This window comes from Lactuca virosa, chromosome 1 (assembly GCF_052849685.1).
Source record: "Lactuca virosa cultivar CGN04683 chromosome 1, Lactuca_virosa_CGN04683_v6, whole genome shotgun sequence".
Lineage (NCBI taxonomy): Eukaryota > Viridiplantae > Streptophyta > Magnoliopsida > Asterales > Asteraceae > Lactuca > Lactuca virosa.
The window spans coordinates 333,182,842-333,254,930 of NC_136426.1; positions in this window are offsets into that span (position 1 = coordinate 333,182,842).

Genomic DNA, 72,089 nt, shown 5'->3' on the forward strand with positions numbered 1-72,089 from the left:
TCTCATCTCCTCCTCAGGCTCCCACGTCCACTCCGAGCCCTTGCGGTGTTGTCACTGCACCTTTACTAGCTGAACCACCTTGTTCCTCAAGGTCTTTGTCTTCCGATCCAAGATCGCAACGGCTCTCTCGATGTAATTCAGGCTGCCATCAACCTGAATATCCTCTAATGGTACAACTGCTGACTCATCCACTAAGCACTTCCGCAGTTGAGAAACGTGGAAAGTGCTGTGTATCTGGCTGAGCTCTGCCGGAAGATCTAACCGATACGTAACCCGACCCACCCGGGGCAAAACCATAAAGGGACCAATGAATCTGGGGCCCAGCTTGCCTCGCTTCCGAAATCTGATAACACCCTTCCAGGGTGACACCTTCAGGAGGACCATATCGCCCACCTGAAACTCCAAGTCCGAACGCCGCTTGTCGGCGTAACTTTTCTGCCGACTCTGAGCAGTTTGGAGTCTGCTTCGGACTTGCTGAATCCGCTTGGTAGTCTTGAGTACCACCTCTGTACTCCCCATGACTCGCTGACTGACCTCACCCCAACAGATTGGGGTCCTGCACTTTCTCCCGTAGAGCATCTCGAAGGGAGGTCGGTCTATATTGGAGTGGTAGCTGTTGTTATACGAAAATTCCGCTAACGGAAGATACGTATCCCAACTGCCACCGAAATCTAGCATACATGCCCGAAGCATGTCCTCGAGAGTCTAAATCGTCCTCTCGCTCTGTCCATCCGTCTGAGGGTGGAAAACGGTGCTGAAATGAAGACGAGTACCCATCTCGTCATGAAACCGCTTCCAAAATCTGGAAGTAAACCGGACATCTCGGTCTGACACCACCGAGACAGACACTCCATGCCGTGCCACTACCTCTCGCACATAAATCTCAGCCAGCTTCTCGGCTGAGATGCTCTCCTTAATCGGTATAAAATGGGCGCTCTTGGTCAACCGATCCACGATAACCCATATCGAATCCACCCCTCGTGTGGTCCTGGGGAGCTTCGTAATGAAATCCATGGTGATATCCTCCCATTTCCACACGGGAATATCTAACGGATGCATCTTGCCATGGGGTCTCTGGTGCTCTGCCTTGACCTTCCTGCAGGTCAGGCACCTCTCCATGTACCAAGCTACGTACCGCTTCATGCAGGGCCACCAGTAATCGGGTCGAAGATCTCTGTACATCTTCGTCGCCCCTGGATGGATGGAGAACCGAGACTTGTGGGCCTCATCCATCAACACTTGCCATACTCCGCCCCAGTACGGTACCCAGACCCTCCCATGCAGGGTCAATAATCCTCGACTGTCGTAATCAAACGAAGCCTCTCGACGCACTATCCTTTCGCACTTCTCCTCCTTCAGACCCTCAACATGCGCCTCCCTATTCTTCTCCAGTAGTGGAGTAATCACTGTCATCCTCAGACAGATATCTCGGATTGGAGCCGCTACCGTCTTGCGGCTCAAGGCGTCGGCCACTACGTTGGCCTTGCCCGGGTGATAAAGGATCTCACAGTCATAATCCTCTACCACGTCTAACTACCGACGCTGCCTCATGTTCAGATTTGACTGATCCATGAGGTACCTCAAACTCTTGTGGTCCGTGTAGATAGTACACCGGACCCCGTAGAGGTAATGCCGCCAAATCTTAAGGGCGAACACCACAACCCCCAACTCTAAATCATGCGTCGGGTAGTTAGCCTCGTGAGACTTTAACTGTCTCGAGGCATAAGCTATCACATGCCCCCGCTGCATCAACACTGCTCCCATACCTGTGATCGAAGCATCACAGTAGACTGCAAAGTCATCTACTCCCTCTGGGATGGTACGAATCAGCGCCTTGCATAGTCGCTGCCAGATTCTCTCAAAGGCTGTCTGCTGCTCAGGTCCCCAGCGAAACACCACTGACTGCTTGGTCAGTCGGGTCAGTGGTACTGCTATCTTGGAGAAATCCTGGATGAATCTCTTGTAGTACCCTGTCAATCCCAGGAAGCTCCGAATCTCTGATGGAGACTTCAGGACCTCCCACTACATCACTATGACAAATCGAAATTTCTATCTTGTACACCCATTCACTTCAATCTAAGTCAGACTTATTTCTGCTAACTTTTAGCACTGTTTAGAGCCTGTTTGAGTGTTCTAAAGCCTAGTACCTTCAAGAGGTAAATATATGAAGTATACTCTAGAGTTCAATGTGCAACATTTAAGTCTCAAAACTCCAAGAGTTTGGAGTTTACAACCATAAAATGGAGTTTACGGCCGTAAACTCTAAGGTATAAATATGACACTTAGTCATTTTTAGTCATTTTACCATTTTCAAGCCTAGAACTCATTCTCTCTCAAGTATCATCCGATTTTTCACTAAGATCTTCAACTTTGTAAGTGATTCTTTCCTTGATTAGTTGATATCCTTCAATATCTAGTGATTTTACATGATTTCATACATGAAATCATCTTCATTTTGATAGATCTTCAAGTGTTCTTCATTTCACCAAGAACACCAAGAACACACACTAGTGTTCTTGGACCTTAAACACCCTTACAAGCTTCTATATTGTAAGTACTCTTGCCTTAGCTTGTTATATGCTTGAATCACTTAGTTTACACCTAGAAAACATCAAGAAAACAAGATCAAAAGGTGTTTACGGCCAAGGCAATCTCCTTGGGCCGTAAACCCTAATTAAGGGTGCAAATGAGCCCTAATCCCTTCCAAAGCCTTGGAACCAAGTCTAGAATACTTCCAAGAAGAGTATAAGACCTTAAACAACAAAAGAATCAAGAACACTTGGTGTTTATGGCCAAGGCAATCACCTTGGGCCGTAAACCCTAAAAGGTGGTGCATTTGTGCCACTATTCCTTCCTAAGGCTTAGACTTGATCATAGAACACTTCATTATGACTTGTAAGACCTTATAACTCAACTTGGTACAAAATACTATGAGTTTACGGCCGTAAACTCATGGGGAAATTACCCCTGGGCCGTAAACTCATGTTATGCGTCCATGTTGGCCATAAACTCTAATGAGAGGCCATACTTCCCTTAGATGCAACCCTTTGGTACTTCTAGCACTTGAATTAAAGTGTTTTCCATGTCCTAGGGTGTCTTCATTTGCTTAATTAGTTGTTAATTGACTAATTAGATACATATATGTGTCATTATATGTTAAATAGGATCCGTGTGTGTGCTCAAGTCTTCACTTGACACTTAGCATCCTATACCATCCGTTCATCCAAACCACTCACTATAGGTGAGTTCATACCCCTTAATCAACCTTTTAAATGATTTTAAATGCTTTTATGGGGGGGAATACAAGTTGAACTAATATTGTTATTATATCAATCACATGTGATTAATAGCTACCAAACAAGTGGATTTCTTACTTTTCAAACTGTGTTATCAAACAAACTACTTCAAATCGTATTACAAACTCTTTTAAATGTTAAATACTTTTATTAAACTCTTTTAAACTTATATTTTGTCAAATGTGTATCTATATAGATATAGTTATATAAGTAGGATTGAAAGGACTTAGGACTGATAGCTCACCTTACTTCCTGTTCCTTGTTTGGTTGTGGACTTAGGGTATCGGTTGTCTGAAGGTCGTTTGACTCTTAGTTATATATTATGTATATGTATATAGATATAAAAGTTCATTCATTCAGTTCAATACCTTTGGGTAGCAAGGGTATTCAATCATGTTCATTCATACAAACAACATTACTAGTAAACTATAATAGGTATAGTTTAGGAAGATACTAATACTATTAATAGAACAATGAAACATACAAAGAGTCAGTTCATACATGAGTCAATACATACTACTATGAGAAACAATACATACTATACATTATACAAGATGACATACTATTATGAGAAACAAAGAGAACATACCTACATACTAGACAGAGAGAACATACAATACAACTAGTACATACAATACATATACAAGTATACTATAACATAAATGTGAATCACTGTTTCGAGGCATGGCACCACCTGTCATGGTTCGATTTGCAGCTAGAATCTCCTAGAGGGAGAGCGTGAATTTGGGTATAGAAATATACTGGATTGACTATCCTACACCTTGTTGTTCGCTACAGTGGGATTTGCAAGTCTACGGGTGCCAAATGTCATTCCTTCCGACGTCTTTCATCGTCGTGTTATTAGTCGATAGTATGGTGCAATCATATCACATTATACCTTAAAGAACAATTGGATTAAGGTAGAAAGTACAGCAGTAGTTCCTATAATACAACACTACAGTACTTTATTATTTCCCCATTGCATTCATTGTGATCTTTTCACATAAAAGGTAATGTAAAACTATATTTTCGGTTAATGATAGTCACACTTGGGAAAATATACACTCTTACAAGAAACAAACATATAGAACATTTGATGCCTTGGTAGAAGGCTACGTTTAGTAGAAAATATAGGATTTTCTAGGAGATACAAACATTTACAAACATTTACAAACATATACAAACATTTACAAAGATATACAAACATTTACAAACATTTACAAACATTTACAAACTTACATCAAGCACTTACAAACATTTTTATACAAACAATGACACTAAAATGCTTATGATCTCACTAGCTTTAAAGCTGATATACTCTTTCAAAATAACTTGTATTCTCAGGTCATCAGTAGACAGGTATCGAAGCGAGGCTTTTGAGAAGATGGAGCTCGTTCAAGACTCATCTCTTATTTTGATTTACATTTATGGTGTCTTATAAACTTTACATAACACACTTGTATTAAATTATATTATTAATGCAATGGATGATGTTGTTGCTTGTTTACTACTATGCTTTGTTGTGATACTGTACATGACGTCCTCCACCCCCGAACGTTTTCGCCATTCCGGTTTTGGGGTGTGACAGATTGGTATCAGAGCATCGTTTATAGTGAATCGAGTATATCAACCCATAAAAGATATACAAACTATAAACACATCGGGATTAAAATACTCTGATCCAGAGTTTATACTTTTAAATAATAAAATATTTAACTAAGTATACATACCTGCATTCATACTAAAATCAATGTCACTAGGACAGAACAAAAGTATTGCGATTGTAGAACATCACAAATAGACTCGGGGATGTATGATCAGTTCTGGGAGTGACATAGCCTGATCAACTATGTTGGTCCGAGAAGTAATTAGCATATGCCCGAGAATGGTTGTTATGTGGCAACAAGTCTAAAAACTTACCAATACTATTACAATGAAAACATTAGAACAAAACATAAACCTAAAATACTATAAGAGTATTTGGTATACCATAATTACTTATCTGAGAACTAAAAAGGTCTTTATCAGTAGGTCAGTAGTTGCTAAGTGGATACGCTAAGGTTATATGTAACTAGGATGTCATAGACTTAGAATCTGTAATCTTTGCTTTACTCCCTATTCCTTGTTTGGTTGTGGGTTCCGAGTTAGGGTCACTTATTCGAAGGTCTATCCTTTTTTGATTACATATAACTGGTATGCACTAAACAAGTATTGAAGTAACTGATAAATATCATCTTATAATTAGCTAGTTAGTACGTCTATTAACTATTTCTTTATCCCCATTTCTCGCGTAGATAACATGGCTGGATTCCATCCCCACAGCGACCCATACTTCCCTAACCAAGGTGATGGAGGAGAGTTTGAAGCAGAGCCAGAAGATGATCACCCAATCCCTTTGGATGATCACTAGGCTGAAGGCTTTTCTGATGGTTCAGACTCAGAGTCTGAGGTCAATAACCTACCCCCGGTGGCTCCTGTCCCAAATCCTAACCCTCGTCCGACTTTTCAAGGCCTGACGCCTCCTTGGGTGGAAAGCTTGGAAACATGGAGCCAAGAGCAGGATTAGCCCATGCCATTCAATGGAAACCGAAGCTTTTATGACCTGAGCGAAGGAGGCTCAGCAGACAGAGTCTTGCCAATCCTGGTCCGCAGAGTTGCCCGAAACGAAATTCAGGGCAGGATAGCTCTCCATCGAATCACGGAAGTTGACGCCAATGCGAGAATGCATACCATCCGCACCATTCATCTGGAAGATGCTCGTGAGCGATCTAGGGGAGACCACGAGGCCCTGCAGCAAGAGCTAGCTGAAACTCGGGCTGAAGTCATAGAGCTTCGAGTACGCCAAAGGGTGTACGAAAGGCACCTGCTCGAGGTGGAGCGTCAGCTGGCTGAACTAAGGGCTCACCCGAGGGATAACCGACACCAGTAGGAGATATCCTACCTTTCTTTCCTTGGTTTAAGGAATAGTTTTCCTATCTATGCTCCAAGTAGCACTTTTCTATGTAACCATCCCTATTCTGTAAGCACTTTTTAGTTAAGCCTTTATGCTATTAAAACTTTTCTACTTCGGATATGATGTAAGACCTACTCCATGGTCATTTTTGTCCAAACTTATTACATCTTAAATATCAATGATATTGACAGTCGGCTAATTTCTGTGCCAATCCTTGTTCAAAAACTTTCATTCTACTATCGTTAGAATTCTATCTAAACCTCACTTTCGTCAAATTATTGAGCTGTGGTAAATTAGCTCAAGGATCACTTCCATTTCTTGTCGAAGGTTGGATCATGTTATTCACAAACCAATGATAGCCTAGTTCAAAATAGCAATCGTCTAGTGACCATTCTATGAACTTACTTCAACTCTTTACCAGTATCGCATCATATGGATGTAGGTCAAACCATCGAGAACAGTTTAACAAAACGAAAACTTTATCTTTACATGAATGAGTATAATACATCTAGGACCGACCATAATCACTCACAAACTCCTTTTCTTGTCATATAACAGAATCATGTCGTCATCTAGAAATAGTCAGCCACACGACAAAACCCCGATCCTTCATATAGAAGCTGCCACCTTCCAAGCCGCGGTAACAGCTGCAGTGGCAGCTGTCCTTGCACACTTCAACGCTGGTAACACAATCAAGGCTGTAAAAGGTGTTAACAGTTCAAATTGTTGTAACCATCTGGGAAATCAACGAATGATAACTGTTACAAACACCCAAAGCCACAAATCTGAGAATCAGAAATGAAAGCGTCAAGCCCAAAGGGGGCGCAAGCGATCTCAAAAACTTGCCACGCAACAGCAACAAGTGGCGGCCCCTGCCACTTCAACACCGATCAGACCATATAAGGGAACACTCCCGAAGTGTGAAAAGTGTACTTTTCATCATAACGGAGTTTGCAGTGATTTGCAATGCATGAATTGCAATCGAATGGGGCACACTACTCGTGTCTGTAGGGCGCCGACACGAACCGTCTTCCCAACCACTAGCATCGGGGTCAGCCCGACTTGCTATCGTTGTGGTCAAGCCGGACACTATAAAAGGAATTGTCCAAAAGAGAGGAACAACGAAAGCGCTCGTATCCACATAACTCCGACCCGACACTTTACTTCCACCACCGATGCTGGCGCAAGCCAGATTTGTCATTTATGCGGTGAAATAGGACATCTCAAGAAGGATTGTCCAATAACAAAGAACTCTGGCGCAGATGGGAAGATACTAAGGATCACTGCTGAAGGAGAGACTACTCCGGACCCACGTTGAAATTCTAGGGCGTTTCGTTATAGTAGACTTATAAACTGTTAAAAACTAGTGCAACTCGAGTCATATCTTTTGCGAGATCCCGTCAGTCAAGGGACTCTCGTGCTGCGTGTACTTGCTTTTGTAGTATACCTTGTTCGCAGCAGCAGTCTTGTAAGATAAAACTGAAGTACTGAAACTCTGTCAAGTTGCACCATTATGTTTTTGTAACACCTTTATGATCTAGTCTAACGCCTTTTATTCTGAGTAGTCCAACATTATCATGTAACATGAGTCAATTCGATCCTCACAACCTCACAATGCCAGTCTCGTGCGAAAATTCTTTTCCCCGTAATCGCCTTTCTAGCGAAGCCATCATTCCAGAACTCCGAGATACTCATGCAAAGGGTATCTTATGTTTCGTATCCTTCTCGAAAAAACCTCCCCGGAATACCACTAGTATAGTACGTCAAGTTCCATCCGAAGACCCATACGGTTAATCTATCGCCGAGGAATGTATACGCGAGGGTGGTCTATAATCAAGGTTCTACAGGTTTAGAATTGATGGTTCCGCTTTAACTTCTTTTCCTTGTGTGGATGTGAGCTTAGAGAAGAATCATTTATTCGACGACCTTTTCAATCTTAATTATATACGACTCGTATACACGAAGCTGTGATTGATGAACCAGATATGACTTCTAATATGAACTTTAGGACAAAGACTGCTCAAGAATACGAGTGATCGCACTGCTATGCGAATAAACTTAGGAGCCAATCAAATGCCTTTCCCGCCGATCGAGACAAGAAATTCAGATAGAACAGAAGTACCTATCCTCTTTCCTCACTTTATGAGTAATCATACTTTCTTTTGGATCTTTCCGACATCTTTCCAGAAGAACTTTCAGGATTACTTCCTCAACGTCAAAGTCGAGTTCAGAATCGACTTAATTCCAAGGGCTACCCCAGTAGCCAAATCGCCCTATCGTCTAGCACCTGCTGAGATGCAGGAAGTATCCGGTCAACTTAACGAACTGCTCAGCAAGGGCTTTATAAGACCAAGCTTCTCACCTTATGGAGCACCGGTCTTGTTCGTCAAGAAGAAAGACGGATCGTTTCGTATGTGCATCGACTACTGGGAGCTCAACAAGTTACCATTAAGAATCATTACCCACTGCCTCGCACATACGATTTGTTCGACCAACTGCAAGGGGCGAATTACTTTTCAAAGATAGATCTGAGATCCGGGTATCACCAATTACGAGTACTAGGGGAGGATGTTCCAAAAATAGTCTTCCAAACTCGTTATGGACACTACGAGTTTGTAGTGATGCCATTCAGATTGACCAATGCGCCCGCCGCATTCGGACTTAATGAATAGGGTTTGCCGTCCTTACTTGGATCAGTTCGTCATTGTCTTCATTAATGACATACTTATCTACTCTCGTAGTAAGGAAGAGCATAGTAAGCAACTACGTCAGATCTTGGAAACATTATGATCAGAGAAGCTCTACGCGAAGTTCCCTAAATGCGAGTTTTGGATTCGAAGAATCGAACTCCTGGGTCACGTTGTTAGTGAAGAGACAATTCATGTGGACACTTCCAAAATCAAGGCCATTGGGAACTGGTCAGCTCCGAAGACACCTACAGAAATTCGTAAATTTCTAGGTCTCGCTGGCTACTATCGTAGGTCCATCCAGAACTCCTCTCAAATTGCAAAACCTCTTATGACTTTGACCCAGAAGGGGGTGGCCTTTGACTAGGAAGAGAAGCAAGAGAAAGCGTTCCAAACACAGAAGCGAGCCTTATGCACCACACCGATCCTATCCCTCCCAGAAGGAATAGAAGACTTTGTGGCCTATTGCGATGCATCCAAATCAAGGGCTCAGTTGTATTCTGATGCAACGAGGTAAGGTCTTTGCCTATGCCTCCCGTCAGCTTAAAACACACGAAGCCAGCTATACGACACACGATCTAGAGATAGGGGCAGTGGAAATTGCTCCGAGGATCCGGAGATCATTCGGGAAACGACAGAGAAGATCGTTCAGATTCGTGAATGACTGAAAGCCTCTAGAGACCGATAGAAAAGCTACGCAGACCAAAGAAGGAAACCTTTGGAATTCCAGGTCCGAGTTCTTTTGAAAGTGTCACCCTGGAAGGGCTTGATACGCTTCAGAAAGCGTGGAAAGCTAAATCCAAGATACATAGGGCCTTTCGAGATTCTCGCTAGAATCGGCCCTGTAGCTTACAAACTCAACTTACCTCGCGAACTCAGTAACGTACATTCTACTTCCCACGTCTCAAACTTGAAAAAGTGTCTGTTCGACGAGACTCTTGTAATCCCACTCGACGAGATCGAGATCAACGAGAGCCTCAACTTCGAGGAAGAACCTATAGAGATCATGGACCGAGAGATCAAGCAAACGAAGCAAAGCCATATCTAGATAGTGAAGTTTCGCTGGAACGCCAAGCGAGGACCTGAATTCACTTGGGAGCGCGAGGAGCAAATGAAATTGAAATATCCTCATCTTTTTACTTAGTTATTTATAACTACTTATTTGCTTAAACTCTAATTTCGGGACGAAATTCCCTCTAACGGGGGGATGATGTGATAACTCAAAATTTCTATCTTGTACAACCATTCACTTCAATCTAAGTCAGACTTATTTCTGCTAACTTTTAGCACTATTTAGAGCTTGTTTGAGTGTTCTAAAGCCTAGTACATTCAAGAGGTAAATATAGGAAGTATACTCTAGAGTTAAATGTACAACATTTAAGTCTCAAAACTCCAAGAGTTTGGAGTTTATGGCCATAAAATGGAGTTTACGGCCATAAAATCTAAGGTATAAATATGACACTTGGTCATTTTACCATTTTCAGGCCTAGAACTCATTCTCTCTCAAGTATCATCCGATTTTTCACTAAGATCTTCAACTTTGTAAGTGATTCTTTCCTTGATTAGTTGATATCCTTCAATATCTAGTGATTGTACATGATTTCATCCATGAAATCATCTTCATTTTGATAGATCTTCAAGTGTTCTTCATTTCACCAAGAACACCAAGAACACACACTAGTGTTCTTGGACCTTAAACACCCTTACAAGCTTCTATATTGTAAGTACTCTTGCCTTAGCTTGTTATATGCTTGAATCACTTGGTTTACACCTAGAAAACATCAAGAAAACAAGATCAAAAGGTGTTTACGGCCAAGGCAATCTCCTTGGGCCGTAAACCCTAATTAAGGGTGCAAATGAGCCCTAATCCCTTCCAAAGCCTTGGAACCAAGTCTAGAATACTTCCAAGAAGAGTATAGGACCTTAAACAACAAAAGAATCAATAACACATGGTGTTTACTGTTGGATTAATGTCTAAGTCCATAACTATAATTGGTAAGACTTGACCTGACCCGACATGGTCCATTTGGGTTGCATGGCATCGGGACAATTGGATAGACAAGATAATGAAAAAGGATACTAGTGATTTATATTAATATATTATAAGTTCTAATATATTAATATATAATCACATTGTTTAATTAGTATTGATCAAGAATTAATTTCTAATTAATTAAGGGATCAAAAGGACCTAATTAAATATGGACTCTAAGATATATGTGTGTGATGGGCCAAGTTCATTTAGGTTGGGCTAAGCTTTCATGGATAGTCCATGGAGTGTTTAACTCATGGATCATATGAAATGAAAGGTCATGGGTATTAGGGTTTAACCCTAATCTCCACACTATATAAAGATGTCCTTGGTTGGTGAAATGGGCACTAGTGTGTGTACACAAAAGGGCAAGGCCGATTTCACTAGAGAGAACCAAAGTATCCTTATTCTCAAGGTTATTCCAAGTGTTCATTGTGTTGTGTGAACCATTTGAGGTGTCACACTTGGGGCACTAGGCACACAAGCTTCATGAAGACAAGTTACATAAAAAAAAGGTATGTATTCTATCTATTTTATTACCCAAGTATATGATATGTGTATGCTAGTATAGGGTAATATCTTGGAAACTTCATATTTGCATGTATAATAGAGAAAACATAGATCCAAGGTATTTAGGGTTTTATGTGCACCATAGGATGTTGTAGTATACTAAAACCCAACGCTGGTATCAGAGCCACGGGTTGTTTTCTGTTATATTCATGCAAATGTTTGATTTTCAAAGTTGAAAAAAAGAAAAAAAAACATGAAGTTTGTCAAATTTTAAGATAATTACTTGTTTTGTGAAAAACTAATTATTTGTAAAATTTGAATCATTTGCTATATGAGTTGAATTAGGTCAAATTTAGTAAAAGATAAAATGATATAATTATTTTATTAGTTTTAAAAGTTTGATCTAAATGTTTTAAGGAGTTACAAATTTTGTCATAAAATTTTGGAGCTCAAAAAGTTTTTTTTAAAGTTGTGATCTTATGTGTTTTGAAACCTCCATAAGTTATGGATATGAAAAGGTTTTTTTTAAAAAAAATTGTTTTTATGGAGTTACAAAATTTGGTGTTAATGTTTTAAATAATTCCATAACTTATTCTTAAGTTATGGAACATGAAAAGTTTCATCATAAAACAAGCATTTAACTCCATAAGTTATGGATTACTAAAAGTTCTATGTTTCCTTGATTTATGAGTTAGTTTAGATTAATGGAAAAAAAATTTGTATTTTAGTTGTTTTCAATCCTAATTAATCTAAAAGTTGTTCATAAAATGTGTTTTTTTGTAACTTGTCCTCAAGTTATATGAAAAGTCACATTTATGAATCTTAAAAAACTCATAAATATGCCTTAGGTTACAAAAAAAATGAAGAGTCTTTTCTTATAAATAGTTTTTATGGCTCCATAACTTGTCCTCAAGTTATGGATGTCCAAGAGTCTCTTCATTAAAAGTTTTAAAGCTTTACTTAAAACTCATAAGTTATGAAAATCCAAGAGTTTTGAATAGTTTCAAAACTTGCCCTCAAGTTTTGGAATTTGAAAAGTTTTCTCTAATGAATACTTTAATTCCAAGTTAAGCCCTTAGAATTTTAAAAGTTAAAATTCAACCCTTATACTTTATAATATTATAAGTTAATAATATATATATGTGTATAAGAGCAAGTCAGTCTTACCATTAGTAGGCCTCATTCACAAAGCCGGTCTATAAGGGGGGTATAAGGTTGTTGCCTATAAAATGGCAGCTTAATGGGTGTCCATTCTCACCCACCGCTTCCTTGACTGGTGGAGGGTCGTTAGCCGAACAGGTAGGACAAGGACTATAATTCTCCCTTCATTAAAAGTATTAATGATAAATACTAAGTAACTAAACCTTTTATTAATTCCCAATCTTAGTTACTTAGGAAAATGTGAATAAGGTGCTAATCCATGAAATTACACTTTGCACTTTGTTTAAACCGTTAGTGGAGCGTGTGTGGTTAACCGGCACACTAACCTGGATTTAACAAAGTAGGCAAAGGGTAACTTAATATTTATCATAGTATCGGTGGAGCTCGTGTGGTTAACCGGCACATCGATTGAGGGGTAAATATTAAGGGTACCAAGTATATTTGCATGGTTACTTCACACCTTGTTTTGTGATCCTCGGCATCCCAGCCACAAAACCTGAAGGGCACTCTCGAGATTGAAACATGCCATTGAAAAGTTCAATGAATCTCAAAAGATCTAGGAGTTTCAAATCTAAGTAAAAACCTAATTAAATTATTTCGTTTTTCATGGTGGAAATTGGTAAATCGTCATTTACCTACCTTCAACTATTTTATAACTCGGATTACGGCATCCCTCTTCCAGTTATAAATAGGTTGTTGGATCCTAGCCTTAATATTTCATATTGGGTGTTATATTAAGGACTTTAGATCAACTATCTTGAATATCTCCCAAAAGATGTCTAGTTCAGACATCTATGATCTTCCCAAATCTCTTGGAACTTTACTTCCTCCACCTCCTCCAATTATTCTCCCTAACCCACAAGTTCAAGGTCACTCAAGCCCTAATGGCAAGCAAGGTCTATGTGTGATCACATCTTAGAGATGAAGTCACATATTGACAAGCCGGGAGAGTTGGGTGTCAAACTCTTGAGAAAGTTGGATGTTCAATCACTTTCTAAGTCACATAGTGAGTTCCTTTGGGACTACTATGAAACAGACTATGGCATGAACCTTAATGATCATATCTATTTGCTTGGTGCTGCTGAATCAGCAATGATTTGGAACGATAGTAAAGCAAATTTGATTAGAAGATCAACTTCCCAAAAACTTTATGGACAGTGACAATGGTGACACTGGAAATCCAGAAAAAACATTCTCTTCCCAATGGAAAGGGATTGGCCATAGTCAACCCGGTTGACCAAATGGTAAAGAGAAAGGCTAAGTCTGAGATAGTCCCATTACCAAAGGGTCCTTATGTTTATTTTTCCGAAGGAAGGGGCGTTGATTGCAAAGCTGCCAAATTTACCTAAGGATGTTAAAGTCAATAAGTTTGACTCTACATCAGGTAGAGCCCATTATCTAACTCTGTTAAGTTCTATTCTGAGATCCTCATTACATGATGTGACTGGGTCACATGTTGATGTTTTAAGAATCAAAGAATAGAGATAAATCTTAAAGGAAGTATATGTTGATTCTGATCGCGAAGGTGGATTTCAATCGCATCAGAATTTTGAGCAGTTGCTTAAGAAGTTATGATATATTGCTAAGGAATAGATAACAACAATTTTCCATGTGGATTGTACGGATAAGTTTTTCCGCAATGTTTTGAAATAAAAGAAAATTGTTTCATTTTATTTATTTGAAGTATCCTTACAATGGCATTTGTGGAAAATTGTTGCTTATATGATTCCACTGACAGCAATATTGGAAAATGGATTTGATTCTTTCATTTGTGGTAGTATCTAAATTTACCAAATCGGGAAAGTTCCTTATCGCCCAAGTTTCAATTGGACCGAAACTTGGAATCATGCAAGTTGAATAGTATGATGAATGAGAACTTTCAAGCATTGGAAAATCAAGACTAATTACTTGTTCACATGGATGTATGAGTCAAGTGAAGGACTAAAGGGATCAAGTACACATTCTTGTGCACTGGTCATGTCCACCACAAAGCTCGTTAAGACTATTTGATTTACTAAAGTTTAGTAAATATGGTTATACTTACAAGTTTAAGTATAATTCTGAAACATTGGAAAAGTCTCAATGTATGGGAGAACGAATGGGAAGAATCAAATTAGGCAGAAAGAAAAAAAGTTCCTAAAATCTAAAAAGATGGGAGAGTACTTTAGTATCATGTTTGTGATCATCTTAATGATTTAGAAATCATATCACAATTAGTCCTCTAAAGGTCATCTTAGTGCATTCCTATGACTAAGAAGAGGAGTCATGAATTGTTGAAATGGTTAGATCAGGAAGAAGAGTCATACTTCGTTCCAAAACAATTCTTAGAGTCATACTCCAAGATTGTAACTTGAGTGACATATCTTAAAGAAAGGTTTAAAACACTTGTCAAATGTAAGAGTAAAAGTGTCCTACTCTTGTACATTTGAAATTGGTAAGTTGTGATGTTTTGGATAAAACAAAGACCAACTAAGGCCAATTGTGTGAAGTGTTTGTCTTGATAAAGAATCCACACTATCCCTTGAATATTTAGCAAGATAGTCTTATATGTCAAGAGGACAGTGGGAGTCTTAAAGATCCTAAAAAGAATTTCAAGAACTAATCAAGAATAAAACCTGAGGTTCTTCACTAGCACACGACTTGAGGTTTATAACCTATCGTGTTGACATTTTCTATGCCCATTCCAGTTAAAGTTGGCTTTGCATAGGAGTTCTGAAAGTTCTCAATTGGTTGCATAACAACTTGGAAGCAATGGCAGGCCCTGTACTGCCAGGTGGCAAGAAGTTAAGATTGAATAAGTTCAGTCCATATGAGTTTGGATTTGTCATTATCCTTGTCTTGTGACTATGGTTTTGACGATTCACATGGATAAGAACACATACACCATAAAATCTAAGGGTCATAAGGTTTCTCTCCGATTCATGAAAATGATGGTGAGGAAACACTTCCACCAAGTAGATTTGAAGCAGATGGAAAAAGGTCTAAACAATTAAGACTATGATTACGGCATCCCTTTTCATAGTTCTGAAATTGTTTAGACACACATGCATGCTATCTAAGGAAAGTTGTATGATTTTGATAAAGTTTTATCAAAGCATCTCGTATCAGAAATCTGAACTTTGGTAAGAAAGTCAATAAAGTATTGATTTCTAGAAGTCCAGCTGATTTCTGAGTACATGTCAAAGCTAGTGGGAGCATAAGTGTTATGCTAATAATCATCATGTTAATGGGAGCATGATAATTATTGTTAGTGTTGCAAGTTAGCAATGTTAATTATAGAAAACAAAAGTTTCAATTCGTGAGGCTGCAGGGATTGAAAAAGTTGTTTTGCTATAATTAAGGGAGAGGATATACTTCATTTCAGTTCTAAAGGCTTAGATTGAGACCTTAATCATCTTTAGTCAAGAATATATATATGAATTTCATGTTGGATTGGTTCAACTTAAGGAAATTCTATATATTGCGTTCTCAAAATTCGATTATAATTACGACATCCCTCTTCATAGTCAAATTTTGAAAACATGGCAAATAAAAATATTGTAGCAAAAGACTGGTCTAGAATCATGTCTTTATGTGAGACATCATGAATCGTGTACCATTTGCTTTGGGTATAGGATCGATTGCATGTGCTATAATATTTGTCATTTTTAAATTTTTCGAAATGCCCAGAGGCATTAAGAAGGGAAAAGGTCTAGAATTGGATATGACTAAAATGAGTAAGCAATTGTCGAGGACAATCTGAGGTTACCAAAGATTGGTTGCTCAGGGACAGTTGGAAGTATGGTGCTAATTTTGGAAGGATCATATTGACATATTCTGAAAAGAGGCATCTCTTGTTCAGAAGTGATAGTCAAAATGAGAATATGGAGTTGTCTCCATAGGTGGAAGTTATCTGTGTAATATTAGAAAACTTAATGCACGAAGCATGTCCAAAGCAATGTACTTTGAATATGAGACTTAGTTTCCATGGAGTTGATCTCCATTGGAATACCTTATAATGACTGTTGACAAGTCTTTGTGACTTTGTACATATTCATTACAAGAGGATCAATGCATATAAGTTTAAAATCTAAACAGATTTCGATAAATGATAGGAATTTGAAATTCTCACATTTTTCGATAAGGATTTGGGAGTGTGAAATTAGAATCATTGAAATTATGTTCAATTGGTTTATTTCACAAAGTAAGGATCATAGACAAACATAGAGTGCATACTTGGTGTATGGCAAAGCTATTGTTTAGAAAAACATAGTGTACATGCTTGGATCATGGGACAAATAGTGTTTTTAATTCAGGTATAAAGTTGATAAAACCGAAACAATGAAATAATGAGTAATCGGTATGGTGATAAATAAAAGTGGTCTATTTATATTCATAGGGTTTGATACCATATTTGATTCATTTATTCTTGTGTTTCATTTTGCATGTTTTGACTTCCAGAATAAACTAGGTCATTCTTCCTAAATGACTAAGTTATTCAAACTATCCACAGCCGGTCATATGTTGGAAGTAGATATGAATCAAGACTGTCATGGGTTGGCTTGTAGAGGTCTAAGATGTTGGACAAAGTGGTGCTACAACACTCATGAGTGCTCATAAGTTCTGAGTATTGGATTCAACCCATGCTCATTTGAATCACTTCATGGATTTTATCACGAGTGATCATGAGATGATAATATCTTATATTCTTAAAACCTAGAGATATGAGTTGTTACTATGAGTTGGTTATACATTGATTGCACGAAAACGCATTGGTAACTCGATGTTATAAAACGTGCCTTTGTGTATGATTCAACAAGTAGTAGAACAAGCCATATGAGTCGAAGTTTATCCATTCCTTTTACCTTCGGGATAAATGTGATATCTGTGGGCCCCTCGATGATTTAGCGATGACACATGTGAGTGCTTGGCCAAGCCAGGACTGATTTGATTTGTTCAATCAGTCAGTCATCATCAATCGGAAATCGGGAAACAACAAATGGATAGAGAGAATGATTGATAATCCATGTCTCAGTCCATATGATATCTAGAATGGAGGAATATATGATCTCTTATCTAATGGACAAGTCATTGACAAAGGTCAGAGTTCATCGGCAAGGTCAGAGTTCGACAGCAGCTTTTGAGAGCTACGATTGCTAGTTGGTTTTTGAAGTTATACTCAATAATAGTTTTAGACTTATCCAAGTGGGAGACTGTTGGATTAATGTCTAAGTCCATAACTATAATTGGAAAGACTTGACCCGACCCGGCATGCTCCATTTGGGTTGCATGGCATCGGGACAATTGGATAGACAAGATGAGGAAAAAGGATACTATTGATTTATATTAATATATTATAAGTTCTAATATATTAATATATAATCATATTGTTTAATTAGTATTGATCAAGAATTAATTTATAATTAATTAAGTGATCAAAAGGAACTAATTAAATATGGACTCTAAGATATATGTGTGTGATGGGCCAAGTTCATTTAGGTTGGGCTAAGCTTTCATGGATAGTCCATGGAGTGTTTAACTCATGGATCATATGAAATGAAAGGTCATGGGTATTAGGGTTTAACCCTAATCTCCACACTATATAAAGATGTCCTTGGTTGGTGAAATGGGCACTAGTGTGTGTACACAAAAGGGCAAGGCCGATTTCACTCGAGAGAACCAAAGTATCCTTATTCTAAAGGTTATTCCAAGTGTTCATGGTGTTGTGTGAACCATTTGAGGTGTCACACTTGGGGCACTAGGCACTCAAGCTTCATGAAGACAAGTTACATAAAAAAAGGTATGTATTCTATCTATTTTATTACCCAAGTATATGATATGTGTATGCTAGTATAGGGTAATATCTTGAAAACTTCATATTTGCATGTATAATAGAGAAAACATAGATCCAAGGTATTTAGGGTTGTATGTGCACCATAGGATGTTGTAGTATACTAAAACCCAACATTTACGGCCAAGGCAATCACCTTGGGCCGTAAACCCTAAAAAGTGGTGCATTTGTGCCACAATTCCTTCCTAAGGCTTAGACTTGATCATAAAACACTTCATTATGAATTGTAAGACCTTATAACTCAACTTGGTACAAAATAATATGAGTTTACGGCCGTAAACTCATGGGGAAATTACCCCTGGGCCGTAAACTCATGTGATGCATCCGTGTTGGCCATAAACTCTAATGAGAGGCCATACTTCCCTTAGATGCAACCCTTTGGTACTTCTAGCACTTGAATTAAAGTGTTTTCCATGTCCTAGGGTGTCTTCATTTGCTTAATTAGTTGTTAATTGACTAATTAGATACATATATGTGTCATTATATGTTAAATAGGATCTGTGTGTGTGCTCAAGTCTTCACTTGACACTTAGCATCCTAGACCATCCGTTCATCCAAACCACTCACTACAGGTGAGTTCATACCCCTTAATCAACCTTTTAAATGATTTTAAATGCTTTTATGGGGGGGGGGGAATACAAGTTGAACTAATATAGTTATTATATCAATCACATGTGATTAATAGCTACCAAACAAGTGGATTTCTTACTTTTCAAACTGTGTTATCAAACAAACTACTTCAAATCGTTTTACAAACTCTTTTACATGTTAAATACTTTTATTAAACTCTTTTAAACTTATTTTGTCAAATGTGTATCTATATAGATATAGTTATATAAGTAGGATTGAAAGGACTTAGGACTGATAGCTCACCTTACTTCCTGTTCCTTGTTTGGTTGTGGACTTAGGGTATCGGTTGTTTGTACGAAGGTCGTTTGACTCTTAGTTATATATTATGTATATGTATATAGATATAAAAGTTCCTTCATTTAGTTCAATACCTTTGGATAGCAAGGTTATTCAATCATGTTCATTCATACAAACAACATTACTAGTAAACTATAATAGGTACAGTTTAGGAAGATACTAATACTATTACTAGAACAATGAAACATACAAAGAGTCAGTTCATACATGAGTCAATACATACTACTATGAGAAAAAATACATACTATACATTATACAGGAGGACATACTATTATGAGAAACAAAGAGAACATACCTACATACTAGACAGAGAGAACATACAATACAGATAGTACATACAATACATATACAAGTATACTATAACATAAATGTGAATCACTGTTTCGAGGCATGGCACCACCTGTCATGGTTCGATTTGCAGCCAGAATCTCCTAGAGGGAGAGCGTGAATTTGGGTATAGAAATATACTGGATTGACTATCCTACACCTTGCTGTTCGCTACAGTGGGATTTGCAAGTCTATGGGTGCCAAATGTCATTCCTTCTAACGTCTTTCATCGCCGTGTTATTAGTCGATAGTATGGTGCAATCATATCACATTATACCTTAAAGAACAATTGGATTAAGGTAGAAAGTACAGCAGTAGTTACTATAATACAACACTACTGTACTTTATTATTTCCCTATTGCATTCATTGTGATCTTTTCACATAAAAGGTAATGTAAAACTATATTTTTGGTTAATGATAGTCACACTTGGGAAAATATACACTCTTACAAGAAACAAACATATAGAACATTTGATGCCTTGGTAGAAGGCTACGTTTAGTAGAAAATATAGGATTTTCTAGGAGATACAAACATTTACAAACTTTTACAAACATATACAAACATTTACAAACATATACAAACATTTACAAACATTTACAAACTTACATCAAGAACTTACAAACATTTTTATACAAACAATGACACTAAAATGCTTATGATCTCAACAACTTTAAAGCTGATAAACTCTTTCAAAATTACTTGTATTCTCAGGTCATCAGTAGACAGGTACCGATGCCAGGCTTTTGAGAAGATGGAGCTCGTTCAAGACTCATTTCTTATTTTGATTTACATTTATGGTGTTTTATAAACTTTACATAACACACTTGTATTAAATTATATTATTAAAGCAATGAATGATGTTGTTGCTTGTTTACTACTATGCTTTGTTGTGATACTTTACATGACATCCTCCACCCACGAACATTTCCGCCGTTCTGGTTTTGGGGTGTGACAATCACGGCCTCAATCTTGGCCGGATCTACCAATATACCCTTTTGGTTGACAAGGTGGCCAAGGAACTGCACCTCGCGCAACCAGAACTCGCACTTGGAGAACTTTGCAAAAAGCACCTCCCTCAAGGTTTCAAGCACCCCCCTCAAGTGCTCCTCATACTGCTCCTGACTCTTGGAATACACCAAGATATCCTCAATTAACACTATCACTGACCGATCCAGCATCGGCCTGCACACGCGGTTCATGAGATCCATGAATGCGGCTGGAGCCTTGGTGAGCCCAAACGGCATCACCACAAACTCATAATGACCATAGCAGGTCCTAAAAGCGGTCTTCTGCATATCCTCATCCCTGACCCGCATCTGGTGATATCCGGAGCTTAAATCAATCTTGGAAAATCAAGATGCTCCCTGAAGCTGGTCAAATAGATCATCTATCCTCGGAAGTGGGTAACGGTTCTTCACCTTTACTTTGTTCAACTCCAGGTAATCTATACACATACGACGCAAACCGTCCTTCTTCTTTACAAACAGGATCGGGGCTCCCCACGGCGAACTGCTTGGCCTGATAAAACCCTTGTCTAGCAGCTCTTGCAGCTGTATAGACAACTCCTGCATCTCGGGAGGAGCCAACCGATATGGTGCCTTCGCTATCGGAGCCGCACCAGGGGCCAGGTCAATCCGAAACTCAACCTGTCTCTCCGGAGGTATCCCAGGAAAATCCTCTGGGAATACGTCCGGGTACTCTCGTACTACTGACACATCGTCAACTGTCGCCTTACCCTTATCCCGGGTATCCATAACATTGGCGATGTATCCTGCTTATCCCTGCTGGAAATAACGCCTCGCTCTCGCTGCTGAACAAAGAATCGGTCCGCACTGTGGCCTCTTGCCCTGAATCACTAACTCTCCCTCACCAGGAGTGCGGACCCTTACTAACTGCATCTCACAATCAATCACTGCCCCATTGGGGCTCAGCCAATCCATACCCACTATAACCTTATTCCCTCGCAGGGGAATAGGAACCAAATCCACTGAGAATTGCTCGTCAAATAACCGCAATGAACACCCCCTATGTATTCTCGCGACCCTGACGGTCCTGTCATCAGCTATCTCAACCTCAAGTGTGCAATCCAGCTCCCCTGGAGCTCTGCTAAATCGCTTGCTAAGCGCAAGCTAGACAAATGATCGGGTAGCTCCCGAATCAAACAATACTGTAGCTGAAATGTCGTTCACTAAGAACGACCCTATACACAAAAACATAACCATAAGAAACAATCAATACTAGAACAGAGATAAGAGGAAAATTCATACCTGTCACCAGGTCAGGAGTCGCTCGCGCCTCCTCTACTGTCATCTGGAACGCTCTACTCTTCGCCACTGGCGCCTTAGCCCGACCCTGACGGCCGTCTGTAATCCTTAATGTAGCAGGGGCAGGTGCCTCCACCTTCCCTGCTGCTGCTAAGATAGGACACTGGGACCTCTTATGGCCCCTCTGATTGCACTGAAAGCAAATCAGATCAGATGTTGAGGTGGGAGTCATAGTAGTAATAGCTGTACATGTAACGCCCCGATTTTTCAGGTATCGATTTTATATAAGAATTTTCTTGTTTTCAAGGTCTACTCGACGAGTTGGTTGCCCTACTCGTCGAGTAGCAGCGGGTTGGGCCGCACGTTTTAGTGACCTACTCGCCGAGTAGGAGATGGAGGATGAAACCCTAAATCTCGGGGTATTGCACCCTATTTAAAGGATCATTGGTCTCCCCCAGCCTCCCCTTCACTGTTTCTTGTCCCTCTCAAACCCTAATACGTGTGTGTGTGCTCCATTGTGTGCTTCAAGCCTTGGGAAGAACATTCTTGGAAAAGGGAGCTTCAAGATTAAGTAGCTAGCAGCAAGGAGCTTGTGTGGACCTGAAATCTACCTCAGATAGCACCATTTGAAGGTATCAAGTCGTTACCTTGACCTTCTTTCATTCTAGATCTCCTTTGGGTTGAAGTTTAGGGCTTTTCATCATGTTATGAAGCTATTCTTGGGTATGAGCTAGGATCTGAAGTTGCAACTTCAGATCTGAACTCTCCTTGGTCTTTAGATCCATAAAGCATACAGTTTTAGCAAGTATGAACCCTCCCTTTTGAGTTAAACCCCATTCCAAGTTTAGATTTGGCATTATGAGTCATTAGAGCCTTGCATGCACGTAAAGTTTACAACTTTACGTGATAAACATGCCTTGGGAAGCTGGATCTACAATATAGAGCCTTGGCATGGCTTAAAAAGCGTCTGTATGAATGATGGATTGAAGGGACTCGGCGAGTCGCAAGGTCGACTCGGCGAGCCGTATGAAGATGGTCATGAACTCGACGAGTTGATGAACAACTCGGCGAGTCCAATGAAGATTGCCTTGGGCTTGGGGAGTCAGTCGAATGACTCGGCGAGTCGGCTAGGGTTTTCTCAGTCTTTGGACACGTATGAACTCGGCGAGTTAAAGGAAAACTCAATGAGCCAATCAAGGATTTCACGACTTCTCTAGTTCAGGAGGGACTCGACGAGTCGGTAAGCTACACTCGACGAGTCGAGTCAACATGGACTGTTAACTTTGACTGTGGACTTTGATTTTGACCAAGAGTTGACCAGTTGACTTCTGAGGGTATTCTGGTAATTTAGAGATTTATGAAAAGGGGTTTTATGGTAACTATAGGTGGTGAAGTTCGTGTTGGTGATCCGGGAGTTGAGCTTTCTAGTTTCAGACGTCAGTTGCAAGGTGAGTTCTCCTCACTATATCAACAGGGTCTAAGGCACCAATATCGACCCTTACTGGATTGGTATCCGGGTTTATTGCATGATATGCTTATTGATTTACATCCTGGTAGTTAGGATGATGTTATGCTTAGTGACCTGGTTAGGTTGGTATCCTGGTATATAGGATGATGCTATGTTAGTGACCGGTTAGGTCGGTATCCTGGTTATAGGATGTTGCTATGCTATTTGATCTGTTAGATCGGTTGACTGTTGTTTATGCTTGCGTATGATATGTATGTGCACATGTTTGTTTGATTGGGGGTTTGGGTTGAGGCGGTCTTGCTTTGTGCTGAAGGCCAACATACCCAGGGCGGTCCGGATAGACTGAAGGGCCGTCGAGGCGGTCCAGACGTGCCGAAGGCTCGGAGAGCGGTCCAGATAGACTGAAGGCCTGCGAGGCGGTCCTGTCAGGCTGAAGGCTCATTATGCATGCTGTTTGGTATTTGCTGATATGATATGAGTATGGTTATATGAGGTTGGTATTTTGGGGGTAACTCACTAAGCTTTCGGGCTTACAGTTTCAGTTTATTGTTTCAGGTACATCGGGGGATCGCGGCAAGGCGAAGGCATGATCGTACAACTCCTCATATTATATTTATGTTTCTGGGAATACTCTGATAAATAATATTTTGAAAACAAAGTTGTAATGTTTTGATGAACTTGACATGTTTTAAAAGTTTAAATTGGTTCGGAATTTTTGGGTGTTACAAGTTGGTATCAGAGCCTTGGTTTGAGTGACCTGGAGGGACACTCGTGTAACTCCAGTCTCAAATCAAGGAAAGGATTTTCAAAATGAATTTTTTTCTAAAAGGTTTTCAAAATAAGTAAAGGAGGATGCAGGGTGTACGATCAGCCGAAGCCAGTAAGCAGACCCCAAAAAACCATACAGTTATTTGATTACATGATATGTTAGAACAACATGCTAGTACTAGGCTAGGGATCTTCAGGAATTGCATGATAGAATTGCCTGATTACATGATGCCTGCTAGCCTAGGGTTTCCTTTATATGAGATTGACATCATTACTGTAGTTGCTTAGTGTATGCATCACGGTTATACATAATTAAGATCTTATAGCCTGAGAATGTTTAATTTGGCCTTATGTTCTGTTCTTGTTTTATTGGGAGCTTAGGTTAGGATTGGATATTCGAAAGTCTATAGGGTCCAGCGTTATGTATGGCTAGCATACACTAGCGCTGCAGGGTTGGTGGAAGTTTCATGGGTGGATAAGTTGTTTGGGATGAGTCCGCCGACTACATGGTATTTAGCCTTCCTTTAGAAGTGAAGCTTCATTGATCGCTATGATCATGTGTATTGTTAGGATGTTGTGATGATACTTGGGACAAATATGGGTAGGTGTGGAAGGTAGTATGGGCCCGTACTACTGAAAGCACATGACCCATACGCGTAGCAAGGAAGTCACAACCCCTAGGGTTTTGTCGGGAGTTGGTTCCCAGTTCTTTGTATGGATAATCTGATACCTTGTGTTATGTTTCAGAATGGTGATGACCAGGCGCTTTGTGACTGGATCCGGTTCGGGATCAGGATCAGGAGAGGGAGAGGGCGGACAGGGGGCGTCGACAGCGCCCGAGAGTATCGGCCAGATATGGCCAGATGAGATGGATGACAGGATCCGAGAGATCCTGCATGATGAGGTTGCTGCTTTGTTCCAGGCCGAGTTGCCGGAGATGTTCGGGTCTATTAAGAGCGCTATGGTGGAGTATTTTGATGATCGCTATGCAGCCCTCACTAAGGCGGCTGCCGCAGCGGCTACAACAGCTGTATCGGCGGCAGGGTTGGGAGCCGGTCGGGATTTTCAGTATCGGGACTTCGACAACACGAAGCCCCTACTTTTGATGGGACTCAGGACCCCATCAAAGCCATGAGGTGGCTGTCTGACGTGGACGGACGTTTCTTCACATGCTTATGTCCTGTTGACCAGAAGGTCAGATGTGCCCTGAACCTCTGAGAGCTGGGGCAAAGGACTGGTGGAGGTTGATGATTGGGTCATATTCAGACGAGCAGAGGGCTGCTGTTACTTGGGAGCAGTTCAGGGATATGTTCCGTGCTCGCTACATTCCTCGAGTCGAGCGGGAACGGTTAGCTCAGGAGTTTTTGGAGTTGAGACATGATCGGGAGACGGTGACAGAGATCACTCGTATGTTCACTGAGAGAGCGATGTTCTACCAGGAGTTTGCTTCTGAGCAAGCTCAGATGACCCGTTATCTGAGCATGCTCAAGACAGATATTCGGCAGTTTGTGGTGACTCAGCGTTGTGATACACTTCTAGAGTTACAGGAGGCCGCCAGGCGGCGAGAGCTTGAGATTGAGTTACAGCTGAGAGAATAGGTTCGGGCTCCGGCACAGGCGCACCCGACGCCAAAGCGGTCTAAGACCGCTGATTCTAGGGTTGGGGGCCAGCAGGGCCGTACTTGTGGAAAGTGCGGCAAGGGTCATTCGGGAGCCTGTCGAGCCAGTAGTGGGTGCCACAAGTGTGGTAGGGAGGGGCACTATGCGAGGGACTGTCGCCAGTCTGCCCCTGCATCGGATATGAGGATATGCTATCATTGTCATCAGGTTGTCACGTGAAGACCAACTGTCCGCAGCTCGCAGCCAGGCCGGCGCAGGCTTTAGCGCCGGCTACATTGAGGATTACTGATGGGAGGCCAGTTAGGGCAGAGCCTCCGAAGGCTCAGGGGCGTGCCTTCCAGCTTACAGCAGAGGAGGCTAGGGCAGCACCAGATGTTGTTGCGGGTATGTTTCTATCCTTTATCTCATTTATTACATATGTTTTATGCTTATCCGTTGTACCTGTGGTTAGGTACGTTCGTAGTGAACTCCTTGTTTGCTTTGGTTTTATTTAACTCGGGGGCGAGTCGGTCTTTTGTATCTCAGACTTTCAGTAGGGAGTTTGGTGTGCCAGTATGCGAGCTAGAGTGTCCGTTGCGAGTCTCTATCGCCAACGAACACGGGGTTTCTGCAACTTCGATCTACCGAGGGTGTGAGATGGAGATCTTTGGGGTATCTTTTCCGATAGAATTGATTCTGATTCCCATGGGGGGTGTATGCGTGATTGTGGGAATGGACCGGCTCAGTCATTTCGGTGCCATGATCGATTGCGAGGGTCAGCGAGTAGTGGTTCGAACCCCAAGTGGGGGAGAGTTGATTGTATATGGTGAGGGTACCATAGTGGGATCGGAGTTTTGTTCTGCCTCCAGGGCTCGACAGTACATTCAGCACGGGTGTGCGGCTTATTTAGCGTATGTGTTGGATACGCGGGTCAGGGATCAGACTCCAGTTTCAGAGGTTCCGGTGGTCAGGGAGTTTGCTGATGTGTTCCCGAAGGAGTTACCCAGAGTGCCTCCGGAGAGGCAGGTCGAGTTCAAGATCGACTTAGTGCCAGGTGCGGCCCCTATCACCAAGGCGCCCTACCGATTGGCACCACCAGGTATGCAAGAGTTGTCATCACAGCTGCAGGAGCTGCTGGGAAAGCAGTTCATCCGTCCGAGCAGTTCTCCATGGGGAGCACCGATACTCTTCGTCAGGAAGAAAGATGGTTCGTATAGGATGTGCATTGACTACCGGGAGTTGAACAAGTTAACGGTAAAGAACCGTTATCCACTCCCGAGGATAGATGATCTTTTCAATCAATTGCAGGGTGCGTCATGGTTTTCCAAGATAGACTTGAGGTTTGGGTATCATCAGGTCTGATTCAGAGAGGAGGACGTGGAGAAGACCGCGTTTCGGACTCGTTATGGTCATTACGAGTTCGTGGTGATGCCGTTTGGGCTCACCAACGCGCCAGCAGTATTCATGGACCTGATGAATCGGGTCTGCAGACCGATGCTGGATCGCTCGGTCATCGTGTTTATAGATGATATCTTGGTGTATTCCAAGACTCGAGAGCAGCACGAGGAGCATTTGCGGGAGTTACTGGGAGTTCTGAGACGGGAACGACTGTATGCTAAGTTCTCGAAGTGTGGGTTTTGCTTACGAGAGGTCGAGTTCCTCGGACACCTTGTTAACCAGGAGTTGATTTTGGTTGATCCGGCTAAAATCGAGGCGGTTATGCAGTGGGAGGTTCCGAAATCTCCCTCGGACATCAGGAGCTTTTTGGGATTAGCGGGGTACTACCGGAGATTCATTCATGACTTCTCCAAGATTGCGGTACCCCTCACTCGTCTAACGAGGAAGGGGGTGGGTTTCCGGTGGGGCCCTGAGCAGCAGAGGGCGTTTGAGACCCACGTCAGTAGTTGTGCGAGGCTCCAGTCTTGACACTCCCGGAGGGAGTTGAGGATTTTGTGGTGTTCTGTGATGCATCCATCACAGGGTTATGGGCGGTCCTCATGCAGAGAGGGCTAGTGATAGCTTATGCGTCGCGACAGTTGAAGCCGCATGAGACGAGATACCCTACGCATGACTTGGAGCTGGAAGCGGTGGTGTTCGCCCTCAATATATGGAGACATTACCTTTATGGGGTCCGCTGTACCATTTACACTGATCACAAGAGCTTGAGACATATCATGGATCAGCCGAACCTGAACATGAGGCAGCGCAGGTGGCTGGATGTAGTTAAGGACTACGATTGCGAGATCCTTTACCACCCTGGTAAAGCGAATGTGGTTGCGGATGCTTTGAGCCGCAAGTCAGCTGGGTCTTCTACCCCAGCGGTATGTGTGAGGATAGCGGTGGATTCCCCGCTTGTGAGTTTGATCATAGATGCCCAGGTAGAGGGCATGCGACCGGAGAATTGGAAGCGGGAGAGGATCAAGGGTGAGAATACCCGGTTCATACAGGATAGTCGGGGACTATTGACCCGATGCGGTCGGGTTTGGGTTCCGATGTCTGGTGGGGTTAGGCAGACGGTTATGGAGGAGGCTCATAAGTCTCATTTCTCTATTCACCCGGGGGCCACCAAGATGTATCGGGATTTGAGTTTGAGCTATTGGTGGCCGTGCATGAAGCGAGAGATCGCTTGGTACGTCGAGAGGTGCTTGACCTGTAGGATGGTCAAGGTCGAGCATCAGAGGCCGCATGGCAAGCTGCAGCCTCTAGAGATTCCCATGTGGAAATGGGAACATATCATGATGGATTTCATTACCAAGCTGCCGAGGGCGGCGAAGGGATTTGATGCTATATGGGTCATCGTGGATCGATTGACCAAGAGCGCCCATTTATTGGCAATTCGGGAGAGTTCGTCGGCCGAAAAGTTGGCCGACGTGTACGTTCGCGAGATCGTGTCTCGCCATGGGGTTCCCATTTCCATTGTCTCTGATCGGGATGTAAGGTTTACATCCCGTTTATGGCAGAAATTCCACGAGGAGCTGGGCACGCGGTTGCACTTCAGCACAGCATTCCATCCACAGACTGACGGTCAGAGCGAGTGGACCATTCAGACCCTCGAGGATATGTTGAGGGCGTGTGTCATTGATTTCGGTGGGAGCTGGGATTCCCACCTACCGCTTGCAGAGTTCACCTACAATAACATCTATCATTCCAACATTAGCGCCCTCACACCCCGGTTTGTCGGGGTGAGGTTGGTCACAAGGTGATGGGTCGGATGGAGGTGGTCTTGCAGACTACCGAGAAAATTCAGCAGATTAGGCAGCGGCTGCAGACCCCTCAGAGTCGGCAGAAGAGTTACGCCGACCGACGCCGATCCGAGCTAGAGTTTCAGGTCGGTGACATGGTACTCCTGAAGGTCTCGCCCTGGAAGGGTGTGATCTGCTTCAGGAAGAAAGGAAAATTGGGTCCTCGATATATTGGGCCGTTCAGGATCATTGTCAAGGTTGGCAAGGTGGCTTACAGACTAGAGCTGCCGGGGGAGCTTAGTCGGATCCACAGCACTTTCCACGTTTCGCATCTCCGAAAGTGCATCATGGATCAAGAGGCGGTGGTGTCGTTGGATGATATTCAGGTCGATGAGCGCCTGAATTATGTGGAGAGGCCCGTGGCCATACTGGAGAGAAATATGAAGATTCCGAGGAACAAGGAGATACCTTTGGTGAAGGTACAGTGGGAGCATCGGAGAGGGTCCGAGTGGACGTGGGAGCCAGAGGCAGAGATGCGGGAGCATTATCCGGAACTGTTCGCCGCAGCAGACTTCCAGGATGAAGTCTTGTTCAAGTGGGGGAGAATTGTAACGCCCCGATTTTTCAGGTATAGATTTTATATAAGAATTTTCTTGTTTTCAAGGGCTACTCGACGAGTTGGTTGCCCTACTCGTCGAGTAGCAGCGGGTTGGGCCGCGCGTTTTAGTGACCTACTCGCCGAGTCCAATAAGGGACTCGACGAGTAGGAGCTGGAGGATGAAACCCTAAATCTCGGGGTATTGCACCCTATTTAAAGGATCATTGGTCTCCCCCAGCCTCCCCTTCACTGTTTCTTGTCCCTCTCAAACCCTAATACATGTGTGTATGCTCCATTGTGTGTTTCAAGCCTTTGGAACAATATTCTTGGAAAAGGGAGCTTGAAGATCAAGTAGCTAGCATCAAGGAGCTTGTGTGGACCTGAAATCTACCTCAGATAGCACCATTTGAAGGTATCAAGTCGTTACATTGACCTTCTTTCCTTCTAGATCTCCTTTCGGTTGAAGTTTAGGGCTTTTCATCATGTTATGAAGCTATTCTTGGGTATGAGCTAGGATCTGAAGTTGCAACTTCAGATCTGAACTCTCCTTGGTCTTTAGATCCATAAAGCATACAGTTTTAGCAAGTACGAACCCTCCCTTTTGAGTTAAACCCCATTTCAAGTTTAGATTTGGCATTATGAGTCATTAGAGCCTTGCATGCACGTAAAGTTTGCAACTTTACGTGATAAACATGCCTTGGGAAGCTGGATCTACAATATGGAGCCTTGGCATGGCTTAAAAAGCGTCTGTATGAATGATGGATTGAAGGGACTCGGCGAGTCGCAAGGTCGACTCGGCGAGCCGTATGAAGATGGTCATGAACTCGACGAGTTGATGAACAAATCGGCGAGTCCGATGAAGATTGCCTTGGGCTCGGCGAGTCAGTCGAATGACTCGGCGAGTCGGCTAAGGTTTTCTCAGTCTTTGGACACGTATGAACTCGGCGAGTTAAAGGAAAACGCAACGAGCCAATCAAGGATTTCACGACTTCTCGAGTTCAGACGTCAGTTGCAAGGTGAGTTCTCCTCACTATATCAACAGGGTCTAAGGCACCAATGCTGGCCCTAATTGGATTGGTATCCATGTTTATTGCATGATATGCTTATTGATTTACATCATGGTAGTTAGGATGGTGTTATGCTTAGTGACCTGGTTAGGTCGGTATCCTGGTATATAGGATGATGCTATGTTAGTGACCGGTTAGGTCGGTATCCTGGTTATAGGATGTTGCTATGCTATTTGATCTGTTAGATCGGTTGACTGTTGTATATGCTAGCGTATGATATGTATGTGAACATGTTTGTTTGATTGGGGGTTTGGGTTGAGGCGGTCCTGCTTTGTGCTGAAGGCCAATATACCCAGGGCGGTTCGGATAGACTACAGACCCAGGAAGGTATGATAGTCAGACCGAAGGCCCGACGAGCGGTCCGGATAGGCTGAAGGCCCGGCGAGGCGGTCCAGACGTGCCGAAGGCTCGGAGAGCGGTCCAGATAGACTGAAGGCCTGCGAGGCGGTCCAGTCAGGCTAAAGTCTCTTATGCATGCTGTTTTGTATTTGCTGATATGATATGAGTGTGGTTATATGAGGTTGGTATTTTGGGGGTAACTCACTAAGCTTTCGGGCTTACAGTTTTAGTTCATTGTTTCAGGTACATCGGGGGATCGCGGCAAGGCGAAGGCATGATCGTACAGCTCGTCATATTATATTTATGTTTCTTGGAATACTCTGATAAATAATATTTTGAAAACAAAGTTGTAATGTTTTGATGAGCTTTCCATGTTTTAAAAGTTTAAATTGGTTCGAAATTTTTGGGTGTTACAGTACAATCCTTGCGCATGTCCCCAGTCCGACCATACTTGTAGCAGCCAGAACTCCCGTCCTTGCACACTCCATCGTGCAACCTCCCACACTTGCCACACCGACTGTGGCTCTGTTGTCCCCTAGCTCTGTGATCCGATACCTTGGGCTTTTTGCCCGAACTCCCTGTGCCAGATACCACCTCTGGCTTGCACTTCCTCTCCATCTCTAAATCAATCTCCCTCTCACGAGCCCTCGCAATCATGTCTTCCAACGTTTTACAGCTGGACCGGCTCACAAATTGTCTGATATCACTCCTCAACATCTCATGGTACCGGGCCTTCTTCATTTCCTCGTCTGCCGCGTACTGAGGAACGAGAAGAACCCTCTCCCTGAATTTGGCGGTAATCTCCGCCACTGTCTCCGTCGTCTGCTGGAGATCCTGGAACTCCCTAGCAAGCTGCTGCACCTCAATGACAGGTGCGAACTCGGCCCTGAACCGGGCCACAAAATCTGTCCAGGTCATAGCATCAAGGATTGCATCATCCCCAATGACATGTCCGAACTCCTCCCACCATTCACGTGCCCTGCCCTTCACAAGACAGGATGCAAGTCGGACCTTGTCCCCCTCGGAACATCTGCTAGTGCGGAAAGCGTTGGCCATATCAGCCAACCACCTAGTACTCGCAATGGGGTCTCGGCACCCTGGTAATCTGGAGCTCCACAAGCCCGGAAGCCCCTGAATGTCAAAGTACGTGACCCCATCATAGTCACCATCTCAGTGTGGAACACACTCAACCTCTCATCCAACAGCTCAAGAATACCCTCCTTGACCGATCCAAAGATCACAGGAGTCTGCTCAAGTATGCTACGCGTGACCTCTGAAGAGATGAACTCTCTGGTCTGCTCATCCAAATGCCCGGATCCCGAGCCTGCACCGGATCCCTCTCCGACACCTGAACTGCCGACTGCTGGTCTAGAGCGTAAAACCACCATTCTTAAACACATAATGACAATCATCAGAAGCACTGATATAACTAGAGGGATCACATTTACCACAAGTTTCCTGGTCTTGTCTCAGCCTTCCTCGATTCGAGTACGGATCCTCTGCTTTCAGTAGTACGGGCCCATACTTCCTTCCACATCTATCCGTACTTTCCTCAAGAACTGCCTTGACTCCACCAAGTCCCTTCTACTGCTACTGATCTCTGCTACTCTCTTCCTAGGCTTGCCCTAGAGTAATCACCAACCCACTCTCTGCCATCAGCTGCGTAAGAATACCTGCTTTCTTCCCCTAACTAGCTCGCAAATACTATTACATAACACTTGTTGGGTTTTGAGCATTCTAACACTCCTAACTGTACATGAAACCCTAAATACATTGGATCTATGTTTTCTCTATTATACATGCAAATATGAACTTTCCAAGGTATTCATCCTAACTTGCATAATAACATTGATTCATATGAATATATCAAGTTAGAATTACATACCTCTTTGATGTAGAATGACTTCATGAAGCTTGAGTGCCTAGTGCCCCAAGTATGACACCTCAAATGGTTCACACAACACCAAATACACTTGGAATAACTTGAGAGAATTGGAACACTTCATCAAATCGGCTAGCCCTTCCTATCACACATCGTGCCCGATTTTCTCCAAGAATAAGATCATTATATAGTTAGGGTTACACCATGTAAACCCTAATTGTCATGGCCTTTCATTTCCATGATCCATGGGTACAAATACACCATGGAGCAGCCATGGAGCATCTTATGGGGTTTAGCCCAACTTGACAATCCATGGAGCTTTAGCCCACTATATAAGTATGGATGATTTACACAATCAACCCATATATTTAATTAGTCTTCTTTTGATCACTTAATTAATACTAGATTAATTCTTGATCAATACTAATTAAATAATCTTATTAATATATTAGAACTTATAATATATTAACCAACCTTAAGTGTTATTTCTCTCATTATAGTCTATCCAAATGCATGATGCCATGCAACCCAAATGGACCATGCCGGGTCGGGTCAAGTTTTACCAATTATAGTTATGGACTTAGACATTAATCCAACAGTCTCCCACTTGGATAAGTCTAAAACTATTATTGCGTATGACTTCAAGAACCGACTGGAAATCGTAGCTCTCAAAAGCTTCCGTCGAACTCTGACCTTGCCGATGATCTATGACCTTTGTCAATGACTTGTCCAGTAGATAAGTGATCATATATTCCTCCATTCTAGATATCATATGGACTGAGACATGGATTGTAAATTATTCTCTCTGTCCATTTGTTGTTTCCCGATTTCCGATTCATGATGACTGGCTGATTGAAGAAATCAAATCAGTCCTGGCTTGGCCAAGCACTCACATGTGTCATCGCTAAATCATCGAGGGGCCCATAGATATCGCTTTTATCCCGAATGTAAAAGGAATGGATAAACTTCGACTCATATGGCTCGTTCTACTACTTGTTGAATCATACACAAAGACACGTTTTATAACATCGAGTTACCAATGCGTTTTTCGTGTAATCAATGTATAACCAACTCATAGTAACAACTCATATCTCTAGGTTTTAAGAATATAAGATATTATCGTCTCATGATCACTCGTGATAAAATCCATGAAGTGATTCAAATGAGCGTGGGTTGAATCCAATACTCAGAACTTATGAGCACTCATGAGTGTTGTAGTACCACTTTGTCCAACATCTTAGATGTGACAAACCGAAATTTCTATTTTGTACAAGCATTTACTTCAATAGGAGTCAAAACTGTTTCTGCTAATTTTCAAGCTTTTTGGAATAAATTAGAGTATTTTAAGATTAGTACTTCCGGAGATAACAGGAGAGGGGATGCCCCAGGGTTTATTGTGCAACAATATTATTCCAAAAACCCAAGAGTTTGGAGTTTACGGCCTAAACAAAGGTGTTTACGGCCGTAAACCCTAAAAGGGGGTATAAATATGACACTTAGTCATATTTTACCATTTTTCACATTTTCAAGATCCAAATCTCAATTCTCTCTCAAGTATCATCCAACATTTCTTCAAGATCTTCAACTTGTAAGTGTTTCTTACCCTAATAAGTTGATATATACCTTAATCTAGTGATCTAACATGATTCCATCCGTGAAATCATTCCAAAAGTGTAGATGTTCAAGTTTCACCAAGAACACCAAGAACACACACTAGTGTTCTTGGACTTTTAGCACCTTTTCAAGCTTCTACCTAGTAAGTACTTCTATCCTAGAGTATTATAGAGCTTCTTACACTTCTAAACATCAAGAAAACACCCAAGAAACCAAGGATCAAAGGTGTTTACGGTCCAAGATATTCTTGGACCGTAAACCACAAAAAGGGTGCCAAAGTGTGCCCAAGTCCCTTCTAAGCCTTGGAAACTAGCCTAGATCCGTTCCTTGATGTGCTTAGTACTTGAAAACATCAAAAGACCATAAACCATTTGGGTTTACGGCCGTAAACCCAAAGGGAAATGGTCCAAGGACCGTAAACTCCTAAAAGGAGTGAAATGGTGCCCTAATCTCTTCCTAAGGCTTAAACATGAAGTAGGAATGCTTCTTGTGATCTTTATGGCTTCAAAACACAAAATGGTCAAAGAAACATGAGTTTACGGCCGTAAACTCATGGGTTTACGACCGTAAACTCAATGAGTTATGGTCATAAAACCGTAAACTCCAATAAAGGGTCCCCTTGAACCCTAAACTAAATAGCAATGTCCTACAACACTTAGATGCAATCCTTAGGACTTATAGCACTTAAATAAGTTGTTTTACATGTCCTTGGATGTCTTAACTTTGTTAATTAGTTGTTTAAAGACTAATTGGATACATATATGTGTTATTATATGTTAATTAGGATCATTATGTGTGTACAAGTCTTCACTTGACACCTAGCAATCCTATATCATCAGTTCATCCAAACCACTCACTACAGGTGAGTTCATACCCCTTAATTAACCTTTTAAATGTTTTTAAATGCTTTTATGGGGGGAGGATACAAGTTGAACTATTATAGTTATTATATCAATCATATGTGATTAATAACTACCAAACAAGTGGATTTCTTACTTTTTCAAACTGTGTTATCAAACTGTTTTACTTCAAACTGTTTTACAAACTCTTTTACATATCAAATACTTTTATTAAACTCTTTTAACTTATATTCTGTGTATCTATATGGATATATTTATATAAGTAGGATTGAAAGGACTTAGGACTGATAGCTCACCTTACTTCCTGTTCCTTGTTTGGTTGTGGACTTAGGGTACTCGGGTTATTTGTCCGAAGGTCGTTTGAATCCTAGTTATATATCATGTATATGTGTATAGATATAAAAGGTTACTTCTTTCATTTAGTTCAATGCCTTTGGGTAGCGAAGGTATACAAACATGTTCATATACACAAACAACATTACTAGTAAACTATAATAGGTATAGTTTAGGAAGATACTATTACTAGAACAATGAAACATACAATGAGTCAGTTCATTCATGAGTAATACATAGTGATGAGAAACAAACATAATACATAGTGATGAGAAACAGACATAATACATAGTGATGAGAAACAAACATAATACATAGTGATGAGAAACAAACATAATACATAGTGATGAGAAACAAACATAATACACAGTTATGAGAAACAAAACATACAGGCTAGACAGAGAAAGAACACACAATTCAGCTAGCACATACATATACATATACATATACATTACTTACAGTTATGTGAGCCACTTAACGGGGGCATGGCACTACCTGTCATGACCCGTTTTGTATCCAGAATCTCCTTAAGTGGAGAGCGTATGAGTTTGTGAATAGATCTATACTGGATTGACTATCCTACACCTTGCAGCTCGCTGCAGTAGGACTTGCAAGTCTACGGGTGCCAAACATCATTTCTTACGACGTCTTACATCGTCGTTTTTCTATAGAGTCGGTAGCAGGGTACAAGCCGATCACATGGTACTTTAAATAACAGTTGGTTTAAAGTAATTAGTACAGCAGTAGTTAGTTAATACAACACTACAGTACTATTACATTTTCCCTTTACATTTACTTTGTGATATTCACACAATAAACAATAATGTAAAAACTATATTTTTGGTTAATGATAGTCAGATTTGGGAAAATACACACTCTTACAAGAGACACACACACATATACTAGATGCCTTGGTAGAAGGCTACTTTTAGTAGGAAACATAGGGTTTTCTAGGAGAGTTCAAACAATTACAAACTTTTACAAAACTTATACATTACAAGACTTACAACCACTTTCATAACAAATACAGACACTAATATACTTATGAACTCACCAGCTTTAAATATGATAAACTCTTTCAAAATAACTTGTATTCTCAGGTCGCCAATAGACAGGTACCAGAGCCAGGTTTTTGAGAAGATGGAGCTCGTTCAAGACTCATCTTTTATTTTGATGTATATTTTTGGTGTCTATAAAACTTGACAGAACACACCTGTATTAAATTATATTGTTAATGCAATGGATGATGTTGTTGCTTGTTTACTACTTTGCATTGTTGTGATACTGTACATGACGTCCTCCACCCCTGAACGTTTCCGCCGTTCCGGTTTTGGGGTGTGACATTAGACCTCTACAAGCCAACCCATGATAGTCTTGATTCATATCTACTTCCAACATATGACCGACTGTGGATAGTTTGAATAACTTAGGCATTCAGGAAGAATGACCTAGTTTATTCTGGAAGTCAAAACATGCAAAGTGAAACACAAGAATAAATGAATCTGATATGGTATCAAAACCTATGAATATAAATAAGACACTTGTATTTATCACCATATTGATTACTTATTATTCATTCTTTCGGTTTTATCAACTTTATACTTGAATTAAAAAACACTAGTTGTCCCATGCTCCAAGCAAGTACACTATGTTTTCCAAAACAATAGCTTTGCCATACACCAAGTATGCACTCTATGTTTTTCTATGATCCTTACTTTTTGAAATAAGCCAATTGAACATAATTTCAATGATTCTAATTTCACACTTCCAAATCCTTATTGAAAAATGTGAGAATTTCAAATTCTTATCATTTATCGAAATCTGTTTAGATTTTAAACTTATATGCACTGACCCTCCTGTAATGAATATGTACAAAGTCACAAAGACTTGTCAACAGTCATTATAAGGTATTCCAATGGAGTTCAACTCAATGGAAACTAAGTCTCATATTCAAAGTACATTGCTTTGAACATGCTTCTTGCATTAAGTTTTTCCAATCTTACACAAATAACTTCCACTTATGGAGACAACTCCTAATTCTCATTTTGACTATCACTTCTGAACAAGAGATGCCTCTTTTCAGAATATGTCAATATGGTCCTTCCAAAATTAAACACTATACTTCCAACTGTCCCTGAGCAACCAATCTTTGGTAAACCGTAGATTGTCCTTGACAATTGCTTAATCATTTTAGTCATATCCAATTCTAGACCTTTTCCCTTCTTAATGCCCCAGGCATTTGGAAAATTTTAGAAAGGACAAATATTATAACACATGCAATCGATCCTGTACCCAAAGCAAATGGGAGACGAGTCATGATGTCTCACATAAAGACATGATTCTAGACTAGTCTTTTGCTACAATATGTTTATTTGCCATGTTCTCTAAATTTGACTATGAAGAGGGATGCCGTAATCATAATCGAATTTTGAGAACACAATATATGGAATTTCCTTAAGTTGAACCAATCCAACATAAAATTCATATATATATTCTTGACTAAAGATGATTAAGGTCTCAATCTAAGCCTTTATAACTGAAATGAAGTATATCCTCTCCCTTAATTATAGCAAAACAACTTTTTCAACCCCTGCAACTTCACGAATTGAAACTTTTGTTTTCTATAATTAACATTGCTAACTTGCAATACTTATCATAATTATCATGCTCCCACTAACATGATGATTATTAGCATAACACTTATACTCCCACTAGCTTTGACACGTAGTCAGAAATCAGTTGGACTTCTTGAAGTCAATACTTTACTGACTTCCTTACCAAAGTTTAGATTTCTGAGACGAGATTGCCTTGATAAGACTTTATCAAAATCTTACGCTTTTCCTTAGATATCATGCATGTGTGTCTAAACAATTTCAGAACTATGAAAAGGGATGCCGTAATCATAGTCTCAATTGTTTAGACCTTTTGCCATCTGCTTCAAATCTACTTGGTGGAAGTGTTTCCTCACCATCATTTTCATGAATCGGAGAGAAACCTTATGACCCTTAGATTTTATGGTGTATGTGTTCTTATCCATGTGAATCGTCAAAACCATAGTCACAAGACAAGGATAATGACAAATCCAAACACATACGGACTGAACTCAATCTTAATTTTTTACCACCTGGCAGTACAGGGCCTGCCATTGCTTCCAAGTTTTTATGCAACCAACTGAGAACTTTCATAACTCCTATGCAAAGCCAACTTTAACGGGAATGGGCACAGAAATAGAAATATGTTAACACGATAGGTTATAAACCTCAAGTCGTGTGCTAGTGAAGAACCTCAGGTTTTATTCTTGATTAGTTCTTGAGACTTTCAAGACCTTTAAGACTCCCACTGTCCTCTTGACATATAAGACTCTCTTGTCAAATATTCAAGGGATAGTGCAAATTCTTTATCAAGACAAAACACTTCACACAATTGGCCTTAGTTGGTCTTTGTTTTATCCAAAACATCACAACTTACCACCTTCAAATGTACAAGAGTAGAAAACCTTTTATTCTTACATTTGACTAGTGTTAATAAACCTTCTTTAAGATGTGTCACTCAAGTTACAACCTTGGAGTATGACTCTAAGAATTTTTTTGGAACGAAGTATGACTCATCTTCTTGATTTAACCATTTCAACAATTCATGACTCCTCTTCTTAGTCATAAGAATGCACTAAGATGACCTTAGAGGACTAATTGTGATATGATTTCTAAATCATTAAGATGATCACAAACATGATACTAAAGTACTCTCCCATCTTTTCAGATTTGAGAAACTTTTATCTTTCTGCCTCACTTGATTCTTCTCATTCGTTCTGCCATACATTGAGACTTTTCCAATGTCTCAGAATTATACTTAAACTTGTAAGTATAACCATATTTACTAAACTTTAGTAAATCATGACGAATAGTCTTATCGATATTTGTAGTGGACTTAACTAGTGCACAAGAATGTGTACTCGATCCCTTTAGTCCTTCACTGATTCACATATCCATGTGAACAAGTCTTAATTTTCCAATGCTTGAAAGTTCTCATTCATCATACTATTCAACTTGCATGATTCCAAGTTTCTATCCAACTGAAGCCTTGGGAATGAGAATTTTTCCTTATTTGGTAAATTATGACACTACCACAAACGAAAGAATCAATTTCATTTTTTTCCAAATGTTGCTATCAATGGAATCATATAAACAACCATTTTTCACAAATGCCACCTGTAAGGATATTTAAAATAAATATAAAATGAAAACCTTTTATTTTATTTAAAAACTTTGCGGAAAAAACTTATCCTTACAGTGCAAATGCATATGAAAAACTTGTTGTTATCTATTCATAAGCAATATATCATAACTCCTAAGTAACAACTTCAAAAATTCTGATCACCAAACCATGCGATCGAAATCTATCTTCGTGATCAGAATCAGCATGTACTTCCTTTAAGTTTCTTCACTTTTCTTTGATTCTTAAAGCATCAACATGTGACCTAGTCACATCATGTAATGAGAATCTCAGAATAGAAACTTAAAGCATCAACATTTGGGAAGATCATAGATGTCTGAGCTAGACATCTTTTGGGAGATATTCAAGATAGTTGATTCAAATTCCTTAATATAACACCCAAGATGAAATATTAAGGCTAGGACCCAACAAACTATTTCATAATTTGGAAGAGGGATGTCGTAATCCAAGCTATAAATTATTTGAAGGTAGGTGAATGACGATTCACCAATTTCCACCATGAAAAATGAAATAAATTATTAGGTTTTTAATTGGATTTGAAACTCCTAGATCTTTTTGAGATTCATTGAACTGTTCAATGACATGTTTCAATCTCGAGTGTGCCCTTCAGGTTTTGTGACTGGGATGCCGAGGATCACAAAACAAGGTGTGAAGTAACCATGCAAATTACTTGGTACCCTTATTATTTACCCCTTAATTGATGTGCCGGTTAACAACACACGCTCCACCGATACTATGATAAATATTAAGTTACCATTTGCCTACCTTGTTAAATCAAGCTAGTGTGCCGGTTAACCACACACGCTCCACTAACCGACTTAAGCAAAGTGCAAAGTGTAATTTCATGGATTAGCACCTTATTCACATTTTCCTAAGTAACTAAGATTGGGAATTAATAAAAGGTTTAGTTACTTAGTATTTATCATTAATACTTTTAATGAAGGGAGAATTACAGTCCTTGTCCTACCTGTTCGGCTAACGACCCTCCACCAGTCAAGGAAGCGGTGGATAAGAGTGGACACCCATTAAGCTGCCATTTTATAGGCAACAAACGTATACCCCCCTTATAGACCGGCTTCGTGAATGAGGCCTACTAATGGTAAGACTGACTTGCTCTTATACATATATATATATATATATATATATATATATATATGTATATATATAGATATATATATATATATATATATATATATATATATATATATATATATATATATATTAACTTATAATATTATAAAGTATAAGGGTTGAATTTTAACTTTTAAAATTCTAAGGGCTTAACTTGGAATTAAAGTATTCTTGAGGGCAAGTTTTGAAAATATTCAAAACTAATTAATTCCATAACTTATGTGTTTAAAGTAGTTTTAATACAAAAAACTCTTCAAGTTCCATAACTTGAGGACAAGTTATGGAAGACTTTAAACTATTAAAAGAATGTAACTTTTCCTTTATTCATAACTTATGAAACTAATTAAGGTTACACATTTTATTACTTAATGAAGTGACTCTTGAACCTCCATAACTTGAGCACAAGTTATGGAGTCATAAAACCATTCAATGAAGACAACACTCTTCATTTTGTAACCTTTGCCAACTTTTATGAGTTTTAAGAAACTTAAATGTGACCTTTCATGTAACTTGAGGACAAGTTACACAAACACATTTTAGAATCAACTCTTAGATTAAAATGGATTGAAAACACATAATCAATTAACTTTTCTATTAATCTAAGCAACTCATATGAACAAGGATCAAACTTTTTCATGTAATTAGCATAACTTTTAAACTAATACAAAACATGAATCTATTGACAATTATCTTTGAAATTGGATTAGCATGAACATTACCACATCAAAACAGGGTTACAAGTTCAAAAACAGCTTAGGGTAATGTTCCTAGTCCAATTCCAGCCAAAAACATCAAACAGCAAGCTGTCAGAAGCCAAAACTCGTCGAGTTCCTTGAGGAACTCGTCGAGTTCATGCCCAAAATGATGAACTCGTCGAGTTTTTTGCATAAACTCGTCGAGTTTTATGGTCTGGACAGTTTCAGCTTTGAAAAAAAAACAAGTTTGCATCAAGTATAAGTGAAAACAAGCCTAGGCTCTGATACCACTGTTGGGTTTTGAGCATTCTAACACTCCTAAGTGTACATGCAACCCTAAATACCTTGGATCTATGTTTTCTCTATTATACATGCAAATATGAACTTTCCAAGGTATTCATCCTAACTAGCATAATAACATTGATTCATATCAATATATCAAGTTAGAATTACATATCTCTTTGATGTAGAATGACTTCATGAAGCTTGAGTGCCTAGTGCCCCAAGTGTGACACCTCAAATGGTTCACACAACACCAAATACACTTGGAATAACTTGAGAGAATTGGAACACTTCATCAAATCGGCTAGCCCTTCCTATCACACATCGTGCCCGATTTTCTCCAAGAATAAGATCATTATATAGTTAGGGTTACACCATGTAAACCCTGATTGTCATGGCCTTTCATTTCCATGATCCATGGGTACAAATACACCATGGAGCATCTATGGAGCATCTTATGGGGTTTAGCCCAACTTGACAATCCATGGAGCTTTAGCCCACTATATAAGTATGGATGATTTACACAATCAACCCATCACTTAATTAATACTAGATTAATTCTTCATCAATACTAATTAAATAATCTTATTAATATATTAGAACTTATAATATATTAACCAACCTTAAGTGTTATTTCTCTCATTATAGTCTATCCAAATGCATGATGCCATGCAACCCAAATGGAGCATGCTGGGTCGGGTCAAGTTTTACCAATTATAGTTATGGACTTAGACATTAATCCAACAACACTCAGACTAGATAATTCTTCGAATGAGAGATCCTACCCTACAACGGTTGGACTCAAACAAGAGCTGCGAGATAGGGCTAGACCTAACCTTCTGGAATTATTTAGTCCTTGCAATATGTAACTTAACATATTTGTTTACTATCTAGTGAAAGACAACTAGAACTCCTAAAAGCATAAAGCAAGCAACATTCGGACATCGAGTGCACATAATCAAGCATATACTACTCAGGCTATCCTCCTGACTAATCTGTACTAGCATGTAGTTCTCATAAAGCTGAAACACATATAACAGGCACATAAGGCATCCTCCTAGATCCTTAGCCCTAATCTAGCATGCTGTTCTACTAATACTGATAATCATAACATAATCTTGTATGGGTGAATTGGGAGTACTTACTTAAGTTCGGCTGATTGCATGCACCACACCCTTTTCTCCTTTTCAAAACCCTTTTCTATTTTTAAGTTTCTTTTTCAAAAATTCTTTTCGAAAATGATTTTCTTTTGAAAACCTTATACCATTTCCTTAGTTTGAGTTTAGACACACCCGAAAGCATGCCCGAATCCCTCAAAGCAAGGCCCTGATAACAATTTGAAACATCCAAAACAATACAAGCCAAAAATTTCGTTTGAAAACATTACTAAAACCATAATATCCAATATCATATAAGAAAAACCATAAGTCGTGTTTCTCAAAATGTCATAAAATATGTCTCATATCACAACTGATGTCAAATCATGTCAAAAATATCATAGTCTAACTCCCAGGCTAAAACTGTGGTGTGTGCCATGCCATCATCCCGAGCCCTTCCCCTTGCTAGCTGAAGTACCTGAAACCAAAATTGAAACTGTAAGCACAAAGCTTAGGGAGCTCCCCCAAACTACCACATACCATACAATAACATATAAAGCACATACTGGGCCTTGCTCACTGCATCGGACCGAAGTCCGAAACTAACTAGGGCCTTGCCCTCTGCATCGGACTGAAATCCGGAACTGACTAGGGCCTTTCCCTCTGCATCGGACCGAATTCCAGAACTGACTAGGTCCTTGCCCTCTGCAACGGACCGAAGTCCGGAACTGATTAGGGCCTTGCCCACTGCATCAGACCGAAGTATGGAACTAACTAGGGCCTTGCCCACAGCATCGGACCGAAGTCCGGAACTGACTGAACATAGCATAACATAACCATAACATATAAAAATACTCATATACTGCATACTACATCAGACCGTAGTCTGGAACACATAACACCTAGACATGCCTGCATCACAAAGACATCAAGCATACTGAACTACTTCTCGGGAACACCTCGGCATCGGACCGCAGTCTGGAACTACTGCTATCTAAACGAGCTGACATTGTGGCCGTGGACCCGTTCCTACTAGAAGGAAACTCACCTCGCAAGGCTGACTGCTGAAATGCTGATCGGGAACTGTCTGACTGCTGCTCCGGCAACTCCCCGGCTACAATTTCCACAAAGACACTTAGTCACACATTGATACTAATCTTAGGGTAAGTGACTATTTTACCCCTTGCCAAAGTCATCATCCTGGTCAAAGTCAACTACCAGTTGACCTGACTCGCCGAGTTGGGACGCCAACTCGCCGAGTCCCTATCCTTTCTTCTATTCCCTAACCCGACTCTACTCGTCGAGTTTAGCAAAGACTCGACGAGTTCTCCTTCTATAATAACATCGAGTCAACCTTCATCTGACTCACCGAGTTGTATGAACAACTCATCGAGTCCTCCTTCATCATATGAACACGTCCAGTCTACGACTCGCTGAGTTGTATGAACAACTCGTTGAGTTGTATGAACAACTCATCGAGTCCCAAGGTTTTCAGATTATGGTTAAATCTTAAAACGTCGAAACACTCCTTGGCACCTTTCTAAACCTCTGCTAACACTCAACTGGGCTCCTTTGAACCACAACAGATTGGGGACTCAAGCCCCGGACTCGCCTAGTTCCAAGAACAACTTGTCCAGTCGCCCATTGTCCACGTCTATAACTCGATTTCTGATGTAAAATCCTTATCCAAAAGGTAGATCTGGGCTTCTAAGGTCGATCTAACACGTAAAGTTGTGGACTTTACGTGCATGCATGGAAGTATATGCTTTAAGGACCCAAAAAGAAGTCCAAAGAGGTGCATGGGCTAATATGGCTATACAGCTTGCATCTTTATGCCATGAACTTGGTTCTAGAGTCTAGATTTGAAGGTGAATCGACTAGGGACGTCCAAGTTTTAAGGATCAAGCTAATTGACCCCAAAACTCCATAAAGGGGCAAAGGAGATATCTATAAAACCACAAGTCAAGTTTTGAGCTTGATTACCTGAATGTGAAAAGAAACTGATGTTGCTCCTGGATCTAGTCCTTCTCCCTTGATCCTTCTTCCTTCCAACACTTCTACTAGATACACAATGCACCAAAAACCCTCCAAGTCACTAAGTAAGCTCAAGTTTTCCAAAAGGGAATTAGGGTTTCGAAAGTAATGCTCTGGAGGTGATGGAGGTTGGACCTGGAGCTCATAATGTTGTTTAAATAGGGTGAAAACCCTTTAATTAGGGTTTCACCCAGACTGGCCTACTCGTCTAGTCCAACCGCAGATTCAGCGAGTAGATTACTTAAATCCGCGTCCCAACCTCGCTTCTACTCGACGAGTTAGGGCTGCCACTCGTCGAGTCACTAATACAAATGGTATAAAAGTAGATCAAATATGTACCAAAATCGGGGCGTTACAAATTGTAGACACAAATACATGCATTGCGGTCTTGGGATAATGGTTGGGTTTGAAATGGATTATTCTATGCGATATTGGTGAGGTAATAAAATCAGTTTTGCTTGAGGGCAAGCAAAAGGCTAGTGTGGGGTACTTTGATAACGTCTATTTTATGCATATGTTTATGATGTTTTCTTATTTCTTTATACTATGTTTTATGCTATTTAGAACTAAAAGATACTTAATACGCTTTGAAATATTAAATTACTGTTAAAATGGGAGCTGGAATGCAAAAGGAGGAAGAAGAAGCTAAAAAGACGCAAAAAGGATATTGTTGGCAGATTGACCCCTCTTCAGTGTTTCGGGTATATCTGATGACTCATAAGCCCGATTTGTGAGAATCAAAATATTTTGAAAACTAGAAGAAATTTCATACGATTTATGTGAGAAGGCCTTTTTTCTAATTCGGCATTTATCTTATCCAAAATCGGCCTTGAAGATGAAGCATAAAAGCTGGACGGAAATTCCCTCCAAGTTACTTATTCCCCAAACACCACTTACCTTATTTTTATTTGCTTAATCCCTAAGCCACCATTAGTTTCCTTATTATAATCCAACTCTAATATTGCATATTAATTCCATCTCCATTTAACTATAAATATCCCATATCAGTCCACCATTTTTCATCATCAATGATATTCCACTTTGACTTGTGCGACAAGAAAACTTCATAGTTGCCGTTTTGAGGGTCTAGAAGGCGGCCACAGGGCCGTTAAACTGATATGGAGCAAAGATCTAAGGGATTGGAGAGCGGATTCATGTCGGTAATCATGTGGTTTGTTATCGTGACCATGTTTAACATTCCATTGTGATTCCATTATGTGTTTACTTTCTAATTTTTGTATTAAAACCATTTGCTTTGTGTTTATGATTAGATGAAACCGTGATTTATAGATTAGTTGCTATATTGGATTGTTTTATTTATGTTTAATTTATTTTGTCAAGCTTGTTAAAAGATCCTTATGTGTTAATGACAATTATTTTCTGTTAATTATTAAGTATATCGAGTTGCATGAACATCTGCTTGATTGCTTGCCTCTTATGATTTTGATGACCATCAAGATTATATGCCTAGGAATAGTAAACATGAAACTAGGGTTAACTAGAAAAATAAGTAAATTAATGTGTGAGTATATGTGACGACCAATCACATATAAGTTGATTGAATTGACAAATTTAATTAACTATTATTACAAGTCTTGCTTGATACGAACTGAACACTAGAAAACATGTTAGTTTAATCAATTGATCACTGCTTGAATTGACTTGTTTGCTAAAGGATTAGTTGTCACACCCCCGAACCAGACGGTGGAAACGTCCGGGGGCTTGTGCGTGACTTCATCTTGAAATATCATTACAGTGAATATAATTGAAACATAACATCATCATTACCATGCATAATATAATACAACTGCCACTGTTTACATCAAGTACAACCTTTTAAATAACATGACCAAAACATTCAATGTATGATGTTTAACAGTACACAAAACAAAATCCCATATTCTTGTTGATTCTTCTGCTTAACGAGTCCCTGAGAATACAAGTTATTTTGAAAACGTCGACATATATAATGTTGGTGAGTTCATAAGTATATTTGAGAAAATGATTTGTATAACTTTGTAATCACAAGAAAATCCTGTATTTTCTTAAAATAGTTTGACATGTTTATGTCCGATCTTGTATTAATGCATGTGTGTTATTGTTTAATAGAATGCCAAAAGTGATAGAAGAAAATGTAAATAGAATCCCCCAGACAACCCGATGTTGCCCGAAAAAGAAGAATAGATAAGGCTGTCGTACCAACACCGAGGTTGAGTACGAGTGTGAGTAAATTTACAACTAATCCAACATAAAAGTAAATAGTCTTCCGCAAACTTCATAACGTTAATTCCTCTAAGTGAGCTATCATCACCATACTAAATAATGACAATTTCGCCTGTCTTGGCGTTTGTAAACGCCGACTGAAAAATAGAATAAGGTTATAGTCACCCTAGACCGATGTAGTCTAACTGTAGCGAACAGCTCAGGTGTGGGGCGTCATCCCCGTATAGATCTATACACAAAACCCCGCTCTCCCTCAAAGAGACTCTGATTATAACTATAGGCTACAATCGTACACTTAATAGGTGTCGACCGACAAAACTCACTAGATCCTTAATCGAATTTACGCGAAGATAAACGTATAAAACTCATTCTAGACCAAACAAACCATGTAAGTGAGCCACTAGGGCATCGCTAAACATGTGAGTCATTTCAAAACCTAATATGAATGAGATTATATAACATGGGCCCAAAATATATGTAAACGGACAACTAAGGCCCATTTCACATGTAAGGTATTTATAGGCCGAAATAGCACGCTAATAGTATACAAAACCTATCAAACATATAAATGGGCTGCTAAGGCCCAATAACCTAAAAATGATCAAAATTAGTCCGTTTGTTAGTTTATTGTTGGTTTTGGTTCAAGTATTCTCTAAAATAGCATAAAAGGCCCACTTTTTGTAAAAATGACGTTCTTGGCCCATTAAGCCAAAAATTTACCATTAAGGCCCAATTTTTGTGAAAATAATAGTTTAGTTCCTATTTTGTTCAAAACTTGTGTTTATGACTAGTTTGTGGTAAGAATAACATTTTAAACCCATTTTTGTCAGAAATATCATTTTTGGCTTGATTTTTGTGAAAGTACACATTTTTCTGGTTTTTGGCTTTTCTGACCTAGTTGTTGGAAAATTTGTAGAAAGATCATCGTAAGTCAAAATTTGGATCCGTAAATTCTGGAAGTTTTGAAATTTTGTCTAATTTGTGCAAAAATTTTCTCATAATTTTTAATGGCCTCTAACAAGTGTGAAATGGCTCACCTTCACAGGCTGGTCCGAAATTATTTCAAATCTGATAGGCAGTTTTGTAAAATTCGCCATAAATTGTAGAAAAATCGTATGAAAACGTGAGAGTAGTCATTTTAAAGGTATAAACCTGATATGTTTGCATGTAAAATATTTTTGAGAAATATTATCATTAAGGTGGTTAAAACAGTTCTATATTGGACCAAAACTTTTCTGTCAGGGGCTGAATTTTGAGTTTAGTTTATAGATCTTTGAACACAACACTCCTTTTTGCTATTTTAAGTGTATAAACCCCAGATCTACAAGTTTACATGTATTATATGTGATAACCCATACTTTTCTCAAGGTTTTCATGTAGATCCAAGTGATAAACTTAATATTCTTAACATATTTTTAGATTTATGAAGTAAATAGCACATAATCAACAAATAAGTCATGAAAAACACACATATTCATGCATATACACATAGATCTACATAAAGCAACTTGTATTCTCCCCCAAAACCAAGTAAAAATCGAAAATGGGGGGTATGAAGTCACCTTTTCTTTGATGTTTCGGTTTTGAAGAAGAAATGGAGAGATTTTTGGTCCTAGCAACACCTTGAAGTAGCTTTCGAGCTTAAGAAGTTTTCTAGGAGTATGATCACCAAAAGCTTGTTTAGAAGGAGTGATCTAACATGAGAAAGGAGTTATATAACTTGGATATGTAAAACTTACCAAAGAATGATGATTTTCTTGTGAAAACGCTCTTGAAACACAAGCAAAATTTCGATATTTTTAAGAAAGAAGGATAATGATTCTTGAGAGTGTTTGAGAGAGTTTGATGTTGTGTGTGTGTGTGTGTGGTATTTGCTCTTGGCCGAGATATCAAGAAGAGAGAGGGTGAGAAGAGTGTGCATGGATATATGGAACTTGTATAGATGTATGTGATGTATTAAGCTTGGTTATCCTTTAGAAAAATGTGATGTGTCATGGTGTGGATTAATTAGCCATTTCTCTCTATTTTTTTTATACATGGGCCGAGATTTGGGCTAGGAGGAAGGAGGATGAATTAGTTTGGCCCAATTCTTTCTCTGGTTCGAAATTATGAAGTCCATAGAGAAAATTTCCGGTCCATTGGGCCCTTGGAAGTACTTACGGCCCAACATAAGATAAAGGGATGTGTTTTTGGCCCATTTCGGTTAATTGGAGTTGTTATGGTCCAATAAGGCCCATTAGGGTAAACTAATCCATTTTAGGCTCATTATGGCCCAAAATGTTAAGTTTTATGAATGTGGGTTCATTTAGAGCCCATAGTAGTCAATTTGAAAGTTTATTGGTCCATTAGGCCCAATAAGAGTGTAACACCGTAATTTTTGAAACAGATTTTTCATTTTAAAACCACATACTTTTCATAACATATTGTATAGAAATCTCGTTTATTCATATTACAAGCACAACTCCATTAATTATCCAGAATCCTCAATGTATGACTCTTTCTCTGGTGTGTACAATCAAGCCGCTGCCATCCCGCGATTCTGAAAAAACCTGAAACATATAATACATAACACGGTAAGCACAAAGCTTAGTGAGTTCCCCAGAATACCACATATAACACATATTAGCCACTTGAGGCTATAACTCTGTGGTCCCACTGGCCCTAACTCTGTGGACCCTCTGGTACTAACTCAGTGGACCTTCCGGTCCTAACTCTGTAAACTCTGGAATACACGTAGCATAAATCACATAGAAATAATGCATTGTAACACATCACATACATAGCATACATGATACTCTTTCACATAACTCTACTTACCACTCAAGGTAAAGTATAGTGAGAAGACTGACCTCGCATGATGTCGGATACCCTCTCGTGCTCGATAACCCGACCTAGAAGACTCACCTCACATGATGTCGGATACCCTGTCGTATACTTAAGGTGAAGTATAGTGAGAAGACTCACCTTTTCTATTGTCCTCATCTCTAAAGAATGGGTAGAAGACCATTCTACCCCTCCCTGGCCTCTCTCGAATCAACTTGACCAAAACCCTATGGTCAACTGAGTGACTCTAGTCAACGGTCAGACTTTGACCAGACTCGTCGAGTGCACTCGAGTGACTCGGCGAGTCCATGCGTGTCCTCTGAATCCTCAAAAGCCTCACTCGACTCGTCGAGTTCACCTTTCACTCGACGGGTTACCACTGGTCACGAATCGCGGGGCAACCCGACCCGACTCGTCGAGTCCCCATATGGACTTGGTGAGTTCCCTCCATGGCAACACTCAAAAGACCTTCTAAGGTCAGATCTGTTTCTATAACTTATAGATCTGACCTTCTTACACCCAATAATCACGTAAAGGTTCAATCTTTAAGCTCATGCAACACTCTTATGCCCTTATATGAAGAAATAGCTCCTAAAATGGCAACCTAGATCCATAACCCCAAAGGGACTGTATAAAGCTGGAAGATTGGGACTCTCTGGACCTCTTAAGGTCCAGATCTAAAGCTTATTCCACATTGGGACCTCGTATGCATCATATATTATCCAAGAAAGGGTAAAGAAAACCCTAGATTCAAGGATTTTTCACAAAACAGAAGGAAGGGGCGAAATACTACCTCAAAATGGAGATCCTTGCTTAGATGTCTCAGAATAACAACCTCCTTTGGTCCTTCCAGCTAAATCCCTTCACTTCATTTGAAAACCCACACCAAAATTACTTGATTTCATCACAAGAACTCTTCCTTGGCTCCAATGGTGATTTAGGGTTTCTCACAGGAGATATGAGGCGCTCCCAAGGTCATAAGTTCCTTTAAATAGGCTCCAACCCCGGAATTTAGGGTTTTCTCTGCCCAGTACCTACTCGGCGAGTCCATCCTGGACTCGTCGAGTCCGCTCATTAAATCCACGTGGCAATCTTGACTCGACTCGGCGAGTTGGTCCCTCAACTCGTCGAGTCCCTCCTCAAATCTCAAGATTAACATACATAATAATGTCCTGTAAATCCGGTTGTTACAATTCTCCCCCACTTGAATTAGATTTCTCCCTCTAAATCGCTCCTCCACAACATATAGATCTAATCCAATAACCAAACAGCACCATCGAAAGGGTCTCATACCACACAACTATCTTCCTCTCCGGACACCTGAATCTAAACAGGAACTCCTCCCTAGAAAAAGGACAAACCCATCTGCCACTATGCTACCCCTTCTGACTCTCAAGAATCTGGAACTCTAGTAGCCTGACACACAGCCAGACCGCCCTCTCTAGATGTCACCACGTTATTCGCTCCTCGAATAACAAACCCCGATAACTCACTGCCCCTCTGATTCTCTAGTGGGAACCGATAAAACAAGTCCATGCCCAAAACTGGCTACCGATCACTCGTCCCAGACATGATAAACAATCCAGATCATATACCAAGGAGTGGAAGGATCACATCACACCAGGGACTCATCCACTGTACTGCAATCACAACCCTTCTGAACAACGAACCCTTAATACCCTGTCCTCAGACACGAATAATGACCATGCTTGTTCAGAAGCGTCCCCCGACATCTGACAAACATAAACCTCAGCTCCCTTCTCAATATCCCTTTCAAGACTGAGCACCAGGTCATCTCCCGACCCAACAATTGAACCTCAAAGGGTTACCCATTGCATATGTTAACATGTCTCACTGACTTCCTTCCCACACTAGCCATCTTGGCCCAGTGTGACACACAAGTCACGAAGTTCGCTTTTCCCCAAGCGAATACGGAATTCGTTTCACCCTCGACCTCTGTCGTCTACTACCCATTAGTGCCATGCGTTTTCGCGATTTTCTCATACCTACAAATTGGCCCACTCAGGTCTAAGACACCAGATGGAACCAATACCCCCTTCCAAAGGAAATTCATATCCGGATCCGGAATTTCATTTGCCTACTCATTACACCACTAGGATCAAACTCAACTCGAGAGTCTGGTCCGGCACAGAGTTGGAACCACTCATCCCAACGAACCACTCAACTCATGACTCATGACCCGCAACCCATGCGTTCCTCATTTATCCACTTCCCTTTGGTTGCGACAACCACTACTCATTTCAGAATATAACGACTCCCGATAAATATAGAGACCTCCGTCTCTTTCCTGATCTGGCCCCCAGGCTCCCGAATACTCAATCCAATAAGGCTACTCAAGCCTAAGAACTCTCCTGCGTCATGCTCTGATCGACAGATAACGTGGCTTCCTGCCGCACCATGACACCCTCTTACTGACTAGTGAGTACTACGGCTCCCCGCAGTATCACAACACCCTCTCGCTGACTAATGAGTACTACGGCTCCCCGCATTGTCACAACACCCTCTCGCTGACTAGTGAGTACTACGGCTCCCCGCAGTATCACAACACCCTCTTACTGAATAGTGAGTACTACGGCTCCCCGTAGCATCACCACAACCTCTCACTGAATAGTGAGTACTACGGTTCCCCGTAGCATCACCACAACCTCTCACTGACTCATTGAAACTGCAACTCCCCGCAGTCTTACCGCACTTACTCTTACTACTTCACAATCTCATCCTCAGGTTGACACCACACTGCGATCATTAACTCATGCTCTGCGGCCCAGCAGAGATAGGTACACACACCCCTCCAGGCTAAGCATCACTACTTCGGACGACCACCGTCGTGACAAAACCTCTTTTTCTCGCTGCAATTCAGATTCTCAAATAAATCCATTTGATGCCAATTAACTGAAGGGCCCCCACCGGAACCATAGACACTTGATACACCACTCGTCATCTCAAACTCAAAACTCAAAATAATTTGAGATTTAGGACATTAAATTCGGATACCCCGGAATATCATCACAACGCCTCGCAGTGTCTTGACTCTACCGCCGATCTCATACTCATGGCATCATACTCAGATACCGCATTGCTTCCTCGGAATCACGCAATCGGTCTTTCTCTCGTGCCACTTGTAACCCCGGAATACTCCATCTCCCAAATTAAAACACGGAGAAATTGCCAACGACTCAGAACACGAAGATGACAATCCGAAACTTCCTCCTCTAATGCTCAAAACTCATGCAAGAATACTCATAACGACCCTGAAGTTGGTTTCCCAATCAACTTCTTCCCTTCCCATACTGTATATAATAGCCCATAATCTGAACCAAAAATTCTCAGCCGCCGAACTAACCTCACAAGCCAACCACCTCGAATTCACCATTTTAACCTTGAAGGATTCCTAACCACCACAAGGTCTCCGACCAACGGCCACTTGCCGTGGAGACACTCATCCTTTCTCAAACACGTACCACATGCACTATCTCACTCTGCACCTCTCCTTGACCACCAATAACTCTGGTCTCAGGAATCTGCACCGCAGGCCTCTCTATCCAGTTCTCTAACCGCTCTTGAACAAATCTCTGGTCTCCTCAAAAGTACCCGGTTCTCCCCCACTCAGGGTTCGAACCATCACCAATTGGTTCGCCAACAATCTAGCCCACAGACTGTTTTTACCAATAACATCGCACCTACTATTGGAAGGTGATACGCAATGCTCGATAATCTCCCCGATAGAGGTCAAACAATTCGAAATACCCCGAATCTCCGATGAAATCCTCAGAAACTTCTCATCATGACTACCTCTAGTCCTTCAGAATCTCGTACCATCCCACTACCGGACATCTCAACTGTCCAGTCGTAGCCCTGACTCTCAGTCTGAAAACAACGAACTATCATATTCCTCATCCTCGACTCTTCAACCAACGTTCCATCATGTGGGTTGTAATTGTTGGATTAGTGTCTAAGTCCATAACTATAATTGGTATGTACTTGACCCGACTCGGCATGGTCCATTTGGGTTGCATGGCATCGGAACATTTGGATAGACCGTTTATGAGGAAAAGACATTTTGTGACATATTAATATATTATAAGTTCTAATATATTAATATCAAAATCATGTTATTTAATTAGTATTGATCAAGAATTAATTTGGACTTAATTTAGTGATCAAAAAGAGACTAATTAAATATATGGGGATTGATTGTGTAAATCATTCATTCTTATATATGTGGGCTTATGATCCAAGATTCCTTTATGTTGGGTTTAACCCATGTCGTGATCCATGGAGGTTAAAACCCATGGAGCATAAGGAATGGGTAAAGTCATGAGTTACATGGTGTAACCCTAATAGCCACACTATATAAGAACCCCTTTAGTTCAAGAAATTGGCACTAGTGATACATATTTTGAGGGCTAGCCGATTTAAACATGTATGTCTTCTTCTCATGGTTATTCCAAGAGTTCATGATGTTGTGTGAACCATTTGAGGTGTCACACTTGGGGCACTAGGCTCTCAAGCTTCATGGAGTCAAGCAACAACAACAAGGTATGTATTCTATCTATTTTAGTATCCTAGTATCAATGTTTTGGTATGCTAGTTAGGATAATACCTTGGATAATCATATTTGCATGTATAATAGAGAAAACATAGATCCAAGGTATTTAGGGTTGCATGTACACTTAGGAGTGTTAGAATGCTCAAAACCCATCAGTGGTATCAGAGCCTAGGCTTGTTTTCAATTATACTTGATGCAAATTGCTGAAAAATGCTGAAAAAGTCGAATTTCGGGCATTCTGGGCACTGGACTCGCCGAGTCCACTGATGAACTCGCCGAGTCCATGAAGAAAATCATCCTACTCGGCGAGTAGGTTGATACACTCGACGAGTAGGAGCCCCTGACAGCATATCTTCGAGTTTTTTTGGCTAGAAATGGACTAGGAACATTACCATAAGCTGTTTTTGAACCTATAATCCTGTTTTTGATGTGGTAATGTTCATACTAATCCAATTTCAAAGATAACTGTCAATAGATTCATGTTTTGTATTAGTTTAGTGATTAGGCTAATTACATGAAAAATTTTGATTAAATTATCTTGTTCTTATGAGTTGCTTAGATTAATAGAAAACTTAATTGATTATGTGTTTTCAATCCATTTTAATCTAAGAGTTGATTCTAAAATGTGTTTTTGTAACTTGTCCTCAAGTTATATGAAAGTCACATTTAAGTTTCATAAAACTCATAAAAGTTGGTAATGGTTACAAAAATGAAGAGTCTTGTCCTCAAGTTATGGAGGTTCAAGAGTCACTTCAATAAGTAATAAAATGTGTAACCTTAATTATTTCCATAAATTACAAAATAAAGAAAAGTTACATTCTTTTATTAGTTTAAAGTCTTCCATAACTTGTCCTCAAGTTATGGAACTTGAAGAGTTTTTTTTTAATTAAAACTACTTTAAACACATAAGTTATGGAATTAATTAGTTTTGAATAGTTTCAAAACTTGCCCTCAAGTTTTGGAATTTGAAAAATTTTCTCTTATGAATACTTTAATTCCAAGTTAGCCCTTAGAATTTTAAAAGTTAAAATTCAAACCCTTATACTATTATTATAATTTTAATTATATAGATATGTATAAGATAAAGTCAATCTTACCGTTAGTAGGCCTCATTCACGAAGCCGTTCTATAAGGGGGGTATAAGGTTACTGCCTATAAAATGGCAGTTTAATGGGTGTCCACTCTCACCCACCGCTTCCTTGACTGGTGGAGGGTCGTTAGCCGAACGGGTAGGAAAGGACTATAATTCTCCCTTCATTAAAAGTATTAATGATAAATACTAAGTAACTAAACACTTGTACATTCCCAATCTTAGTTACTTAGGAAAATGTGAAAATGTGCTAACCCATGAAATTACACTTTGTACCTTACCAAGTCATTAGTGGAGCGTGTGTGGTTAACCGGCACACTAATAAGGACTAGTAAGAGTGGCAAAGGGTAACTTGACTCTATTATAGATCGGTGGAGCGTGTGAGGTTAACCGGCACATCGATTAGGTGATAAAGTTAAGGGTACCAAGTCAATTTGCATGGTTATTCACACCTTGTTTGTGATCCTCGGCATCCCAGTCACAAACTTGAGAGGGCACAATCGAGATTCAAACATTCCATTGAAAGTTCAATGTATCTTAAAAGATCTAGGAGTTTCAAATCCAATTAAAACTTAATTATATTTCGTTTTTCATGGTGGAAATTGGTAAATCGTCATTTACCTACCTTCAACTATTTTATAACTTGGATTACGACATCCCTCTTCCAGTTATAAATAGGTTGTTGGGTCCTAGCCTTAATATTTCATATTGGGTGTTATATTAAGGACTTTAAATCAACTCTCTTGAATATCTCCCAAAAGATGATCTTCCCAAATCTCTTGAAACAAGCTTTCCTAAATGAAGATGATGTCCCATGGAAATCATACTTCTTTCACCTCCTCCAATTATTCTCCCTAACCCATAAGTTCCTGAAAAGTTTAAGGTCACTCAAGCAAAGGTCTATATGTGATCACATCTTGGAAATGTAGTCAGATATTGACAAGACGGGAGAGTTGGGTGTCAAAGTCTTGAGAAAGTTGGTGACTCAACTATTTTCTAAGTCACATAGTGAGTTCCTTTGGGACTCCTATGAAACAGACTATGACAAGACCCTTAATGATCTTATCTATTTGCTAAGATCAACTTCCTAAAACTTTATGGACATTGACAATGATGACATTGGATATCCAGTAAAGCTCTCTCTTCCCAATGGAAAGGGATCGGTCATAGTCAACTTGGTTGACCAAATGGTAAAGAGAACGGCTAAGTCTGAGATAGTCCCATTATCAAGGGTCTATTGCCAAAGAAAGGGGCATTGGTTGCGAAGCTGCCAAATTTACCTAAGGATATTAAAGTCAATAAGTTTGACTCTACTTCGGGTAAAGTCCACTATCTAACTCTGTTAAGTTTCTATTATTAGATTCTTGATGCATGATGTGACTGGGTCACATGTTGATGTTTTAAGAATCAAAGAAAAAGTGAAGAAACTTAAAGAAAGAATATGCTGAATCTGATGGCATAGATGGATTTCTATCGCATAGTTTGAAGATCAGATTCTTGAGCTACTTCTTAAGAGTTATGATATATTGCTTAGGAATAAATAACAACAAAGTTTTCATGTGCTTTTGCATTGTAAGGATAGTTTTTCCGCAAAGTTTTAAAATAAAAGAATTTTTATTTTATTTTATTTATTTTAAAATATCCTTACAATGGCATTTGTGAAAACTTTTGTTGCTTATAAGATTCCATTAAGAGCAAGAGTGGAAATATGAATTTGATTCTTTCATTTGTGGTAGTGTCTAAATTTACCAAATAAGGAAAGATTCTCATCACCTAAGTTTCAGTTGGATAAAAACTTGGAATCATGCAAGTTGTATAGCATGATGAATAAAAACTTTCAAGCATTGGAAAAATTAAGACTAACTACTTGTTCACATGGATGTGTGAGTCAAGTAAAGGATCGAGTACACATTCTTGTGCACTGATCAAGCCCACCACAAATAATCGTTAAGACTATTCGTTATTATTTACTAAAATTCAGTAAATATGGTTATACTTACAAGCTTAAGTGTAATTCTGAGACATTGGAAAAGGTTTCAATGTATGGCAGAGCGAATAAGAAGAATCAACTTGGGCAGAAAGATAAAAGTTTCTCAAATCTGAAAAGATGGGAGAGTACTTTAGTATCATGTTATATAATCATCTTAATGATTAAGAGACCTTATCACAATTCATCCTCTAAGTGCATTCTGGTAGCTAAGAAGGGGAGCTATGAATTGTTGAAGTGGTTAAATCAAGAAGATGATTTATACTTCGTTCCAAAAACAATTCTTAGAGTTATACTCTAAGATTGTAACTTGAGTGACATGTCTTAAAGAAGGTTTAAAACACTTGTCAAATGTAAGAGTAAAAGTTTTCTACTCTTGTACATTTGAAATTGGTAAGTTGTGATGTTTTGGATAAAACAAAGACCAACTAAGGCCAATTGTGTGAAGTGTTTGTCTTGATTAGAATCCACACTATCTCTTGAATATATGACAAGAAAGTCTTATATGTCAACAGGTCAGTGGGAGTCTTAAAGGTCTTGAAAGTCTCAAGAACTAATCAAGAATAAAACCTGAAGTTCTTCACTAGCACACGACTTGAGGTTTATAACCTATCGTGTCGACATGTCTGTGCCTATTCAAGTTTGCTTTGCATAGGAGTTCTGAGAGTTCTCAATTGGTTGCACAGCTACTTGGAAGCAATGGCAGACCCTTGAGCTGCCAAATGACAAGAATTTAGGATTACACAAGTTTAATCCATATAAGTGTGGATTTGTCAGTAACCTTGTCTTGCGATTATGGTTTTGACAAAATTCATATGGATAGGAACTCATACACCATAAAGTCTAAGTGTCATAAGGTTTCTCTCTGATTCATGAAAATGATGGTGAGGAAACACTTTCACTAAGTAGATTTTAGCTAGATAGCAATTGTGATATTTGCATTCTCAAAGTCGTTAGTGGAGCGTGTGTGGTTAACCAGCATACTAACATGGACTTGTGAGAAGTTGTAAAGGTCTAAACAATCGAGACTATGATTACAGCATCCCTTTTCATAGTTCTTAAAATTGTTTAGACACACCTGTGAGCTATCTAAGATAAGGTGTATGATATTGATAAAGTTTTATCAAAGCAATCTAGTATCAGAAATCTGAACTTTGGTAAGAAAGTCAATAAAGTATTAATTTCTAGAAGTCCAGGTGATTTCTGATTACATGTCAAAGCTAGTGGGAGCATGAGTGTTATGCTAATAATCATCATGTTAGTGGGAGCATGATAATTATGATAAAGATTGCAAGTTAGCAATGTTAATTATAGAAAACAAAAGTTTCAATTCGTGAGGCTGCAGGGGTTGAAAAAGTTGTTTTGCTATAATTAAGGGAGTGGAAATTATACTTCATTTCAATTCTAAAAGCTTAGATTGAGGTTTTAAGTCGTATTTAGTCAAGGATATATATATGAATTTCATGTTGGAATGACTCAACATAAGGAAATTCTATATATGGGTCCATTATTTGCGTTCTAAAATTCGATTATGATTACGACATCCCTTTTCATAATCTGAATTATGAGAACTTGGCAAATAGAAATGGAAATGTTATAGCAAAAGACTGGTTTAGTCTTTATGTGAGACATCATGACTCGTGTCCCATATGCTTCGGATATAGGATCGATTACATGTGTTATATTTATCCTTTCTAAAATTTTCCAAATGCCTGGGGCATTAAGAAGGGAAAAGGTCTAGAACTGGATATGACTAAAAGGATTAAGAAATTGTCGAGGACAATCTAAGGTTTACCAAAGATTGGTTGCTCAAGGACAGTTGGAAGTATAATGTTAATTCTGGAAGGACCATATTGACATAATCTGTAAGGAGGCAACTCTTGTTCAGAAGTGATAGTCAAAATGGAATATGGAAATGTTTCAAAGTTGGAAATTATTCAATCTGTGTAAGATTAGGAAACTTAATGCAAGAAGGATGTTTCCAAGGAGTTGATCTCCTTCGAATGCTCTGTAATGGTTGTTGTCAAGTCTTTCTGAGTCTGTGCATAATCATTACAGGAGGATCATTGCATATAAGTTTAGAATCTAACATATTTCAGTAAATGGCATGAATTTGAAATTCTTGCGTTTGCAGTAAGGATTTGGGACTATGAAAGAGGATCATTGGAGTTATGTTCAATTGATCTAATTCACAAAGTGAAGATCATAGACAAATATAGTATGCATACTTGGTGTATGGCATGACTAGTGTTTAGAAAACATAGTGTACATGCTTGGAGCATGGGACAACTATTGTTTTAAATTCAAGAATAAAGTTGATAGCTGAAACATTATACAATGAATAATGTGTAATCATATGGTGATAAATAAAAGGTGTTTTATTTATGTTCATAGGTTTTGATACCATATTAGATTCTATTATTATTGTGTTTCATTTTGCATGTTTTGACTTCCAGAATAACTAGGTCGTTCTTCCTGATTGACTAAGTTATTCAAACTATCCACAGTCGGTCATATGTTGGAAGTAGATATGAATCAAGACTGTCATGGGTTGGCTTGTAGAGGTCTAAGATGTTGGACAAGGGGCTACAACACTCATGAGTGCTCATAAGTTTTGAGTATTGGATTCAACCCGCGCTCATTGGAATCACTTCATGGATTTTATCACGAGTGATCATGAGACGATAATATCTTATATTCTTCAAACCTAGAGATATGAGTTGTTACTATGAGTTGGTTGTACATTGATTGCACGAAAACGCATTTGGTAACTTGGTGTTATAAAACGTGCCTTTGTGTATGATTCAACAAGTAGTAGAACAAGCCATATGAGTCGAACTTTATCCATTCCTTTTACCTTCGGGATAAAAGCGATATCTGTGGGCCCCTCGATGATTTGATGATGTCAAATGGAAGTGCTCGGCCGAGCCATGACTGATTTTATTTGTTCAATTAGTCAGTCGTCATAAATTGGAAATCGGGAAACAACAAATGGACAGAGAGAATGATTATAATCCATGTCTCAGTCCATATGATATCTAGAATGGAGGAATATATGATCCCTTATCTAATGGACAAGTCATTGACAAAGGTCAGAGTTCATCTACAAGGTTAGAGTTCGATAGCGGCTTTTGAGAGCTACGATTGCCAGTTGGTTCCTGAAGTCATACGCAATAATAGTTTTAGACTTATCCAAGTGGGAGACTGTTGGATTAGTGTCTAAGTCCATAACTATAATTGGTATGTACTTGACCGGACTCGGCATGGTCCATTTGGGTTGCATGGCATCGGAACATTTGGATAGACCGTTTATGAGGAAAAGACATTTTGTGACATATTAATATATTATAAGTTCTAATATATTAATATGAAATCATGTTATTTAATTAGTATTGATCAAGAATTAATTTGGACTTAATTTAGTGATCAAAAAGAGACAAATTAAATATATGGGGATTGATTGTGTAAATCATTCATTCTTATATATGTGGGCTTATGATCCAAGATTCCTTTATGTTGGGTTTAACCCATGTGGTGATCCATGGATACTCCATGGAGGTTAAAACCCATGGAGCATAAGGAATGGGTAAAGTCATGAGTTACATGGTGTAACCCTAATAGCCACACTATATAAGAACCCCTTTAGTTCAAGAAATTGGCACTAGTGATACATATTTTGAGGGCTAGCCGATTTGAACATGTTTGTCTTCTTCTCATGGTTATTCCAAGAGTTCATGATGTTGTGTCAACCATTTGAGGTGTCACACTTGGGGCACTAGGCTCTCAAGCTTCATGGAGTCAAGCAACAACAACAAGGTATGTATTCTATCTATTTTAGTATCCTAGTATCAATGTTTTGGTATGCTAGTTAGGATAATACCTTGGATAATCATATTTGCATGTATAATAGAGAAAACATAGATCCAAGGTATTTAGGGTTGCATGTACACTTAGGAGTGTTAGAATGCTCAAAACCCATCAGTAATAAGAGTGGATTCCTCATTACCACACTCGATACTCATCATAGACAATAAGAGCCACCGCCCCAATGTCCTCTTCTTGATCGCCTGCCGCTGCAGCTAATACATGACCTACTATGCTCAAATAGGGTGTATCCTTGTCCTTAATCATCTCAGTCCCCGCTGACAACCTGCTCATGCTCTAACATTACTTCTCGGCAGACATACTACCCAAATACTTTGATGAAAGATCGTAACCAAAGCTACCCCACAGGGCTCACCCCCAACCTTGGAAACCGAAAATCTCAATACCTCTCCTGTTTCCCACAGGAACAGAAATAACACCACTCAGGTCACAACAAATGGCATCTCCACCATCGGCTGATTGCTCAACTCATGCCGTATTCCTCCATAACCGCCATCTCTACTCATTCTTGAGTCTTGCGACTGCAATTGGCATCTCCCCAACAATCCCTTGGAGCTAACTCGATTTCCCTTTTACGGGATGCTTCACTAAAACTCGTTCATCATGGCCCTCTAGCCCCATACTCTTTCACCTCTGATCTCGGTCTAACCAATCACAACGGAATAACTGGTAGAACTAATAACGCTAACTGCCACGGGTCATGGTACTCGAACCATGTGGCCACCTCTCAACCTGCTATGAATCATGGTACCCGAACCATGTTATCTCTTCTCAATCCGCTACGAATCATGGTACTCGAACCATGACATCACCTCTCGATCTGCTACAAATCATGGTACTCAAACCATGAAATCACCTCTCGATCTGCTGCAAATCATGGTACTCGAACCATGGAATCACCTCTTGATCTTCTGCAAATCATAGTTCTCGAACCATGGAATCACCTCTCGATCTGCTACAAATCATGGTACACGAACCATGAAATCACCTCTCGATCTGCTGCAAATCATGGTACTCGAACAATGGAATCACCTCTCGATCTACTACAAATCATGGTACACGAACCATGAAATCACCTCTCGATCTGCTGCAAATCATGGTACTCGAACAATTGAATCACCTCTCGATCTGCTACAAATCGTGGTACTCGAACCATGGAATCACCTCTCGATCTGCTGCTTAAAACCTCCGGAATGTCCCCTGTATCGAGTATGGGTCCTCTGCTTTCAGTAGTACGGGCCCATACTACCTGCCACATCTACCCATACTTTCCACATGGACCATCCCCGAGTTCCTAAGTAGCTGCTCGACCTTCTCAATCATCAACCCCGTCATGCGTGTTCGCTCCTCTGTGAAATATCCTACTTTCTCAGCGTACTCATCTGACTAGGGTCACCCTTTCCTAGGCTCTTCCTAGGTTCTCACACTTCTCCGCCATCAGCTGCTGAAGAACTCCTGATGATGCCAGCCATCCACCTCCTGAATATCGTCATATTCACTTAGTAGCTGACTCTCATCATCAAGAGTTCCACAAAGCACGAAGCAAGCAGCATTCGGGCATCGAATAATCTCTACCAACATGCAAAACCACTTTAGGTCATTACCCACTTGCTCTCCTCAAACTCAAAGGATACCACCGAACCCAAGCAACTATACCCCACGCGGGCATCTGACTACTCCCTCAATAGACTCCTCAAATGCTTATCTAGGTATCTCTCCTAGATTACTCCTCTACTCAAATCCCTCTCTAGGGGATTCCTGCTGGATACTCTTACTCAGCACATCACAGATAACAGTAATTCCTAGGCTAAGGCATCACAAATAAGGCCACTCTAGTCCTAACATATGAAATACCTAGCCTATCTCTAGCATTCATAATATCTCATAACATATCTCATAAATATCTCATAATACAAACGTAAGGGTATTTTGGGAAATCACCGTTCGGGCTCTGGCTGATTGTACACACTATTCCAACTCATATTCTTTTAGAAACTCTTGCTCGCTTTAGAAAAATCATTTCTTTGAAAATTTTACTTAAATCCTCAGTTTGAGTCCAGATTTACCCAAAGGCACATCTGAATCCCTCAAACCAAGGCTCTGATACCAACTTGTAACACCGTAATTTTTCAAACAGATTTTTCATTTTAAAACCACATACTTTTCATAACATATTGTATAGAAATCTCGTTTATTCATATTACAAGCACAACTCCATTAATTATCCAGAATCCTCAAAATATGACTCTTTCTCTGGTGTGTACAATCAAGCCGGTGACGTCCCGCGATCCTGAGAAAACCTGAAACATATAATACATAACACGGTAAGCACAAAGCTTAGTGAGTTCCCCAGAATACCACATATAACACATATTAGCCACTCAAGGCTATAACTCTGTGGGCCCACTGGCCCTAACTCTGTGGACCCTCTAGTCCTAACTCTGTGGACCTTCCAGTCCTAACTCTGTAAACTCTGGAATACACACAACATAAATCACATAGAAATAATGCAGTGCAACACATCACATACATAGCATACAAGATACTCTGTCACATAACTCTACTTACCACTCAAGGTAAAGTATAGTGAGAAGACTCACCTCGTATGATGTCGGATACCCTCTCGTGCTTGATAACCCAACCTAGCCTCCTCCTATCAAAATGATAACATCTCTAATCAATACTTTTCTATTGTCCTCATCTCTAAAGAATGGGTAGAAGACCATTCTACCCCTCCCTGACCTCTCTCGAATCAGCTTGACCAAAACCCCATGGTCAACTGAAGCCAACTCTAGTCAACAGTCAGACTTTGACCAGACTCGTCGAGTGCACTCGAGTGACTCGGCGAGTCCATGCGTGTCCGCTGAATCCTCAAAAGCCTCACTCGACTCGTCGAGTTAACCTTTCACTCGACGGGTTACCACTGGTCACGAATCGCGGGGCACCCCGACCCGACTCGTCGAGTCCCCATATAGACTCGACGAGTTCCCTCCATGGCAACACTCAAAAGACCTTCTGAGGTCAGATCTGTTTCTCTAACTTATAGATCTGACCTTCTTACACCCAATAATCACGTAAAGGTTCAATCTTTAAGCTTATGCAACACTCTTATGCCCTTATATGAAGAAATAGCTCCTAAAATGGCAACCTAGATCCATAACCCCAAAGGGACTGCATAAAGCTGGAAGATTGGGACTCTCTGGACCTCTTAAGGTCCAGATCTAAAGCTTATTCCACATTGGGACCTTGTATGCATCATATACTATCCAAGAAAGGGTAAAGAAAACCCTAGATTCAAGGATTTTACACAAAACAGAAGGAAGGGGCGAAATACTACCTCAAAATGGAGATCCTTGCTTAGATGTCACAGAATAACAACCTCCTTTGGTCCTTCAAGCTGAATCCCTTCACTTCATTTGAAAAACCACACCAAAATTACTTGATTTCATCACAAGAACTCTTCCTTGGCTCCAATGCCGATTTAGGGTTTCTCAAAGGAGATATGAGGCACACCCAAGGTCATAAGTTCCTTCAAATAGGCTCCAACCCCGGAACTTAGGGTTTTCTCTGCCCAGTACCTACTCGGTGAGTCCATCCTCGGACTCGTCGAGTCCGCTCATTAAATCCACGCGGCAATCTCGACTCGACTCGGCGAGTTGGTCCCTCAACCCGTTGAGTCTCTCCTCAAATCTCAAGATTAACATACATAATAATGTCCCTGTAAATCCGGTTGTTACAAAGAGAATCCTAGTCCATAATAATCTTGAACCGAGATTTTTAGGGTTTCCAACCCTTATTTGAACATATGAGATGCATTTGAATGAGCATAGAGTATGATCTTCTCTCAGAGTACAAGTTATTACACTAGGTGAATGATTGCATGAGAGTAGAATTTCCTAGCAAAAATGTTGGTTGTGACATCATCCCCCCATTAGAGGGTATTTCATCCCGAAATTCTTTCGAAAGGTAGGTTCATGAATGAGAGAATAGGTCAGGGCACTTCTGCTTCATCTGGTCCTTGCATTCCCATGTGAATTCCGGTCCGCTCTTGGCGTTCCATCAAACCTTCACAATTGGAATGCGGTTCTGCTTCGCACGCTTCACTTATTTATCCATGATTTCGACTGGTTCTTCGGTGAATAAGAGATTCTTGTTTACTCCGATTTCTTTTAAAGGTATGACGAGAGTTTCATCAGATAAGCACTTTTTCAAATTTGAAATGTGGAACACGGGGTGTACGTTACTGAGCTCTACAAGCAGCTGCAGCCTATAAGCCATTGGACCAATCCGAGCAAGAATCTCGAACGGTCTAATGTATTGCGGGTTTAGATTTCCCGTTTCTTAAAGTGAATCATTCCTTTCTAGGGAAAGACTTTCAATAGTACCCGGCCTCCGACTTGGAATTCCAGAGGTTTTCGTCATTTGTCAGCATAACTCTTCTGTCTGTCTCGTGATGCTTGAAGTCGAGTTCCGATTTGGATTATCTTCTCTGTCGTTTCGCGAATGGTTTCTGGTCCCGCGAGAGTACTGGCGAGTGATCTGCATTTTTGACCATAAAGAGCCTCGAAAGGGGTAACTTTGATGCTCGTGCGATAGCTGTTATTGTATGAGAATTCAATCAAGGGCAACTGTGTATCCCACGACTTGTTGAATTCAAACACCCAGACTTGGAGCATGACTTCGAGTGGTTGAATGGTCCATTCGCTTTGGCTATTGGTTTGAGGGTGGTAAGCAATGCTCATGTCTAGCTGTGTTCCTATAGCCTTCTGAAGTGACTGTCGAAATCTTGAAGTAATTCCTTTATCTCGATCCACGCAGTGCTTCCTCCGCGATATTCTCTGACTTTGATGCTTTCCAAGGCCGGTCGTAGGTGTTGACAGTGTTTTGTTCTTGCTTTGTGAGCAGACGAGTATGTTATTGATGAAAATAATGAAAAGGCTGACTAGGAATGGTTGGGAAAACTCGGTTCGTAGGGTCCATGAATACCGTGGGGGCATTCGATAGATCGAAGGGTATCACAACGAATTAGAAATGGTCGTATCGAGTTCGAAAAATAGTTTTTGGAATGTCCTCTTCTCGGAATCGAAGTTGATGATAACTGGTTCTTAGATCTATTATAGAGAAATAGCTAGCTCCCTAAAATCGATGCACATTCTGAAGGATCCGTCTTTTTGACGAACGAGACCGGAGCTCCCTAGGTTGAGAAGCTTGGTCTGATGAATCCTTTGCTCAGCCATTCTCTTAGTTTGACTGGATAACTTCTGAATTTCTGCGGGAGCTAACCTGTAGGGTGAATTGGTAATTGATGTGGTTCCCAGTATGAGGTCGATTCAAAATTCAACCTGTCTCTCTGGGGTATTCCCGGAAGTTCTTCGGGAAATACATCCGGAAAATCGCATGCTACTAGAATACCTTGTATGCTTACTTCTTCATTGGCCTTGTCCACAACGTGAGCGAGGAAAACGTAGTTCTGATGGGTTTTTGAGCATTCTAACACTCCTATGGTGTACATGCAACCCTAGAAACCTTGGTTCTATGTTTGACTATGATACATGCAAATAATTATTTTTCCGAGGTTCTTATCCTATCTAGCATGGCATGGGGAACTTGAATCAAATAAAGCTAGTAGAATTACTTACCTTGTAGTTGTAGTTCATTGCTTGGAGTTTTAGAGCCTAACACCAATAGTGTGGATGCCTCAAATGGAAATCACAAATCACCACAAACTTGGAACTTTGAGAGAATAGTAATCACCTTCTTGAAATCGACCCTCTTACTTTACTCACCACAACTAATGTGATTTCAAGAACCAAAGCCTCCTTTATATAGTGTGGCGGATTAGGGTTACATTCATGTAAACCCTAATACCCATGTCTTTTCATTTCCATGAGGTCCATGGGTTAAAGCTCCATGGAGTATCCATGGACTTTCAATGCAAGCCTAGCCCATTCCAAATAAGCATTAGCCCACACTATATAAATACAAGAGCCCATATTTAATTAGTCATACTTTTGATCTCTAAATTAATTCTAGATTAATTATAGATCAATACTAATTAAATAATATGATTTTATATTAATATATTAGGACTTATAATATATTAATAAATCATAACTTATACTATTCTCAAACGATTATCCATAAATTGTTCGGGTGAAGTGCAACCCAAATGGACCATGCCGGGTCGGGTCAAGTACATACCAAATATAGTTATGGACTTAGACACTATATCTAACAGTCTCCCACTTGGATAAGTCTAATAACTATAGTTGCAAGTATGACTTCAGGAACCGATCATCAATCGTAGCTCTTTAAACTCTGTTGAACTATGAAGCGCCATTTTAGATAAGTGATCATATAATCCTCTGTTCTAGATATCAGCCGGACAAATACATGGAACATGGTCTTGCTTATTGTCCAACATTTGTTTCCCGATTTCCAATTTGTTTGACATAGAACTTAACTGAACACATCAATTTAGTTCTGACCGGGCCCGGTAAATAGGTCAAAACAAAATCATCGAGGGGCCCAGATATCGCTTCTAATCCTAGAAGGAACAGATAAACTTCGACTCATATGTTTGCTCTACTACTTGTTGAATTACACACAAAAGCACGGGTTATAACATCGAGTTACCAATGCGTTTTCGTGCAATCAATGCATAACCAACTCATAGGCAACAAATCATATCTCTAGGTTTGAAGACTTATATGATATTACCGTCTCACGATCACTCGAGATAAATACCATGAAGTGATACAAGTGAGCGTGGGTTGAATCCAATACTCAAAACTTATGAGCACTCATGAGTGCTGTAGCCCCGCTTTGTCTAACATCTTAGACCTCTACAAGCCAACCCATGACAGTCTTGATTCATATCTACTTCCAACATATGACCGACTGTGGAGAGTTTGAATAATATGATATAAACCATAACATAATTATTCTGGAAGTCAAAACATGCAAAAAGAAATAATAGTAAATGATTGACAAGAGATAGCAACACTTTACTCATAAATAACAGCTTTTATTTATCATCAAATGTCAATTACATTTTACAAATTTCAAGATTATCTTACTACGAAAACTAATATCATCCTTCAGCCCTATCCTCCGAGCATGCTGGAGATGCTTAGCCCGAGTCAGTCCCTTCGTGAGGGGATCTGCTGGGTTCTCATCCGATGATACCCTCTTTGCCACGAGGATTCCTTCTTCTATTCGGTTTCTAATGAAGTGATATTTTCTATCAATGTGTCTGGATCTCCCATGATCTCTTGGTTCCTTGGCTAAGGCAACCACACTATTGCTGTCACAGAAAATCTCCATTGGCTCCTTTATAGCTGGTACAACTCCAAGGTCTCCGATGAAGTTCTTTAGCCATATAGCCTCCTTTGATGCCTCGCTTGCTGCTATATACTCTGATTCACAAGTGGAATCAGCCACTGTCTCCTGCTTGGAACTTTTCCAAGTAATTGCCCCTCCGTTTAGAGTAAAGACCCAGCCCGACTGAGAGCGGAAATTATCCCTGTCAGTCTGAAAGCTAGCATCACTGTACCCTACAACTCTCAAGTCCTCACTGCCACCGAGGGTAAGGACCCAGTCCTTAGTCCTCCGTAGGTACTTGAGGATATTTTTTACCGCAGTCCAGTGTGCCTTGCTAGGGTTCCCCTGATACCTGCTAACCATGCTCAAAGCAAAGGGTACATCAGGTCGAGTACACGTCATAGCATACATGATTGATCCTACAGCTGAAGCATAAGGTATTCGACTCATTTCTGCTATCTCAGCCTCAGTACTAGGTCTTTGTGTCTTACTCAATCCGGCGTTACTCTGGATGGGTAACTCTCCTTTCTTGGAGTTATGCATGTTGAACCTTTTCAACACTTTATCCACATAGGTGCTTTGACTAAGTCCAATTAGTCTTTTACTCCTGTTTCTCAAAATCCTTATCCCTAGGATATAGGCAGCTTCTCCAAGGTCCTTTATAGCGAAACACTTCCCAAGCCAGGACTTTACTTCCTGCAGGGTTGGGATGTCATTTCCTATGAGTAGTATGTCATCCACATACAGTACCAAAAAGCTGACTATACTCCCACTAGCCTTGATATAGACACAAGATTCATCTTCACTCCTTGAAAAGCCAAATTCTTTGATTTTCTCATCAAAGCAAAGATTCCATCTGCGAGGTGCCTGTTTTAATCCATAAATGGATTTCTCGAGCTTACACACTCTACTGGGGTACTCTGTACTGACAAAACCCTCTGGCTGAACCATGTAAACATCTTCAGCCAACTTTCCATTAAGGAAAGAGGTTTTGACATCCATTTGCCATATTTCATAATCATGAAATGCAGCAATGGCTAACAGAACCCTAATAGACTTAATCTTGGCCACTGGTGAAAAGGTCACATCATAATCAACTCCCGGAGTTTGAGAATAACCCTTTGTAACCAGTCGTGCCTTATAAGTGTGTACATTACCATCCATGTCGATCTTCTTCTTGAAGATCCATTTGCACCCAACTATCTTACGATCAGGTACATTGTCAACCAAGTTCCAAACTTGATTGTCATACATGGACTGTATCTCGCTATCCATAGCCTCTTTCCATTTAGCAGCCTCAGGGCCTGCCATGGCTTCCGTGTAGCTGTTAGGCTCATCCAGATTTACCAGTGTGTTATCACTGATAAGTGTCTCACCTTCTGCAGTAATATGAAAACCATAATAATGCTCAGGTGCATTCCTAACTCTGATGGAACGCCTCAGAGGTATAGATTCTTCAGTCGGCTCAACAGGAGTTTCCTCCTCAGGTTGAGGGATAGGGTTTGAGGTTCCTTCACCACTTGACTCTTGAATTTCCTCAAGGTCAATTTGCCTCCCACTGTCTCCTTGGCTCATGAATTCTCTCTCTCCAAAGAATCCTCTTCTTGCTACAAAGACCACATTATCACTGGGTCTGTAGAAGATGTAACCAAAGGATTTTTGTGGGTAGCCGATGAAAATACACCTTTCGCTTCGGGGTTCGAGCTTATCGTGAGTCTCACGTCTCACGAAAGCCTCGCAACCCCAAATCTTGATGTGGTCTAGATTGGGAACTTTTCCAGTCCACACCTCGTGAGGTGTTTTGGCAACCTTCTTTGTAGGGACTAGATTAAGGATATGTGCGGCAGTCTCTAAGGCATACCCCCAAAATGAGATTGGTAGCGAAGCTCGACTCATCATGGAACGAACCATGTCCAACAAGGTCCGATTGCGCCTCTCAGCTACACCATTCAACTGTGGTGTCCTAGGAGGTGTCAATTGTGAGACAATCCCACATTCCTTAAGATAGTCAAGGAACTCAGTACTAAGATACTCACCACCACGATCGGATCGAAGCATCTTAATGTTCCTGCCCAACTGATTCTTCACTTCTTGCTTAAACTCTTTGAATTTCTCAAAGGTTTCTGACTTATGCTTGATTAGGTAGACATATCCATATCTACTAAAATCATCAGTAAAAGTCACATAGAACCGATGAGCATCTCTTGTGGCGGTTCTGAAGGGTCCACACACATCCGTGTGTATGAGGTCCAACAAACCTTCACCCCTAGCACAAGTGCCAGTAAAAGGTGACTTTGTCATTTTACCAAGTAAACAAGATTCACAACTATCATCTGACTTTAGGTCAAATGACTCCAAGACTCCATCCTTTTGGAGTTGGCCTATGCGTTTCTTGCTTACATGTCCAAGACGACAATGCCATAAGGATGCTTTATCTAAGCTAGTGGAAGAGTTAATACACAATACATTATTTCCTAGATTATCTACAACAGATACAGTTTGATACACGCCATCACAAGGTAATGCTTTAAAATAAAGAACATTATTAAAGAAAGCATCAATACTACCATTATTATTATAAAAATAAAAGGTAAAACCTTGTTTATACAATGCATGAAACGAAATAACATTTTTTGCCATTTCTGGCGAATAATAACATTTATTCAAATCTAATGTAAACCCACTATTTAGCATTAAGGAATAAACTCCTATCTTGGTGACAGGTGAAGCTTTCCTGTTTCCCATGATCAAGTTTATCTTTCCCTGCTTCACATTCTCACTTCTCTTTAGTCCCTGCAAATCACAACATATGTGAATACCACAACCTGTATCAAGGACCCAAGACTTAGAATGAGGTGAGATATTAGAAAATATAGTGTATATACCTGCATGGTTGGGTTTTACCTTCCCATCCTTCAAATCTTGCTGGTACTTTGGGCAGTTTCGCTTCCAGCGCGACTTTTCATGGAAATAGAAGCATTCAGCCTCATTAGGGTTAGTAGAAGGAGTGACAAAACC